Source organism: Urocitellus parryii, chromosome 14, assembly GCF_045843805.1.
Source record: "Urocitellus parryii isolate mUroPar1 chromosome 14, mUroPar1.hap1, whole genome shotgun sequence".
In the NCBI taxonomy this organism is placed as follows: Eukaryota; Metazoa; Chordata; class Mammalia; order Rodentia; family Sciuridae; genus Urocitellus; species Urocitellus parryii.
The window spans coordinates 24327177-24383958 of NC_135544.1; the positions used below are offsets into that span (position 1 = coordinate 24327177).

Here is a 56782-nt window from a genome sequence, read left to right on the forward strand (position 1 = left end):
TCACTTCATTCTTAAAAGAGGATCAACATTTGAAGCAAAGTTTTTTTTTTTTTCCCTTTCCATTAATAGAATCCTAGTTTAACACAAATCCTCTTGTACTTCCTCTTGATTTTCTAAATAATCCTGGAACTGCTATTGTTTTGTGGAAGCACCTGCTGTCTGGGGGAAGAGCTGCCTCTGGACACCTGCACGCTGGGTTGATACTGTGGCGTTAAGCGGAGGTAAGTATTAATCATGTAAGATTGTGACCATTTAGTCATACGTTTAATAACCCACTTACATAACCCTTGTTATTTAAGTCAGATATTATGTTCATCTTGTATTTCTTGATAATGACCCCCACCCCAAACCAACATGTACGTGTACACCCAGTCTGCATGCATGACTGCTGACACTACTTCCAGTGACTGTATACTGAGCATCATGATGCAACTGAGATTATAAAAAAATGAAGTGGACACAGTTTTGCACAAGTGGCATATATTTCACAGTTAATTGTGAAAGTTAGGAAGATTAACAATTTTTATTAGCTCTTTTCACAAACATTAATTTTTGAAAATATTTTAATAACTTTACTAAAACTTAAAAAAACACATTGATCAGAAGAACAAACAAAAAACTTGTTTATTAAATGAATGATACTTATGAGAATTTAAAATAATGAATTTGTTTCTTATTTTCAAGTCTTTGACATGTTTATGAATTCACAGAATCTGGGACTCAGTTTTTGAAGTTAGCAACTTCCTGGGGTTACTAGGAGGTAGTGTGATTATGAAAAAGGGAACACTTCTTTTTATATAAAAGACTGCCTTGCAAACTGATTACTTCAGGAACCCCAAAAAGTACTATTTACAGAGTCAAAGGTCACTTATTGCTCATTAAAAGAAATACTGAATGTTTGTCTCATCCTCCCAATCAAATGTAGTGAAATTGCTGTCACAAACAGCAAAGGCAATTGATTTTAATAGTAGTTGTTAGAACCAGAAGGAAAATACTGCTACACAGAAAAATATACAAATATGTAGATAAAAGTGAAAAACTGAATAATGTGAAGTGTTTACTTTTACATTATTCATATTCACACAAGAATTTGGGATTAAATGCCCACAGAGAATCTTGATTTATTCCATGGAGCTGGGTCCTACAATGGTTTAATTGCTTATCCCCATCCCCAAATGTCCAAGTGAAATGAAACTGGGCAAATTCTAGCTGTTTTACTTCACTTGAATTTACCCTAAAACAAGAAGAATCAATGATTATGGCAAAAATATTCTGTTAATCATAAACATACTGAGAAGGATAAGCTCATGACTCAAAGAGAACCTGCTTTCAATCTTAGTCTTTGAAAGGAGACAACATGGCTGCAGTGGTCAGCTGTTTGGACACTGCATCTTCATATCTTGGAAAGCAAATTCTGTGGCCCAGATGTGTGCTCACCAGCCTATACAGGGGTCTGGGCAATCCCGAAGGTAAGTTTCATAATGACCTTTGGTAACGTCAATCAAAGTTGTGAATACTGTCAGCTGAAAGAAAAGTTATTTTACATTAAGGATATTTTCAATTCAAAAATGTTCTGACGTGTTAGCATTTCTGTCCCTAAGGAATTTGTTTAATATTAAATAACTTTATAAAGCAATTAACATATAATTATGTTATTACACAGTAATATAGCATGTTAACATTATATCCTAATTAAATAATTAAAGCAAGCAACCAACATCAATAGAACCATTATTCCAGGTCATGAATATTAATTAGTAGGCTTGGGAGAATCTCCGGTTCTTTACAAGATCTTATTCCTAAGCAGTACACTGCTTTCCAGATTCACTTGGCCTTCCTCAATGTATAAGTGGCAGTCATACAAACCCTGGAAATATACTGCAGAGTAAACAGTTTAACTTTGGCTATCCTTATCTTCAAAGCATTTCAAATACAATGGGGAAAGTACAGGCACATATTCAAAGTACCAAACATACACCCAAGCCCACACAGCAGGCCACGTGTCTCAGGTAAGCCACACTGTGAGCCCACGTGAATCTGATGCAGGCAAAATGAGAAGCACAGCAGGGTCAGGGAGCTCAAGGAAGGCTTCCTGCAGGAGCCAGGTTTTAAGCGGAATGCTGAAGGATAAGAGCCATTTGTTTGGGCAGAGGTAATGGAGGCATGTTTATTTTAGGAAGAGGTGAGCAAAGGACCAGTGAAATAGGAGAAAGAACAAAAGGATCATGTACTTTTGTTACTTTTGTTTTTTCTTTTCTTTTCTTTTTTTTTTTTTTTTTTTTTTTGGCAGCACTAGGGGGTTCAGACCCAGGGCCTTGCACATTCTAGCAAGTGCTCTCTCACTGGGCTACATTCCCTCCCCGAGAAAGAACGTGTGGGATGGACATGTATACAACACAAAAGGAATGATTCTAGCAAACTGGATGGCTAGCAAACTTGTTATTTTTTTTTTCATTTACGCGTGGGGGGAAAGTAATGTGATAAAGTTCAGGGGAAACAAAACTCCACCAGGACACACAGCTCAGTCTGAAAATGGACTTCAGACTTAACTTTTGTTAAATTTTAGGTGCTAGTTGTAGAGTCTACCACAAGACTTATGACAGGAAAAAGTCACCTAACTGAAATGTGCTAGACCTAACTGAAATGTCAGGTAAATAAAGCTGGAAACAATACTCATGGCCAATTTGAATACTAAGCCACAATGATGAACTTCTTTAGCATATTCCAAAAGTCATGCTTACAGCCATATAAATGATGTCTTTTAAAAATCAGCCATAAGCCGAACATAACTTCTAGACTTGAAGTGACCCAAGATAAAGGTAAGATAAAGTATAAGCCCATATTCTTTCCCTAGAAGTAATTATATATGTATATATTTTAAAATACCTTGTTGAGGACAGGCTTTGTTGACAGGACATCATATAAGGTCGAAAAGGAGAGATTCTAGGACATAAGAACAGTTTTTGTTCAGCAAGTTAAACACAGCTGTTGATCAGCAGCATTCTATCCACACAAAGGGGTCAACAGAAACTAAGTGATTCTTCACTCAGCCTCCCTCAAGGGACTTACCTTGGGGGTCACTGCTAGAAACAGAAGTAACAGTTATAATATACTGCTTTTTTTCCCTCTTTCTTCCTCCCCTTTTAAAATTCTTCCCTGTTTTTTATTTATCTTTACAGAATGGTATCCAGCATTAGGGTAAGACAGAGAAAGGACAGCAAAATGTTGTTCTTTTAAGTTAAAATAACAAAACAAAAATTGAGTGTGGAACATCCAGAGATACTGAATAATACAAGACCAAAGAAAAATGCCACAACTAAGATAATCCTTAATGGAGACAGTTTCTATCCATGGCAATGCAAACATACCTCCTGTGTGGTGCGGTTCAGACACATCTTCGTAGGAGTTCTGCGGTCATCAAGGAAGAAGGGGCTTTTCCATCGGTCATAATTCGTCTGTACCACATACCATCTACCATTCTTAGGATCAAGTCTAGACACAAAAAGAGAGATTCCCTCTTAGGCTTCATGCCTTCAACTTGTACATATGTCAATCTAGGCTTTGGTTTCTACATATTTTGCTTTAAGAAAGGTACTTACTCATATACATCCAAAGAGTCTTTTCTTTCTCGTGTAATCACACAACCCTCCCCAGACCGGTTACCTCCCAGGATAAAGTACGCTGGGGCCAATAACTTGGTCTTGGTCAGTATATTCTTGGCTTCTTCATAACTAAATAGAAACATTTTTTTTTAAATCAGGAAACATCTTTAGTTGAATGGAAATATTTGAGTTCTGTGAAAACTTAGGGAACTAACAAATGTAGAAGGAACATGTTTTTAAAAACAGGATGGTAAGCAGTGGTTCTGGGAAGGAACGATCTCTCTACATGGTAAAATGCTGAACTGGGAAGTTTGAAAGGTCCCTTTAATTTGCAGGAGAAATGAAATGGCCTCCAGAGATCACCCTCCAGCCTTACCATCTCTGCCTTTAATTCAGCATCAGAAGACAGGGAAATAGTGTTATAATTACAATATACAAGATAGGGAATAAAAAGAAACATTGAAAGTTAGGACTATTAAAAATTGGAGTGAAGTATCAAAAATGACTACTAACTCATTCCCTATAAACTATTAAAAATAGGATCAATGCTCATTTACTCTAAGTCATTAGGTCGCAATATGGGCTGAAGATAAGGCAGTTCTGCTATTATAAAATTTTTCCACCACAGGAGACAATAACTTCTAGGTTAATATGTATTACTATTTAAATGAAGAATTTATTGTACAATTTTTCTTTTGTAGGAGGGTGATTTTTTTTTGGTACCAGAAAAAAAATTCATAGGTGCCCTTCATAGTGTCCATATCCCTAATACTTTTAAATAACTCAATTCCTTGCTACAAATAAAACACAACACAAAGAAAACATGAATGATTCAAGTGTCAAAGGCTCACCAAAGAAATTCTGCAATAGTTTCTCAATGGATATTATGCTAGATTTTAGGAAATGTTTTTGTATTTAATATGAATAACTTAAAATTAGCTAAATATTCAGTAATAAAGCAACCAATCACTTTACCTTGTAGAATTTTCCAGAACTGATCTAGTGATAAACCCTATCCACATGGCATCTTTCTTTCCCAAAATCCATTCTAGGATACCTGGAAGAGATCAAACATACCTAGTGTCAAAGGACATGAAAGAGGGTTAAGAGTATTTAACTAGAAGGCACAGACCATAATTTGTCTTAAAATGGCTGAGAAATTCCCATTACACTCTGAACACTCGACTTACCAATATAACCGCCATTCATACTAAAACGTTCATTTAGTGTAAGACTAAATAGCCCCTAAGAAAAAGACAAAATGATATGGTCAGAAACTTCAACCATCTTCTTTAAGACCCTATCTATATATTACAATGGTATATAAGTGCCTGGATTGAGTAATGGGAAATCCTAAGAGAAACCAAAATCATGATAATTTCCACCTTAACTTAGCAAGACTTTTACTTTTCTTTTTTTTTTTTTTAAGTTCGAAGCATTTCACACCTAGAATGTGAAATAAGTTAGGTGGGACATTGTTGGCTACACTTTTTGAACAGAAAGAATTTATGCCTAGCAGAGTCCCAGACCCTATCACAGATTTTGACTCCCAGCCCCTGATACCTGGTCACATGCTCTTTAATCTATGACACGCTCAGAAACCATTTTCTTATCTGCCACTTGATCTTACACCAATAAAAGTGACAAGAAGTACAAATGGATGAAGTTGAGCTTGTTTTCTTGGACTCTACCCTTCACAGATCGTAAAATCAGAACACAAAAGCTACCTGTAAAATTATGTAACAATAGATTCCTTACAGGTTTGAATCCTGTTAACATGCCCACGTAGCCAGCAAAGCTTGTAGCCTTGAAGACAGTTTTATTGTTTCTCTGGAAGTCCAAATTCACTGTTAAAGGTTTCAGTTCCTCAGTTACTACCCAGGTATTATTATTCACATTCCACCTACAAAAGACAAATTTTGGTGACATTTAAGAACAATGATGATAATAATGTTGAATATGATGAGAGCCAGGCATTACACAATGCACTTTATCTCCCTAATCACTAATGAGCAATACTAACAGAACTTTACAGTATAGGTGGTTTTATTCACAAGTTGAATAACTCTCCCAATATTACAGATTGTACAAAGTGAATCCCAAATTCAAAGTTAGGCATCAAATTACCTTGACCCTTTCAGAAAGGTCAAGAGGACAGATACAGAAGAGTGCACCTCTTCCTCCTGAGCAATAAATGAGGCATGCATCTGTGGTCTAAGTATGGTCCAAGTTTCAGCTCACCATGTGCAACTTCTCAGATACAAACTCTAAATGGAATAAGTGTGCCATCTTGTCTGGATACTAAAGAATCCAGTTATCTTCACTTATGGTCATTTTGGCGTGATTTGGGACTTAACTTTTCATCAGAGGTAATACAATCTACTCTTAAGAAATGATACATAGGATATTCCTTGCTTACCCAAGAAATACTCCAAAGTCCATGTTTCTTCCATGGAGTAGATGACCTATTTAAAAGGAAGCAGAATGACATACAGTAGCAGTTAACAAAGTTCAACTGATTATAAATCACAGCTGAACACTTCATTTTGTTAAATTACATTCACAACTGTTCTATCTAACCATAAGAATTAAGAAACAGCATGACAGCCTTAACAAGATCAAACCAGTGTTACTGTCACATTGGCAAGGACTCCTATAAAATCTGAGAGCTCAGGGTTCTAGGTAAGATCAGAGTACCTTTACAAAATAGGATCAATGGTCATTCTTTGGTCCATTACCAGGACACAGATGTCTTAACCTCAACTAATGTGATTTACCCAGTGCTTCCCTTCGGGGACTAACACCTACAGTGGACACCTGAAGGGTTTAGGTGTAGGCAGATTTATATCCAGAATGTAGGTCAAAAATGAGGGTGAATCAGGGCAAGTCATCTTATTTCTTGTACCCTGGGGAACATTCAGGAAAAGTATGAGAAAGTGAGGCTGCTATACATAGGGTCCCTTGGATGGAAACAACGTCTACCTGTGCCTCCAGAAAACTACATGTCATTACGTGTGTGAAGATAACATATGTCTAGGAGGACATAAGTAGTCTGTGAGGAAAGGAAGAATGTTTCTAGTTCTGAAACACTTTTTTCAAGTTTTTTGCACACCTGAATTAATCTTTAATAGGCATTACAGTGGTCTTAAAGGGAGGCTAGTCTTCAGTGCACTTGTGAAAAGTCACTGCATATAATATACACAGGATGTATATAGCAAACCTGGGTTTAGAAAGTTCTAATTTTTCATTTCCATGGTACTCTGTTTTGTCCACCTTCTCTCAGCATATATTTACCTTCTCTGTCTTCAGTTATTATTGAGGTACAAATGGTAAAAAATTCATAAAAAATGTTGAATGAAATAATTTCTCCTATGAGGAAAAAAAGGAAGAAACTTTGTTAATACATAGAACCATGACAACATAAGAAAAATTTGTTTTGCTTTTTGTGGTTCTGGGAGTATAACTGAAGGACTCACTTATGATAAGCATGCACTCTACCACTGAGCTATACTCCCAGCCTCAAAAAATGTATTTTAAGAAAAGTTTTACCATCTTCACTCTGTGTGTGTGTGTTTATCTGTGTGTGTGTGCGCGCGCACGCATGTGTGGCACACTTTGGTGCATTTCAATGCTGCCGGCTAATTAATCCTTGTGTACCTGAACACCTGGCTGGTGGGCTGCTGCCCTCCCCCACCTGGACTCTCTAGAATGACAATAAAACAAGTCCTCAAAGAGGGAACTATTTCATGAGTTCAAGTTCTAGGAATGCTGGAATTATGTCACATCATAACGTCCAAAATTTTAAACAATATATGGCATGCATCATTTTTTATTTTCTTTGGGGAACTCAAATATGATAATGTGATTCATCTAGCTCTTGTTTGTATGCTGAAAATGTATTTTGCTCAGATTTTTCAGAGTGTGACTAAAATATCTACAGTGAGAAAGGACAGCCAAGAACTATTAATGAGTTCAGAGCTACCGTGAAAGTCCATTGTACAATATTTTATTTTTGAATATTTTTCCAAAATGGTATGCCATTTAACATTCAAACCAAAGATGTACAATATACTTTGTCTATTTAATGTTCTTTATTCTACTCAATGCTAAGATACTAAGTGTAATGTGTTTGTCACCCCAATCCAATATTTGTTATTTCCATTCCAAGATTGAAGAAGATGGCATCACTATACCAAAACTAAAACTATACTACAGAGCATAGTAACAAAAACAGCATGTATTGCCACCAAAATAGACTTGTAGACCAATGGTACAGAATAGAGGACACAGAGACAAGCCCACATAAATACAGTTATCTCATATTAGACAAAGGTGCCAAAAACATATATTGAGGATAGCTTCTTCAACAAATGGGAAAACTGGAAACCCATATGCAACAAAATGAAATTAAGCCCCTATCTTTCACCATGCACTCAACTCAAAGTGGATCAAGGTCGTTGGAATTAAACCAGAGACTCTACACCTAATAGAAGGAAAAAGTAGGCCCAAATCCTCCTCATGTCAGATTAAGCCCCAACTTCCTTAATAAGACTCTTGTAGTGCAAAAAATTAAATCAAGAATCAATAAATGGGATGGATTCAAACTAAAAAGCTCTTTGTCAGCAAAAGAAACAATCAGTGTGGTGAATACAGAGCCTAATTTTTACCATTTGCACATTAGATAGAGCACTAATCTCTAGGATATATAAAAAATACAAAACTCTTAACACAAAAAACCAAATAACCCAATCAATAAATGGGCCAAGGAACTGAACAGACACTTCTCAGGCAAGGATATACAATCAATCAACAAATATATGAACAAATGTTCAACATCTCTAGTAATTAGAGAAATGCAAATCAAAACTAAGATTTCATCTCACTTCAGTCATAATGGCAGCTATTAGGAATAAAAACAATAATAAGTGTTGATGAGGATGTGGGGAGAAAGGCACCTCATACATTACTGGTGGGTCTGCAAACTAGTGCTACAAATATGGAAAGCAGTAAGGAGATTCCTTGGAAAACAACTTGGAATGGAACCACCATTTGACCAACCTATCCCACTCCTTGGCTTATACCCAAAGGACTTAAAAACAGCATACTATAGTCATGCAGCCGCATCAATATTTATAGCAGCACAATTCACAGTAGCTAAATTGTGGAACCAACCTCGATGCCCTTCAGTAGATGAATGGATAAAGAAGCTGTGGTATATATACACAATGGAATATTATTCAGCATTAAAAGAGAATAAAATCATGGCATTTGCAGATAAATAGATTGAGATGAAGAATATTATGCTAAGTGAAGTAGGCCAATCCCAAAAAAACGAATGCTGAATGTTTTCTTTGATATGAGGATGCTGATCCATAATAGGAATGGGGGAACATGGAAGCAATGAAGGAACTTTAGATAGGGCAAAGGGGACAGAGAGGAAGGGGACATGAGGGTAGGAAAGACAGTGGAATGAGATGGACATCATTTCCCCAAGTACAGGTATGAAGACACAAATGATGTGACTCTACTTTGTGTACAGAGACATGAAAAATTGTACTCCATATGTGTACTATGAATTGAAATGCATTCTGCTGTCATATACAAGGAATTAAAATAAATAAATTTTTTAAAAAAGGAAAAAAATGGGGAAAAGACCTTGACACACACTTTACTTTTCCCGAAAATAAAGAAACAAAGACATAAGAAAAAGGTCAACAAACTGAAAGTAATAATCTCAGTCAGCAGGGAAAATGCACATTTAAACTAAAATGGGTTATCATGACCTTCAAAGAAGTAGCTCAAATATAAATGACACTACCAAGTGGAGAAGTATCAAGTGGACTTGTATCAAGCGGAAAAAATAAAATTTTCATATTACGCTGTCAGTTGATACAATCACATTACAACACTGTTTTGCAGAATCTAAAATTATACAGCTATTCTTTAACCTAACAGTTTACTTCGTAGGTATATATCCAAAAGAAATTAGTACATATGTCTATTAAAAGACAGTCACAAGAATGTCCATACTTACTTTATTCGTAGTATTCAAAATATTAATATTCACAATATTCTGCTCATATAGCAGCATACTACCTGTGCATGAAACCACATACAACAGTTCAAATGTTCAGTTCTATTTTTAAAAAGTTCAAGAAAAGGTAAAACTAATCTATGGTGAAGTCAGAAGAATGCTCATCTGAGGAGGTTATATTCTGCAAAGGCACATGGTGGAGCATTCTGGAGTGCTGTAATTTTCTGTCTTTTGGTCTGATTTGTGACTTTGCATGGATGCTTTTTTAAAACTTCATTGAGATGTATACTTAAGACCTGTGAATTTTACTATATGTATATCATACCTAAGTAGAAATATATTATTTATTAAATGTTTTATACATTGCAAAGTAAAATTTACCTAAAGGTATTTCAGTAACATCTGCAATCCCCTTCATTTCCTCTTCAAAAGGACCAGAAAGACTGTCAAGGAGACCAGGCTGAAAATAAATACATTAACAGTCATTTTACCTAAGAGTATGCTTTTGAGATTTTTGAGATCTGGTTCTTTGATATATACTTTGTTGTCCAGATACTCTTACCACAAGAAGTGATATGAGTTTCTTAAAGCTTTTTTATTTTTCCTTTCAATCTGTACTGGGGATTGAACACAGGAGTACTCTGTCACCCAGCTACATCCACAGCTAGGCATTTTCCCATCATGTATTCTAAAAACTTTTATGTAACAGAAAATGTTGGGCCTCTAAACAGACACCCATGATTCTCAGGTTGTTTTTTTCTGCCTGATCCTTTCCCCATTTTCCAGAGCAAAGGAACTGAAAAAATTCCACGTGGATGAACCAACATGACCCACAATCCAAAAACATTTCAACAAGCACTCTTTATCTCTGCTCAAATTCACCCTCTAGCCATTGGCACACACCACATTCCCACAACAACAGACGTGCACTATTCTATTTATTTATAAAACACTTTGTCATGGTTGATGGATAATCTTTTTTTTAATGTTGGAATTATTTGATAGTTTTATTATGTAACATAATTGTTACTTAAGTTCAGTTAAGTTTCTTAAAGCTGACATTACAAAATAAAATTAACTATAGCTGGAAAATTAATGAGAAATACAAAACTGGGCAATTCCTGTTTGTTGTACTTGGTATAACTAATTAAAACAAATAAAACATTGTTAAAAAACATTATGGGAAGAGAGCTATTAACAAAGTCAGAAAATTATATAAATTACACTTTTATTATAATTTATAATTGTTTAATTTATGTTTTTATTTACTTTATTTATTTATTGGTACCGGGGATTAAACCCAGGGCACTTAACCACTGAACTACATCCCCAGCCTTTTTTCTAAAAATATTATATTGGAGACAGGGTCTTGCTAAGTTGCTGAGGTTGGCTTTGAACAGGTGATACTCCTGCCTCAGCCTCCCAAGCCTCTGGGATTATAGGCCTATGCCACCACACCCAAGCTTTGATGGTTAATCTTGAGTTAAGAAACATTAACTTGATGTTAGTGAACAACAGATACGAGCAAAATCAGTGGTATACAAATCATACTTTTTTTTAAAAGTATTTATTTATTTTTTTAGTTTTAGGTGGACACAATATCTTTATTTTATTTTTATGTGGTGCTGAGAATCAAACCCAGTGCCTCACGCATGCTAAGCAAGCAAGCTACCACTTGAGCCACATCCCAGCCCCACATCATACTTTTATTCTCAACTACAACTACTTACTAATACCAAGATTACAATTTAAGTTCACAGCCTTTTGCTAAGATAATATGCTTAAAATTCAAAAGTATTATTTTTTTAAACTAACTAGGTAATGTGTCTTAACTAAGCATATTATTTTTTTCCCTATTAATTCAAAGCATCGTATAAGTGGAATGTTCTGGCCAATTTCACAAATGTGACTTCAAGAATATTGATTAAACATTTATTGCATCCAAGCACAATGCTTTGCATAGAGTATGTCATTTAATCCTTACAACTACCATATAAAATGTGTATTATTAGTAAATATCATTCTAATAAGGAAACAGAAATTTCATAGGTGCATGACTGATACAGACTTAAAACCCAATGTCTGATCTAAAGCATGGTACCAGAACACTGTGCAATGCTGCCCACCCCCAACATTCAGAGTAGAGGGGAACTTAGGGCACATGGGGTATGGGTGGGCATTTTTCCTTTGCTTTTGGCAACTTTCATTTTGGAGAAGTATAGTAAGTAAGCATGAACATAAAGGAGAGCCTGAACCAAAAGTTAAGAATACAAGATAACAGGATTGGTGACTGGCAGGTGCAAGTGTCCCATGGAGGAGGTGCCCAGATCAGCCAGCCTCTAGGACAGTGATTTCCAACCAGGACAGTTCTGCCCCGCAGGAGAAATTTGGTAAGTCTCCTGACACTTTTGGTGTCATAGCTGAGGGAGCATTACCAGCATTTTACAGGTAGAAGCCAGGGATGTAGCCAAAACAAAAAATTATTACTAGTGCCCCAAATCTACCAAGGGTATGGAAATCCTCCTCCAGCCCTCCATACCCTTCAGTAAAGACTAAAGGAGGTTATCCAGGCATGGTGGCACATGCCTGTAATCCCAGCAGCTGGGGAGGCTGAGGCAGGAGGATCAAGAGTTCAAAGCCAGGCTCAGCAAAAGCGAGGCACTAAGCAACTCAGTGAGACCCTGTCTCTAAATAAAATACAAAATAGGGCTGGAGATGTAGCTCAGGTCCTTGAGTTCAATCCCTGGTACCCCGCCCCTGAAAAGAAAAAGACTAAAGAAGGCAATGAGGATATCTTTGGAGGTTCTAGAGGGCCCTAGATATTCTTCTACTGGTTCCATCTAAATGATAAAGAGGCTAAGAAATGGGGTCTTCCTGCATGACCAGGAGGAAATGAAGTGGTTTGGTGATGGCATTACCACATGAAACACTCAACCCAGTTGAGTTTCGAGGATCACAGCTACTGAGGGACTCCACAGGAGACAGGGCTGGGTTGAAGGGGTCATTTGGTCATTTCTAAAAGAAATCTCTAGGTATCCTGATATACTCAGGCAAAGTATTTTCTTTTTCTAAACTGAATTTTCTTTCTTTTTTTGTTGCTGGGGATCAAACCTAGGCCTTTACACAAACTGAGCATGACATCCAACCTCTGAGCTACACCTCTGGCACAAATCAAGCTTTGAAATGTGAACTTACAAACCTAAGTATAAGGGCAACAAATTAATTCCACAATCCCAGAGGAAATCCATGTATTTGCCCATTGCTCTGTAAAATAGTCCATACTGTTAATAAACAAAGAGCAGTTAACTGCCCAATTGCCATGCTTTGTGTCTTGTTACTCTAATATTACCAATGCCCAGAATTTAAAATCTCTTAAGTTTTGACAGAATCTACAATAAATGCAAATATGTCCCAAATTCCTGAGAAGATGTGGTTGATTTATACCTTCAAATAAATCCTGAGCATTTTCTGGATTCTGGGTATATATGTGTGTGCTTAAGATTCATCATGGGAAATGTTTCTTACCAGCTTTTGATCCACCAACTGTACAATTTTTCCACTTGGCACAAATGCATTTACTACATTCTTCATAGAATTCACTAAAATCTTTAACTGAAAAAGAAAATATTTAAAAAATAAAGAAGTGCTGAATTTAGACTAATATTGGTATAACAAAAACAAATGCAGAACTTTTGACTTACTCAAGTAGAGCAAAATTAAAGTGTTACTTGAAAATATTTTCATTCAGTATACTAACATATTTTGTCTTTTTTAAACATACTTTTTAGTTGTAGATGGACACAATATATTTATTTATTTATTTTTATGTGGTGCTGAGGATGGAACCCAGTGCCTTACACATGCGATGCAAGTACTCTACCACTGAGCTACAGCCCCAGCCCCCACAATTTTATCTTTTAAAATGATATTTGCTTCTTAGTTATTTAGACTATGAAGAAAAATGATGCAAAGGAAAAAAGCAATTATAGAGGAATGGCATCTTCTCTGCAAGTATCAAAAGCAAACTTTGAAACTATTTGGTAGGTGATTTCATTAAGTGTTCTTTTATAAAAACAGTTAAATTCAGTAAAATCAGGAAGATTTAAGAATCATAACATACCGTTGATGCCTTTTCAGTCATTAATTCATGCCATCTTTTGTAGGGTGGTAAGTCAAGATTTATGGTGTACCACGGAACCGGTCCTCTATAGCTGTAAAAAGAGGTGTACCATCTTGACATGTTGACAGTGGTTTCTGAAGAGGTTAGATAACTACATTTACAAGGATATACTATACACATATTCTTAATAACTGTATAGAAGTTAGCTACTCAATTCAAAATTTTCAAAAAAAGTGCAGTTTCCACCCATTGCTTCTGCCCTCTATTGCATAATTTTAAGTAGTCTCAGAAGTCTCGAAGTAGAATTATACATTCTGGAAGTTTAATGTAACTTAGAACTTTGTGAAATAATTAATTGGAGCTCAAAAGCTATAACCTAAATATTTCTGACAGAAAATACCTATCCCTTTCCTTCCTAAATATCTGCAAAGATTTAGTCTAGGCCTGCATTCATCTCCAATTATCTGACACTATTGCCAAATCACTGAACCTTGAATGATGGTTCAGTGAGGTCATCTCTGAAGCTCCAGAGCTGCAACAAAAATTAGTTTCCCATAATTGGCTTCAAGAAACTTCACAATTCTTCCAGCCAAACTGACCTTCCTCAGTTGGCATCCCTCTGTACCAAGTGCAAGTTCAAGCACTATTCAATTCTCCAATATCCTACTCCTAAACTTATTACATACAGCAATTTCTATTATGAGGATATAGCAATGTCCACTCCCTTATTTATGGAGCTAGGCTGGATTTCTGGTGGATGAATTCTATACCTACCTCTGCTGTTACAGAAACATAATTTTCTGGCACTTTTTACCAAACTGAAATAGTTGTTGAGGGTGTGCTATTCAGTGATTTATCAGCTTAAGGCTACACCTAAAGATACCCATCATTCAATCAATGGATTTTAGGTATAGCCTTAAGCTCTATTCCAGAGAAAGGTAGGGTGTATTCTGGTGTATGCTGCAATGTTATCAGGTTCTTAAATTAAAATGTTTTCTGGACTAACATCTATAGCAGGTGATGGGTTATTTCCTAAAGGCCATTTACTGTGCTTCCATGTATACCTGTACCATCATGAATACTTCATGCTCTAAATAATGCTGCATATGTAGGGTTCTGGTATATGTATAAAGTTTTATGAAACTCTTAACTAGAAGTCATTTATGTTGTGACTTAGGTAAGAAAGAAAAGCATATTCAATTTTGGAAACATACATTTAAACAAAATAGCAATGAATAAATTTTGTTCTTCTCAAAGCATTTTCAAGTTCCCCATTTCCTTAAAGAGGTGATATCTACGTGAAATACTATAATACTCAAATCCTTGAAAAAGGCTTTCATTATAACAAATAAATTCCTTTCTAATTGGCCATAATTTCATATGTAAAATTCTGTCCCACAGTTCAATAATCTCTTACCTCTATTATGGGCAGATATTACCAACCTCCCCTCTCCCCCAAGCATGCATTTGGATTTCATGCCTAGTAGCAATGATACATTGGTGGCCCATGTTGGTGGCAGTGCCATAGGATATGTGTTTTCCACATATGAACCCAATCAACTCTTTTCCCCTTCATAACATCCAACAAAGCCCAAATCATGTCCCCATATTTACCATAAACCCGATTCTTTCTCAGACTAGAGTTCTGAATAGGTTCAAGAATTTCAGAAAGAAAATGAGGAGGAAGGAGCTCATCATAGGAGGGGATTTTTGTGGGGATGGTGAGATCCCAGAAACCTTTATAATAAAATTTCTACTAATCACACTTTTTTTGAGAGAACTGTAAATCTGATTAACTAAAATTATTTTAATAACTTAAGTTTAACATCATCCCACATTTTACTTCTCATTAAATATTTTTCTAAATTATCTCAGTATTTAGCATTTGCTTCTCAATTTCCTATAAAAATAAAAGAGTATCTACCTTATGAGGGTAAAGATGATTACATGAAATATGCAAAGAACACATAGCAACATTGGTGCTCAATCAATAGTAATCACTGTAGTATATTCTCCTATGTTACCACAAACAATAAACATCATTTAATTGTTTTTGAGACTTAGTCGAAGTCATCATAACCTTAATCATATTGCCTGAACCCACAAGGATCCCCAAGTGGTTTGGAAACTAGTCCAAATGACATAGCACATACACACAAATAAGGGAGCAGATGCTAAGCACCAGTGAGCAGTACAAAAACAATGCTTAATGGGATTCAGATGGATACAGTGGTGATCTGGCTGTCATTCTTGGATCTCTGCATTGATATGACTGGTCAGGCTAGATGAGCAGGTGTCTCTTTCCTCCCTCATAGCTGCCCATGCATGCCATCAAAATCTATACAATGGATTGAAAAGAATGAACCCACAGGAATAGGAAGTTTATCATTTAAAGGTATATGAATGCCTCACATTTCCCCCAGAGTTCAAGATATACTTAGATCAGAAAAGAGAAGGATCAGAGTAGAGCTGAGGATTTTGGTTTTGAAAACAAGGCTGGGGAGGTAGGAAGAAATCCAGCAAGAAATACAATACAAGGAGAGAGACATCCATAAATATTATGTATGTGTACAAATGTGTATGTGTTTAGTATGTGTATACACACACACACACACACACGACAATGTGGAATCAGTTAAGTACCTGATCAAGGAAGGTTTATGGTTTGCAGGACAATAAATTCACAAATACATGTGAAGTACACACAAAAAGGGAATGGAAAAAGGACTTAAATGTGGAAGGTATTCATTCATTGTTCAGTATTCAATGTTCAATAATTGGGGCCATGAGATAAGCCAAGTAAAGCAATCAATAAGTCAATCAAAGCCAGGATGGTGCCAATGGTGACAGAAAGGATGATCTTCTGAGTGCAGGCCATCAATGAGCAAGCTGGAATATGCACTGGCTCAAGGATAACATCCAAATTGGTTACATAAAGGTAAGTAAATCAAAAGAATTTGGATGACTAACCAAGGAGATGAAAGCTCTCTACAGTAAAAACTACAGACCACTAAAGAAATGGAAGACGACCTCAGAAGATAGAAATAACCATACTACCAAAAGCAATATACAGATTCAATGTAATCTCCATCAAAATACCAATGATGTTCTTCACAGAACTGGAAAAACAGCCCTTAAATCCATCTGGAAGAGTAAGACACCCAGAATTCCAAGAAAAGTGATGCAGAGGCATCACAATACCTGATCTCAAATTACACTGTTTTTTGGAAAAACAGAATGGTATAGGCATCAAAAGAGATACAAAGACCAATGGAACAGCAGACACAGAGATAAATCCACATACTTACAGCCATCTGATACTTGACAAAGGTGTCAGAAATATATGGTGGAGGAAAGACAGTCTTTAAAACAAATGGGGCTGGGAAATCTGGATATCTATATGTAGAAGAATGAAAATTAGATCCCTACTTCTCACCTGTCCCCAAGTCAAATCAAAATGAATCAAAGACTTAGGAATTAAACCAGAAACCTTGCAACTACTAGAAGAAAACATAGGGTCAATGCTCCATAATATAAGTACAGGCACTGATTTCCTCAACTAGATCCTTAGAGCTCAAAGAAATAAAACCCAGAAACAGTAAGTGGGATGATTTCCTCAAGCAATCAGGGAAATAAAAATCGAAACTACACTGAGATTTCATATCACTCCAGTCAGAATGGCAACTGCCAAGAACACAAATAATAATAATAAATGCTGGAGAGAATGTGGGGAAAAAGGAACACTGATACATTGTTGCTGGGACTGCATAGTAGTACAACCACTCTGGAAAGTAGAGTGGAGACTCCTCAAAACAACAGGAATAAAACCACCACACTCCTTGGTATTTACCCAAAAGAACAAAAACCAGCATATTATAGTCATATAGCCACTTTAATGTTAATAGTAGCATAATTCACAATAGCCAAATTACGGAATAAACCCAGATGAATAGATCAAGAAAATGTCACACACACACACACACACACACACACACACACACACACACAATGGGGTTTTACTCAGCCATTTAGAAGAATAAAATAATGACATTTGCTGATAAACAGGTGGAAGTGGAGAAGATCATGCTTAGCAAAGTAAGCCAGACTCACAAAATCAAGGGTCAAATGTTTTCTCTCATGTGTAAAAAAAATAAGGAAAAGAAGGCAGTGTATGTGTGGGGTGGGGTGGGGAGGGCAGATCAGATATCGTATAGGGAAGATCAGTGGAATAGGAGGAGAATGAGAGGAACAAAGGGAGGAAGGAAGGGGAAGAAATGTGGAATGATTGAACAATATCGTGTTATATGCATATATAAATGTACCAAAGGGAATTTCACCTTTATGTATAGAAAGTACCAATAAAAAATAAATAAATAAAGGAGTGAAAAAAAGAGCAGTAGAACAGAAGAGGGGAACAGAAAAGAGAAAAAGGGGAGATGGGGAATGAAATCGAATTCCTTAAATATACGACTGTCAAGATGAACCCATATACTGTGTATAATTATAATGCTGTAATATAAAAAAGATTTTGTTATTACAGCTTCACTCAATCAATGGTAACTTATACTCAATTAGTAGTAACCACCATCATATATTTTCCGACAAACAATAAATATAATTTAATCATTTTTGAGATGGAACATTTGCCATGTCCAGGTCATCATGATATCAATCATATTACTTGAACTCACAAGGCTCCCCAGGTGACTTGGAAACCAGTTCAAATGACACAACACATATGTACAAATAAGAGTGGATGCCAAGCACTCAATGAGTAGTAGAAAGAAAATGCTCCATGGGATTCAAATGGATATAGGGTGATCCTCCAGTGTCCCAAGGATACTGGGACAGAGGCTATTTAGAATAGATAATTTAAAAAAGAACAATAAACAAATATAATTTGGAATGTTACAAAAACTGAAGATGCTACCTTGATATTACTGGTTAGTTATTATACCCTGCTTCCCTCCAATCCCCAACTGTCTACTTTCAGTGAGAAGGAAGAAGAGGAAAGATGACTATTCCCTATACCCTTTTTTTGTTCCCTACATTCTGTACCCTCTAGACCTCTGAGCTATTATGTTTTTCTCATAGGCCCATTTCACCCCTAAGCATTTGGAAAGACCAAAATTAAGACTAAAAATAATGTCAAACTAAAAATAATGTCAGACACACTAAAACACAGCATTGGCTCTTCTGTTTTCTGTTTTGTCCTCGGCAGCTTTATCGAGTCAAGGGTAGTTTCTTAAATGGTTCATATGAGCTCCCAGGCTTATCTGTTACAGTATAATTTAGAGGCTTATACTCAAGTATAATGGAGAATCATAGTTCAGCTTGAATATAAGCCTTACGTTTGACGCAGATGAGAAAAATGCTTGATGATCCCTACCTCTGGTGAAAAATGGAAATCCTTTCCTTTCCTATGACTTTGGCAGGTCAGAAGTGTACATTTTAGTCATGGATTGTTTTCTTATTTGTCTAACATGTTAGTCATACGCATAAGATACACATCTAAGGAAACCAAACTGTCTCAGGATGGGAAGAGGTGACTTTAGTTTCTATTCACTATTGTTATTTTCATGACAAAACATTAAAAAAAAAATCTCTACACAGGTCATATGTTTACTCACGTTGGTCCAGAAGGAGGATAAGTTGATTTTCTACAATCTTCTGTCCACTAAAAGACAAAGAAAATTAAAGATTTCAGAAAATGGCAAATACTTGCTAACTGAATAGGCAATCTGTAAAAACAATTTTAGTTAGACCATTTCAAAACTTCCTAAGATAAATCTTTCCTCTTAAAAAGAAAAAACAAAACAACACAAACAAACAAAAAAGCACTTCTAAAATCCTATACTGTTAAGGTCTCAATTCAATTTGCACAAGTGCTAGGTGTTATAATTTAGTTCTTTTTAAAAAAATATTTATTTTTAAGGTGTAGATGGACACAACACAATGCCTTTATTTTTATGTGGTGCTGAGGATCGAACCCAGGTCCCGCCCGTGCTAGATGAGCACTCTACCACTGAACCAGAATCCCAGCCCATAATTTAGTTCTTATATTATAAATATATTGAGTAAAGAAGAAATATAAGCAAATAGATGGAAAATGTTTTTACTACATAGGCTGATTTATTACCTAAGGTAAATGATTTGATAGGAAGTGATATTACCTGAATTTCTGAGCCAACTCTCTTCTAAACTTGTTCTGGGATTTGCATTCCAAACCAGATTTTCAGGGCACACTAAATGGGTCCTTCATAATCTGTCCATAACTTACATCCTCGCCTCACCTCCCAGCACTCCTCCTAATATGTATAGCCACCTGCAAGCACTTCCTATCACCCTTCCATGCCTGTGCGTGTGCTGTGCTTTCCTCATTTCCTAACCTGGAGAACTTTTGGTTCTAACTTCTAAGATCCCATTCAGATACTTTCTTTTTAGTGAAGTCTTCATTTAACTCCCCTGTGAAAATGGCCACCGCTCCTCTATACTCCCATAGCATTGGTACACATCTCCATTACCATATTTAGGGCATTGCATTATAATTGTTTGTCTCTCTCTTCAATACCACACTGAACTTCTTGATGTGAGGGCAGCCTCAACATTGAGGTCACCGCCTGAGACAATGAATGAATAAAACTATTTTAGGGATAGTTGCTTAATCTTGGTAGCAAAATTGAATTTTCTCCTAAAACAAAATTATCAAAAAGTCCATGCAGATTTATGCTTATTAGTAGTTCAAGATGGCAAATATGTTTGTCTTCTTTCCCCAAGAGACTCAATACATAAAATAATTATTTTTTAAAAGTACTAATCTATAACAAGTGGAGATAGAGTAGGGAATGGAACTATTGGAAATGTAGATTAAACTCAGAAAATATATCTGATGCAAATTTTGTGAAGGAATGGAGATCTTAGACCTTGTTTTAATTTTTCATAGCATGGGGAGTATATAAAGCTATCTGACATTACCAGTGATTCAGACATTTAACAGTTGTCAAAATGGCCTTACTGCAGTATAATTTGTCATATAAATATGTGTTTGCCTTATAACTTTGGGTTGAATTAATGAAGAAACAATATTAAGTCTTTAGCAAAAGCTGATTTCCAAAGCTGTTCATATTCAATAACAGGGGTTGAGGGAAGTAGCTCTTGTTCAAAAAAATTTCGGTCTCAGCTCTAATCCTCAAAACTTCACTGTTAACCAAGTCATCTAGCTGCTCTGTTGTATAGGAAAGTCAGGAATTCAAGTTCTATTTCTGATAAAAATTCACAAAAAAATAATGGTCATAGCCACAAAAGTGAAGTTCATGGTTTATATTGCAAGTTTACATGTTAGATTCAAATATTTTCCACAAAAGTTTCTGACAATGATTAATACCACCAATAACCACATATGCTCGGTATGTTCTCAAGTTTTATAAATTTGTTCAATTCAGCTTTTTTCTGCTCATAGATATTTTTACCTCTGTTAACCATTATATATCTTAGTAGATTAAAACATGAATTACTATTTTCTCTTCTTTGAAGATTTCTTTCCTTCCTTCCTTCTCTCTCTCTCTTTCTTGTGCTAGGGATTGAACTCAGTGCCTCATGCATTTGACTTGTCTTTAATTGATATTGATTGTGCTCTCCAAGTTTCGGATAACTGTTCTTACTTAAAGACATGTGGAACAACTTTTTCTAGTGATATTTCTTATGCTGCAACAATCAAATACAATTTAATTCAGTAATCATTGGTAAATGGCTTTCCTTGCTTGGCTAAAAATGAGCTACTTGGAGACTTATTTTGCTTGTGGCCTCACTTTTTATATTATGTAAACATTTCTGCAATGATGACATGGTGTGCTTTTCAATTTTCTTGTTTTTCTGACCATTACTTTCCGCTAAGTTGAGAACACTGTGGTGACTGCTTGATCTGTTCACATGGCCTGTATTGTTTCATCACAATTCTAGCACCATTACATAATAAAGACAATGCTTTGTCATTTAATTCAATTTCAAAACAGTGCACATACCACTTTATCCCAAAAGATAACTGTTGAGGTCCACTGTTTTTCTTGTTTTGACATGATTAGCATGCACTAGCAAACTTTTTTAAAGGTAAAATGTGATGAAGGACGGCCTTGTCACTGACTCAACTAACTCTACTTTGTTTCCCAGACTACATCTTGTGTCTTTGACTATCACCTCTCCTTCAAATTGTAGAATTAGTTTCTTCTGCAGTAACTTGGATCAGGAGCAATAGGTCTGATGGGTAAATGGCAAAAACTGAAATTATACCCAAGTAACAGCACCTTTCTTATCACCAAAAAGACCCCAACTGATCCTGAGATAAAGATCAACCAGAGCATAGTCTGACCAAGATTACCTGCTTTATCAACTATGGAAATCCCCCAACTCTGCAAAGCCCTGATCCTTGCTTTTGTTCACTTTTCTATAAAATCTCAAAGTTCTTGTCAATTCCTTGAAGGTGGATTTTAGGTCACTGAGGTCTCATATGTTCTTGCCAGTGCAGCCAACAACCACTAAAGCTCCTTTCCCACCTTCACCGCTGCTTCTGATTGCCATCTTGGGACAGGTGGCTGAGCCCAGTCCATTGGAACACATGGTCTTGCGGCCTTTGCCCTAAAACTCCAGCAACAAACCAAGTCATACCAGGAGAAGCATAGCCTATGTGTGTTAGCCACTCACAGCCAGCTGACTCCAAAAGAGGAAAAATTGAACTGTTCCATCCAGCTGCTGAAATTACGTTTATTTTTTTTTTCTTATCTTTCAACTTTGAGCCAGCATCAGTTGTTTTATACACTCTTTGGTAAAGAAGAGAAATGGGATTTGCAGGCCTGAAGATTGAGATCCCTGGTAAATCCTGATAGGATTATGCTCTTTCTTGTCATTTGAGCTCTTTTGGGTTATTCTGGGCTTAGGCTATTTGTTTTTTTCACAGGGAAATTTGAAATCATATAGGAACTACGGTACCAAATATTAAGAAGAGACATAAGGTACAGAGAAGAGCCAATGTAATTTGTATAACAATAGGAAATACTAAGTTTGTACCTGTCAGTAACTCCCCTAGGAAAATCTTAGATGATTGATCTAATTGTAGCTAACAAAGAAAATAATGATTTATTATTGTGATACAGTCTGGCCATGTATGTACTACACTCAAAAGAAAGATGGCCCTCCAACAGGTCATTGAATTATTATACTATCTTACAGTTAGAACTGTTTCATCAAAGATCAAGAAAATGGAAAGGGATCCTGTATTTCCAATCTTTTATGATTTTATATAATCCAGATTATTTTAAAAAGGAGACCAAGGCTGGGGATATAGCTCAGTTGATAGAGTGCTTGCCTCGGGCCCTGGGTTCAATCCCCAGCACCACAAAAAAAAAAGGGGGGGGTGGGAGATGGGCAAACTTATGGTATTAAGGTTCCTGACATCAAAGCTAAAGCCTTTGCTAAAAGATAATACAGAGACTGATGGATGCTGATGAGTCTAAAATGATCTCTTACTTTAGGGCCCATCAGGGCAGCCAATTTGATCAGGATATTCATGTGAACTGGGCAAAGCAATTCCCATTGAGACAGTGTCTGGCAGAACAGCTAACCAGTGGGCTACTTTTAGACTTCTGTCCCATTTTTTTACCCCCTACTTGTTAAATTAGAAAAATTCTACCCACCCCCATCATGATGAAAGTCTTTACCATCATTTTTGCCACCCAGGGCTCTACTTGGGCTGATATACAAGTTTTGCTTGATATAATGTTGACTGCAGGTAAGAGGAGCCTCATCATAAGTAAGGTTAATAAGAAATCACAAGTCTTTTACCAGGCTGACCCTCAAAGTACCCTGAATCCAAGAGTTGCAATACTACTAGTGGAATCAAACTGGGACCCAAATGACAATGACTGATATCAAATGGGACACTATTCTAAGTGTATCCTGGAGGTGCCAAAAGAATCATAGGAGGGTTATAATATGGGAGGTACCTGAGCTGAAAACCTTAAGTAAGATTTTTGCAATTACAACAGGGGGCAAATGAAGACCCCAGTATAGCTAGAAAGAATATTATATACAGGCAATATATTGGTTTAGACCCAGAAGCCCCAGAAAATGTATGGATAGTCAATACGGTTTTCATTGGGCAGAGTAACCCTGACATTAGATAAAAGTTACAGAAAATGGATTGGGCTATGGGCATGAACCCTTTTCAGTTGGTGGAAATAGGCTAGGGCAAGATCTACAAGGATCAATAAATAAACGAAAGCCAAACAAGTCGCATGTTCATTCAAAGCATCTAGGGTTAAAAACCTGGAACTGAAGGTCCTACCTGAAAAGGAAGAGGCCCTTAGTGAAGGATCAATGCACATACTTGAAAAAAAACTGCCCCAATCTCTTAAACAAAAAGGACTAGCTCTGGGGCTGGGGTTGTGGCTCAGCAATAATGTGTTCACCTAGCATGTATGAGGCCCTGGGTTTGATTCTCAGCACCACATACAAATAAATAAATAAAGGTATTGTGTCCAACTACAACTAAAAAAATAAATATAAAAAAAATAGAAAGGACTAGCTCATTAAAGAGCCAAGGCATCAAGATGGTACATGCTGATGAGAACTTTGCTGAGGACCACAGAGGGATGGAGGCTCCTGTAACATTTCTGGCCCCAATAATTATTTCCCCACGGGAGCCCCAGGTACAACTGACAGTGGGGGAGAAACCCATATACTTCCTAATTGACACGAGGACTATGTATTCAGTTTTAAGAACCTCTTTAACAAAAAGGAATAAACAGACTCAGCGACAGGCTTTCCTATGCAGCCTCTGGAGTGCAGCTAGGTAACTAGGTGACCTCACCTAACTCACAGCTTTCCCTATGTCCAGAAAGTCCAGTTTCATTGTTAGGGAGAAACTTGATCTGTAAAATCTATGTTCAAGTGACCTTCTTCCCAGAGAAGTGAAAAATGCAGGTAAAAGTGCCTCTCAAACAGGCACTTAATCTTCAGCTGATTTTAACCCAGGAGGGGTCATCAGAGGGTGAGCTAATGCCCCTTGAAATCCTCCAACTTGTCAGCCAGGTAGTATGGGCCAACAGGACTCCAGACAAAGATAAAACAATGCTTCGCCTGTTAAGGTTCTTTTAAAGGGAGGTGCCTCATCTCCCCACTTAGTACTCTTTGTAGTGGTAGGCCCTAGAGGGAATCCAATTTATACTTCCTTAAATGCAGCTAGTCAAATGCAGAAGCTAGTTATGACCCTGCAAGTCTCCTATTGTGTTTGTAAGGAAGGCTAGATTGGAAAAGTATTATTTTGCTCAAAACTTACAAGTTATTAAGATAATCTATCCAGGAAATTCCCGATTCAGCGCCTAATACCTACATTCTTCTAAATGCTCTACCATCAGAGTGTAGATGGTTCATTGTCCTTGATCTAAAACTATTTTTTGTATCCTGCTTGAAAAAGTCATGATTATTTCCTTAGGGGTTCAAAAACTCAACCATGATCATTGGGAAAAAAAAAAGGCTAATTATTTGAGAATGTTGCAATTAAACCCCTGATACAATATGTAGATGACTTGTTGAACCACTTTGACTTATAAAATAAGCTGAGAACATACCACTTGGACTCTTAACCACCTCATTTAGGTGCAAATTTACAAAGAACAAGTTATTCATCTGGGGTTCCAAAGACTGATGAAGCCTAGAGATTGACTGGGAAAAGGCTACTGCCAGCATTCAGATCCCCAAGAACTATAGATGGTTGCAAGGATCCCTGGGGACCTGGGGGATGGCAGGCTATTGCAGAACATGGATAGCTAAATTTGGGCTTATAGCAAAGCCTATATATGAGGCTCTAATTGGAAAAGACCTTAAGCCATTAATTTGGACAAAGGAATGCCAAATGCTTTTAAAACTCTGAAGGATGGATTGATGTCTGCCCCTACTTTAGGACTGCCTTTAAAAAGAGTCAATCTAAACTGTATGTGCATGAATGACAAGAAATTGTGTTGGAAGTTCTTATTCAGTTGCTGGGGAAGAGTTCTCCAGCCTGTAGCTTGTTTCTCAAAGCAATTAGATTACACGCCCAAGGGATGGACTCCTTGTATCGGGGCAGTAGCAGCCATTCATGATGTACCAAAGGAAGCTGAAAATTTTACAGTTGGACAGGCAATTACTATAATATGTCACATCAGATGTTAACCTTGCTGGAACAAAAGGGTAGATACTGGCTAATTGCTGAGAAGCTAGGTAAATATTAGGTGATATTGTTAGATGATTCTAATGTGGCTTGTCAAACGATGTCAACTTTAAACCCAGCTAAGTTGCTGTCCACAGGGCCTCAGCCTCCATTAATGCAACAAAATTGTGTGGAAGTTCTTCTTCTTTCTTTGGGGAGGGGGCGGTGGTTACTGGGGATTGAAAAGAGCTGAAGCATGCTAGGAAAGTGCTCTATCATTGAGCTACATCCCCAGTCTTGTTTTTGTTTTAGGACAGGATCTCGCTAAGTTGCTAAGGTTGGCCTTGAACTTCTGTTGCTGTCTCCTGATTACAGCACTTCAAGCCTGGCTGTGTAGAAGTTCTCGATGCTGTCTTTTTTAGTGGACCAAACCTGATGGATTAGACATTTGACCACACAGATTGAACTCTGGAAGCAGCTTCATGGATTATGGACAATGCCATTCTGAGTGTGCAACAGTGATTTTATAAGAGGTCATCAAGTCAAATCCCCTCTAGGCAGGTACATCTCTTCAAAAATTAACAGTCTTTACCCAGGTCCTTGAACTTTCCAAAGAAAAACATGCTAACATTTATACTGACTCAAAAGTATGCCTTTCTGATTATCCACACCCATGGGGCCAGATGGAAAGAGAAAGGGCTTCTAACCTCCAATAATAAAGACATGAAACCTCCTTCAGGAGACATGCAAACTCCTGAAGGCTGTCCTCATGCCAAAAGAGGTGGCTATCATACACTGTCCCAGATATCAAAAAGGAGACTCCATACTAGGCCAGGGAAATTGATCAGCTGACCAGGTAAATAAGATATAGATTCACACAAAACCATGTTCCCCACCCCCCCCACCAGATATCTGATATTAACTTGACTTCTTTCTCTCCTGCATTTTCAGAAGATGAGAGAAAAGCCCCAAAATGGGGTTTTAAAGAGCAGAACCCTTCCTGTCACTGGAAGGTCAACTCTCACGGAATCATCTTATTACTGAGAGGCTTGTGTTTGCCATAGCTAACTATTCATCAGAGCTCTCATTATGGGCAAGATGTGTTAACTGAATTCATTAGGCCACATCTCAGAGGACCAAGATTATATCAGGCAATAAAAAAGATAACCTGGAAATGCTAACTTTATGCCAGGAATAACCCAAACAGAAAAGCTCAGGGGGTCATATCTCTTTGAAGACTGGAAAGTAGATTTTACCCAGATGTCTAAGGCTTTCAGAAACTACAAATTATCTACTAAATTTTGTTGACATTTTTTTCTATTTGGGTGGAAGCCTATCTACCAGGACAGAAAAAGCATCAGAAGTGGGACAGGCTCTACTAGCAGAGAAGATCCCCAAGTACACCGTACCCCATTCTACAAAGAGCAACAAGAGCCCTATCTAGGTCACCAAGGTAGTGAAGCAAGTGAGCAAAGCCCTAGGAATTTATCAGACTGCATACTTCCTGGAGAGCTCAACTGATAGGTAGGATGCAGGTGATCATACTCTAAAAAAGACTTTTTAGCCAAAATAGGTCAGGAAAATTATCTTATATGGGAAAAGGTATTGCCTACTGCCCTTGTCCACATTATGGTTGCTCCTAGAAGCAGGTTACAATATGGAGACCATTTCAGGCTTCCATAAAGGAGATATTATCTCCACACTTAGAATATGAAAATAAAATTAAGCATATATACAGCAACTTCATCAAGTTCTAACTTCTATGCATGAGTTTGCTTTCTATGCAATAAGATATTATCCTATGGAACTCTTTCCCACTGGGAGACTGAGTACATTAAAGACGTGGAAAAATCAGAATCCAGAAAAACAGCTGACAGAAAAGTAGATGGGCCCTTATGATGGACTTCTAAACATGTACACTTCTTTAATTTACAGATGTCAGGCTGCAGATCCACCACACTCGAGTAAAAAGAGCATCACCAGAAACAACCCTCCTATCGTCATTCCACTGTACAACCCCCTGAAGATCTCAAATATCTCTTCAAAAAGCAAAACTTAGGTGAGACACACTAGATAATTATATTACTGTCACTCTTTTGCTTTCTTTGTCTTTTCCTTACTACAAATCAGATCCATTCTAACCTGTAATAACACTTAGAATGTGAAAATGTATTAAGCGTTATGAACAGCAACTTGATAATATGCAATATGTGGGTCTTAATGTTTCTGAAGTCTATCATCAGACTACCTGCTGGGTATGCAAAGAGCTCCTTATCTTTGCCACCAACAGACTACCCTGAAAGATCTAGGCAGCCAATCAGTCTACATACCAGATTCTTCAGATCGTCTGGAAATCTGGGGGAATGTATTTTTCCTTCACCTGTTGGAAAATGCTTATTCCCTTCCTCTAAGCAAGAAGATCCTGAGATGTTTCTGAAGATCCTGAGATGTTTCTAACAGCAGCTGAAATAAAATAGCAAGTGCTTGCTTTATTTCAAGTACAGGTCAATGCCATGCTTTGGGTAGACTATGGGGTATACAACAGAGTTGGGCTGCTAACTGCAGAATAAGTTCAATTAGGTGAAACAGTGGCTCTACGTATCGAAAAATTTAATGATAGTTGGGTATAGTGGCACACACTTGTAATCCCAGGGTCTCAGGGGGTTGAGGCAGATGGGTCACAAGTTCAAGGGCAAACCTGACAACTTAGAGAGACCCTGTCTCAAAATAACAGATAAAAAGGGTTAAGAATATAGCTCAGTGGTAAATTTCCTGAGTTACACCCCCAGTATCAAAAAAAAAAAAAAAAAACAATACAAAACAAAACCCCACAAAACCAAAAACAAAACCAAAAGAAACCACAAACCAATCAACCCTGAATAATTCTTGTAGGACTAAATAATGTACTGGACTCTCTGATAGATTCTCTTAAAGTGATAGTCAGTTATGCATCTATGTGACTTGGGTGACAAAATCACTCACTAAAGGCAGGGAACATTCTGTGCCACGGAGATGGTAATGGACTTACAGAAGCCACAGTGGCTTTATTTGCCCTATGACCGGATTGGTCAATACACCTGGCGTCACCCACACTTTCCAGGATGAGTTGTCTTCCATCCATTGACAGTTCCACATAAGTATTATAAAACCAGGTACCATATAAAGAGAACCTCTTGGCTGTTCCATACCTGAATATACTTATTCCAGAAACTACCTCCATTAATACAGAATTTCATATAGAATCCCCAGCAGTCACTTTTTAATCAAATCTAAGGGGCCATCAGTTCTTAAATGAGACCACACAAATCTACAATGTAGTCTTCCAAAATTGGATGGCCTTAGATTTTGATTGCTGCCTAATAGGGGAACTTGTGTTCTCTTTTAACAGAGAGTACTGGGTGGTACACACCTCTAATTCCAGCAACTTGGAAGGTTAAGACAGGGGGATCACAAGTTTAAGGTCAGCCTCAGCAACTTAGTGAGGCCCTAAGTAACTTCCTAAGTAAATTCCTTCTAAATGGAGATGATGCTTAATGTTTGGGGCTATTATTTTTCTTTTTTTTCCTCCTCTTTGGGTGATATTTGTCTTAGCACATTTTTAAGATGGGTGCTTGAACTGTAAGTATCAGCAAGAAAAAGCCTCTTACATTTTTTCAGACAAGGCCCAAGAAAGTTCTCTTACCCTTTCGAAGTCTTCCATTTCAAGTTCCTACATCACCCCTGTCAGCATTAAGTCCTTATGGCCCCCCATAGAAATAGAATGATGACAGTGGGAATTTGAAGGAGGGCCCAGTGTCTGACCTAACTAACTTCATCTTGCTTCTCTTACTTTTTATTTCCTTCCAAGTTCTCCTGAATCATTCTGTTCTGTAGATTCCAAGAGCAACAAGTCTGATGGATAAATACCCTGTGACAAGGGTTGAAACTATGCCCCACACAACAGCAACTTTCTTGTGACTGACAAGGCCCTGCCTTACAGATCCTGAGATAAGGATCAAACAGACCATGGTGTGACTATGATTTACTGAGCTGTCAGCTGTGAAAACCTCCACAGCTATGCAAATCCTCATCCCTTGCCTTTGTCTCCTTTTCTATAAAACCTCAAAGTTCTGATCAGCCTCTTCAAGGCAGATCTTAAGTCACTGACATTATCTGCTCTTTCCAGGGCAGCCAACACCAGTTAAAACTCCTTTCCTGTGTTCACCATTGTTCACCTCTTCACCTGGCATTTTGGGATGGGTTGCCAAACCTTGTCCATTGGGACCTCTGGAGCCAGGGTTTTTACCCTAAAACTCTGGTAACAATAGTGTGCTGATACATATGGCACATACGATTTATTGAGAAATGTATGGTGCAAATAAGAAAATGGCACCCAGGTACAATAGGAATTTAGCAGGTTTCAGGAATAAATGGATAAAATAAATGTTGAATGAACAAGTCAGAAGCTGGAAAAATATACAGGATACAGTGATGATGACATCAGTTTGGTTTCTTCTTTCAGTAAGGGGGAAAATTAATTAGAAACTGTAAAAGTAAGGCATAATACAAATAATCAAACTAAAATGTTGTGTATTTTTGGATAACTGAGAGGATCTATTTGAATTTTCTTTTAGGGCAATAGAGTTGGAGCTTTAGAATTATAGAAAAATGGGCTGGGGCTGGGGCTCAGTGGTAGAGCTCTTGCCTAGCACGTGTGAGGCACTGGGTTCAATTCTCAGCACCACATAAATAATAAATAAATAAAGACATTATATCCACCTATAACAAAAAAAAAAAAAAGAAAGAAATAGAAAAACAAATGTGATCATAGCACACTGATCTCCCATACCCCTGTACTGGGGATTTAACTCAGGGGTGCTCTACCACTGAACTATATCCCTATTTTTTTTTTTTTTGAGACAGGGTCTCCTAAGTTGCCAAAGTTAACCATGAATCCAAGCTTCCTGAGTAGCTTGGATTATAGGTGTGTGTCAATACATCTAGCTCTGTTGTGACTATGGCAGTTGTATTTATTTTATCAACATCGACTAACCAAGAGTAAAAATGGAACTGAAGAAGAAAAGCGACAAAAATAAGATAGAGGGACACAGATGTCTAGAGGTTCTAGCCAAGGGAATTCAGAAAGACAATGAAAGAAAGGCAACTAAATTAGAAAAGAAGTAATACACAATGAAGTATAAAGAAAATCTTACGGAATTTACCAAAAACATTAAAATGAATAAATGCAAGGCTGCAGGATATAAGATCAATGTATAAAAATCAATTCCATTTCTATACACTGACAATGAGCAAACTGAAAATGAAATTTAAAACATTATTCTATTTATAATATCACAAAAAAAGAACAAAACACTTAGAGCTGGGCATCATGGCACAAGCCCATAGTCTTAGCTATTTGGGAGGCTGAGGCAGGAGGATCACAAGTTGAGGCCAACCTGAGCTACTTAGTGAGAACCTGTTTCTAAATATATAGATAGATACATAGAGCTGTGCATGTAGCTTAGTGTGGAGTACACCTGGGTTCAATCTCTAGTACAGGGAGAAAAAAAGAATAAAATACTTAGGAATAAATTTAACTAAGGAAATATAAGATTGGTATACCTAAAACTGTAAAATATTGTTAAAGAAATTAAAGAATTAAGTAATGGAAAGTCATCCATGTTCATGGGTTGAAGCCTCAATACTATTAAAATAGCAATATTCCTCAAATTTATCTTCAGATTTCAACAAACACCCAAATACACCCCAAATTCTTCCTGGTTTCTTTGCATAAAGTGGACATGTTAATCCTAAAATTCATATGGAAATTCAACAAGCCTAGACTATCCAAAACAATCTTGAAAAAACAAAGTTGGGGGACTGATACTTCAGTTTTAAAATGTACTATAAGAGTTATACATTAAACCTTTATCATAAGAAGACTTCCTGTAATAAGTAAGATAATTCTGTACTACTGCAAAATAAGTACTGCAAAATTTATTATAATCCCAGTAACAATGGCTTGATTACCGTACTCAGGCAGTGTGGTACTAGCATAAAGATAGACACAAATAACAATGCAACTGAGTATCTACAAATAAACCTATATTTATGGCCAGTAACATATCACAGATCTGATGAGACATATCTAAAATTCATAATGATCTTACAAACTCAGTAATACTAATACTAATAACTCAATTAAAAAATGGACAAAAGATCTGAATAGACTTTTCCAAAGTGGATACACAATGGCCAATAAGCATATGAAAAGATGGTCAACATGTTAACTGTTAGGGACATGCATATCAAAATCATACTACTTCACACACCCTAGGATAGCTATAATAAAATGAAACACCTAAGGGCTGAGGTTGCAGCTCAGTGGCAGAGCGCTTGCCTAGCATGTACGAGGCACTGGGTTCGATCCTTAGCACCACATACAAATAAAATAAAGGCATTCTGTTCATCTACAACTACGAAAAAATTAAAAAAAAAAAAAAAGAAAAGAAAAAGAAACACCTAAGTGTTGACAAGGATGTGAAGAAATTGGATCACTTATACCCCGCTGGTATGATGTAAAATAGTGTAGTTACTTTATAAGACAATCTAGCAGTTCCTCAAACACATAACCATAGTTACCAAATGACCTCATAGTTCTGCTCCTAGCTATATCCCCAAGAGACTGGAAAACTTATATCCAAACAAAAACTTGTATACAAATATTCATAGCAGCAACATTCAAAACAGCCCAGAGTAGAGACAATCCAAATGCCCAGTAACTGCTGAATGGATAAACAAAATGTAGTGTATCCAGTATATAGAATACTATCAGCAGTCTTTAGTATATCCAACAAAATATTATTTGGCAATGCGAAATGAAGTACTGATTACATATTACATATTGTACATATCACAAGAAGGAGATGAATCTTAAAACCATTATATTAAGTAAGATGCCAGTCAAAAGGAAACCATTCATGGGTTGGGAATTGGCTCAATGGTAGAGCACTTGCCTAGCACTAGCTGGGCCCTGGATTTGATCCCCAGCACCACAAAAAAAAAAAAAAAAAAAAAAAAAGAAAAAAACCCCACACAAAACAAACAAAAAAAATGAGCACATGATACAGTCCCCTTTACACAAAATAGGCAAATCTACAGACAGAAAATTCTTTAGTGGTTGCCTAGGGTTTGGTGGTTGGGGATTAGGAGGTGAAGGTAAGTAATGACAAGCGATAAAAATACCTTAAAATTGATCATAATAGGGGCTGGGGATTTAGCTCAGTTGGTAAAGTGCCTGCCTCGAAAGCACAAGGCATGGGTTCAATCCCCAGCACCACGTGTGCACCCACACACAAAGAAACTGATTGCATTGATGGTAGCACAACGATGTGTATTATCTCAATAAAGCACTAGGAAAAACAGACAAATGTTAAAAATAAGCTAAATTTTTATCTACCATTGTAGTATGAGACAATGCCTAAAGTTAATTAACTCAGACAAATATATAAATATATCATTGATGTTGATATTCATAAAGATAACTACAGGTGATTTAATTTTTAACACCCAAGATAGCAGAGCACTAATCAATTAAAGAAACCGGGCTGTAACAACTATCATGGCAATAGATGTGGGTTCTAGATGACTACTACCCTTAAATAATTACCTGGTCAACTAAGAACAGAAACAGTTAAAAGTGATTGCTCTAAACCACAGGGCTGGGGTAGAAGAAATGGGGCAAGAGACTGTTAATTTTCATAAGCCTGTCCATATTATTTGATATTTTAAAACTATGTAAACCTTGATACAAATTTTAAATGTTAATTTTTAAAATTGAATGCTTTTGTTTATTTGTTTTAAAAAATATTTATTTTTTAGTTGTAGTTGGACATAATACCTTTATTTCACTTATTTATTTTTATGTGGTGCTGAGGATCGAACCCCGGGTCTCACACTTGCAAGGCAAGCGCTCGATTTAGCTCTACCGCTGAGCCACAACCTCAGCCCATATTTGTTTATTTTTATGTGGTGCTGAAGATTGAATCCAGTGCCTAATACATGCTAGGCAAGCACCCTGCCACTGAGAACTACAGCCCCCAAATTTGTATGATTTTATATATAGTATGAGGAAGATTTTCAAATATTGATTCTCTGACATTATTTTTAAATGTTTGAAACTATCACTATCTAAAATTATTTTAAAATAATAACAGCTACTGCAATGGAGGGCACAGTACTTGAAATTCTCTAGTCCTTTGGGCTGGGGATGTGGCTCAAGCGGTAGCGCGCTCGCCTGGCATGCGTGCGGCCCAGGTTCGATCCTCAGCACCACATACAAACAAAGATGTTGTGTCTGCTGAGAACTAAAAAATAAATATTAAAAAAAAATTCTCTCTCTCTCTCTCTCCTCTCTCACTCTCTCTTTAAAAAAAAAAAAAAAGAAAAAAGAAATTCTCTAGTCCTTTAAGTAAATTTGGGAATGGATACCAAAAAAGTAGCATTCTATTCAAGAAAATCTTAATTTATAAGTATGAATCTTTCAAATATCATTTAGTAAGGAAGGCAATTATTAACTTTAGAAATTTAATTCTTATAAAAAATAATTATTCAATATAAAATTATTCTAAGTATCAGACCTTTTGGTTAAAATAGGACTTCATTCACAAAAATCCAATTTACGCCCATTTTCTCAAGTTCAAGCAACCAGAAATTGAATGGTCCTGTTCAGGATGCAAGTCTCAGATCCACTAGTGATTTGTGTAGACGGTTACAAAGCTAGAGACAAGCAGAAACCGGGGCTAACCCTGCTCTGTCACAATTTCCTACAGCAGTAACAATAAAATCAATGCTTCAATCTGATTCCTAATAGAGAATAAGATGTAATAAGTTCAGTGCTTTTGATGATCACTAGAATTAACTCAGCAAATAAGTGAAATGCAATGACTCCTGTTCCTCTCAATAATTATATTGCATGTCCTGGGTTCTGAAGCCAATGTAAAAATGAAATTACAAGCACATTTCTTACTAGACAAGTGTGAGGGAAGTTGAAAGTGCTCGGTCAGGTTTTAGAAGAGAAGTCAACCTGCCCCAGAGGTAAAAGCTAAAGAGCAACCTCGAAATAATACATGTGGGAGTCCAAGGTTGATAACTATGATAATCCAGTCTATCATAAACAGACACGAAACATGCATACTTTTAGTTCCAAGAACAAAGCGTAAATGTTGAGTGAAAATAAGTAACAGCCATGAGACCTCAGTATTTCAGGTGCTCAAAAGGTGCTGACCCAGAAATCATTTAAACATAGCATTTCTAACTATCCCCAAACTTAACTATACATGGTTTTAATAGGCAATCTTATCAAGCCAGATAAAAGTTAAAATAGATGATACATAAAGATTTAAATAGATGATAGCACAGAGATGGTATGCAGCATGGTATACTGTTACTTTATCACAGGAAAAACAAGTCAAATTTAGAATCTTAACACCCTCCTCACAGTCTCCCTCTCTAATGTTGCTTTCTAAGGGCAATGAAAACCTAATATTTTAATCTATTTGAAACTCTGGAAAGTGACTTCTTAAAGTTTTCTGGATCAATGAATTCCCTGTAATTATTCTGATTATTTGAGAAGAACTTAAGCCTTTGAAATTAATCAGTATTTAAATCTTCTCCACTTGTTAAGAAAAATTAATTACAGAGCTACCAAACATAACATACTTAGGAAAATATTTACAACATACTTACTGAAAATTATTTCATTAAAGGCTCAATCAATACTCTACACCGAAGAGGGGGGAAAAAAGAGCAAAAAGAAGTAGCAGCAGTGGCCTGGCATGTGGCCCGTGCCTAACTCCAGAGACTGAGGCACAAGGATTGGAAGTTCGAGCCAGCCTGAGTAAATTAGTGGGATGCTGCTTCAAAAAATAAAAAGAGCTGGAGGTGTAGTTCAGGGGTGAACCCCACTGGGTTCGATTTCTGGTACCATACACACAAAACAGAAACAAAACAAAACTTGTCCAGTTCCTTAAAATATTTGAGTCTTGCAAAATTAATGAGAACCTCAATGAAGTGCTTCTGCTAATGTACAAAAAAGTTCTGAATGCCCTTGTGTGTTTTTATATACTCAGAAAAGAATGAGAGATAATTTAAAGAATAATAACTCATGATTTTTATATCTAACAGAAAAGCTGAATAATTCTAGCAGGGCAATTTTTAATTCATTAGCTATTCTAAATAAGATTTGTTTCCTAAAATGCTACCTAAAATTTAGCAGGTACACACCTGAAGAAGAAAGGGCCTGTGTCTTGCACACATAATGCATATGAGCATGTAAATATTTTCAGGGCTTCAATGGAATGATCCCTATTAAACTGCTGATATGTAGGTAAAAGGAATATGAATAAACCTCCAAGAGGGCACTGGCTGTGTCTATCTTGTTGACTGACTCGCTGCCAGCATGTGGAATGGAGTCCAGCACATGAATACTATATGAATAAGCGAACAGATCATTCATGTGTGGTCCTTTCTTTGTGAACTGGGGAAAAGCCCATGCAGTACAACAGACACTGGTGAAGTCATGTGAGATTTATACAATTTTGGAATCTTTGTGAAAAATTACTGTTAAAGCTGATTTGAAATCTAATGTCAACAGTGTTCCTATTTGTATGAGAAGCTGATGCATAAAAATGTTCCCTTCAGCAATTCGTTACTGAGTCATTATCTTTCAACATACAACAACTTATGAATCTGCTCAGATTTATTACTAAGAACAGTCATCTCTCCATAACTTTCTTTCTGATAAATCCTCAGCCTATTACAACCTATCTTCTGCCCCCAAACTGCTTGAGTCAAGATAATCAATGACCTCCAGCTACCAAATGGAATGGACATTTCGTATCTCAACTGCATTCAACATGGGTAACCTGTCCCAACACTCACAGCCAGGTTATTTCTGCTTTGCTCTTGAACCCACAATCTCACAGAATACCTACCTCAGACAAGACTACTCTGAGACATAATGAAACAAAGCAAGGGTACTTCATGATTCTATCTATGCACTGACAAAAACAAGGATACTGTGCAACCCATAACCCCTCCTCTCCTTAAATGAATGACTTATGTTTTTCCCCAAGAATTGCCCCACTTTCTGAAAGCATCCAATCAAGAGCAACCCCCAAATTCCTTAGTCCTACCCCAAATCCAAATTTTGTAATTTTTTTTTCTAACTCATGGTTGCTCATGGTGTGCATTCTCCCTCAGATCAAAAAATATTACACTCAGTTTGTTCAACTACTAGTGTTCCTGGTGGTCTTTGGATGAAGGGTACCCAACAGCATCAAGTATTAAATTCTTTAAAGACCCTTGTAATCCCAACTCCCCTCAAGCAAATTAATTCCCTACATACATTAAGGCAAACTAATTTTATTTTTCCTTTTTCTTTCAATCCTTGTCCATATGTACATACTGTGTATTTTTCTATTATTTAAATAACTGTACTTACTGTTTTACATTCTGCTCTTATCTGCTAAATATTACATCAGTTTTTAGTGGCTGAATAATATCCCATCATGATTGATTCTTAAAGCATTTCTCCTTATAGGAATAAAACAATAAAGGAGATTACACTTTGCTTCCAATGTCCTATATAAACTGTACATCTTCCTCAGCCTCAGGTCAGATGTACCCATGTTTTAGTTATCTGATTTGCTGGCAAAGAAAAATGTAGCCTTATTGGTTTTGTTTTGGACTGGGGATTTAACCCAGGGACTTGGCATGCTTAGAAAGCATTCTACCTCTGACATAATGGCCAGCCCCCAGTCTTACTACTTTAAAAGCAATGAGTTATGAAAGAGTGCCAGACTGGGTGCCAAGAGGCTTGACTGTAGGAATGCTCAGTGAACAATAGTGTGACCTCTGGCTAGAGATTTTCTCATTCTTGATATACTTCCTCTTGTCTAGAAGGAGTCACGCTGGTCACTCACTGTCTATTGCAGTTGTCAAGTCAGTGGCCCTGTGACCAGCTTGAGGGAAAAGGCCACAAGACCGGCGTTCCCATGACTGGGGGGGGGGGGGGTGAAGGCTACAACCGGCGTGCTGGGGCCTGCTCTGGGCGTCTCCCACTGCCCAGGCCGAGATGACTGGCGATGGGAGGCTTCCGGTGAGGGTTTATCTCCTTGAGGAGAAAGCACCTAGTCACCAGAGAACAAAGTCATCAAACAGTCTGCAACTTAGTAATGCACACAATCTACTGGAATTTTTTCACTAAAGATTTCTTTCCGGATGCGAAAGCTTGGAACTGGTAGTTCAAATATTAGTACTCAAATGTGAGGGTGTGCAAACCATACACAGCCATTCTGCGGAGTTTAGGATTTCCCTAAAGGGAGTTCTGGTTCCACAGAGCACCAAATCAACCAGGTATGGGGCTCACCTGCCGGTTTGTGGCCACACTCCTGCGAACGAAACCACAAATCTCATAAAGTGATTGCCCGCGACCAGGTGTTCCTCACTCCCTGCCCGCTCTGCCACACCTGCACTTGCGCCCCCGCCTGCACCTGTGCCCCCATCTGCGCCTCGGTTCGAGCTCACCCACCGGCGGCGCGTGCTGCGCCAAGGCGCAGGTGGCTGCCGCAGCCAGAAGGACGAAGATGAAGCGACTCTGGCCCAGCATCATTCCAGCCGCAGCCGCTTCTCCAGGGGACTCCCGCCGACGCCTGGAGAGGCACCCCAGGGCTCAAAGCAAGCCGCGCCCCCACGGCCCCGTGACCCGAGACTCTGGACTGCACCACGCAAGGACGGGGGGTGCAGAGGAGGAGACGGTGGGAAGAAGGAGTCTGGAGTGACAGAGTTGCGGAAGGGGAGGCAGGATGAGGGAGCTTTCCGACGGGAGGAGTGACCCGCGTGATAGGGTGAGTTATTTAAAAGTCCAACAGGAGTTCTTGCTCTCTGGCTTGCACTTTCTGGTCCAGGCATCATTTTGTAAACGCTTCATTAAAACTCAGAACTTTAAGCCTCTGTTTAAGGGGAGTCTTCGCTTGCCTGAAGAAGGTGCGGTTTCTTGGTGTCTCCCCCGCCGCCCCGAGAGCTGTGGTTGGGTCCAGCTTTAGCCCCGCCCCGGCTGGTGGGGATGCGGAACCTTTCCCAGAGTTTTCGCCCAGTATTGGTGCGCTCCCTGCGAGCTGCCCGCTCCGCGGCGTCTGTGCTCAATCCCCAGCCCACCTGGGCGAGGTCTGTGCTGGGGCTGCTCTCTGCTCGGGCTTCTCTGTGCTCAGTGCCCAGGAAACGGATTTAGAGTCTCAAAACTCAGTGTAACTAAAGTGTAAACATGGGTCATCTTTGCCTTCGGCGGAAAGCCCGCTCGAAATAAGTTAGGTTCATCCTGACTGCGGGATCACTGGATAAAGTGCAGGTGACAGGGTAAAGGGAAGCGGAGGTCATCTACTCCACTGGGCCACTTACAGGCTGTGAATAGCCCACCGGGCTTTCACTGCAGAGTTAAGTCACGGAATTTAGGCTTCAGTGCCTTACCCTTGTACTCAGGTGAAATGAACAGATGGAACCAATGCACCTTCTTTGATGTTTCAGCCATTCTGCAGCGATTCTGTTTTCCCCTAATTCTTGAATCAGTTTAACTTGGCTGAGCTGAAGTAAACCTAGGAGGGTAGCCGCTCCGTGTCTTAGAATGCTACCGAAAAGCTGTGAGGTCTACGGAAGTACAGTATTTGATTGGCTTTCATGCGTTCCATGGTCGAAGCACTCACCATGATAGGGTGAGTTACTTAAAAGTCCAACAGGCGTTCTTGTCCTCTGACTTGCACTTTCTGGTCCAGGCATCATTTTGTAAATGCTTCATTAAAACTCAGAACATTAATAACTAAAATCGTCACTTTTTTTTTTCACTGCCGGGGATTGATGTATTTCGTGTATGTTGGGTAGGGGGAAAAATTGCAGCTTCACCCATTTGTTACTTCCTGAGTCTTTTTGTTGAAGGTTGGGAAGTGAGAATTTGATGTTGGTTCTTCCTCTATATTGGGAGGGAGATGGTAAATAACTTGTATTCCTTAAGGAGGAAGTTTGACTTTTGAAACATATCACATGGTTAAAGCTCATTGAGTTACTCCTTCAACCTTAAGCAAGCAGATAATTAAAATATTCAATATTAGCAAGGTGGTGAGCACCTGTAGTCCCAGCTATTCAGGAGGCTGATGCAAGAGAATTGCTTGGGCTCAGAACTGCAGGGCTAGTCTGGACTATCTACATAATGAGACCCTGTCTCAACAACAGCAACAAATCACTAATGTAAAATTTATAGTAAAATTTACTGTAAATCTACATTATGGGGCTGGGGTTGTAGCTCAGTGTCAGAGTGCTTGCCTAGCATGTGTGAGGCACTGGGTTCAATTCTCAGTCCCGGGTATTAAATAAAAATAAAATAAAATAAAATAAAGGTCTCATTGTCAACAAAAAAAATTCATACTTACATATATATATCCTACAATGTACCAAGCATTTTTCCCAGTACAGGGAGAAACAACAACAACAACAACAACAAAACAACTTTTAAGGGAAACAATACATAAGGGAATAGAACACATAATCTTGCATATAATAGTAGAAGTTAGTAAATGTTAGAGAGCAGACCAAGGACCAGGAGGATCTAGAGTGTGGAGGTTGGGAGAAGGAAAAGATGTAATCTTGTAGATGCCCAGGAAAGCATATTCCAGACAAAAGTAGCACCTGGTACAAAGGCTTGAAAGTGAGAATGTGAATATACATTTCAAAAAGCTAGGAGAAAGGGATTTTCAAATTTTTTACTATGAAGAAATGTTTGAAGAGATAGAGATGTGTTAAACTTGATTTAAACATTACATGTTGTATACATGTATCAAAACATTTCATGGTTCCCTATTAATATGTACGATTTTAATGTTTTTATGTGTCAGCTAAAAATATACTTACCCAGTGGCACATGCCTGTAATCCCAGCTACTCAGGAGGCTGAGGTAGGAGGATGGCAAGTTTAATGCCAGCCAGGGCACACAGATGGTAGAATACTTGCCTAGCATGTGTGAGGCCCTGGGTTGAATTTCCAGTACTGCCAAAACAAAAACAAAAACTCCAACACCACCATCAACTTGGAAGGCTGAGGCAGGAGGACAGACTATTCAAAGCCAGCCTTAGCAAAAGCCAGGCACTAAGCAATTCAGTGAGACCCTGTCTCCAAATAAAATGTGCTTTGGAAAAAAAAAAAAAAAGCATATATAAGACTGAAAAAAAGAAGATACTAGGCAAAACTCACGAAATCTGAATAAAGTATGTACTTAAAGTAATTTTTAAAAAGCCAACATGACAATGTACTTGGCATGTTCAGCTATAACAAGGAAACTGGTAGGGCTGGAGTAGAAGGAAAAAGGGGAAAATAAATAGATGAAATCAGAGAGGTAAGGAGAGAGTAGATTTTGTAGAGCATTAAGAGCCACTGTAAGAATCTGGGCTTCACTCTAGAACAAGTGTAATGCTGAATACATACATTTAGTGTCGAATATGCTAAATTACCCTGGACTTAAACTAAGTCTATTAGCCTGGGTGCGGTGGCAACCTTCTGTAATCCTAGTGGTTTGGGAGGATAAGGCAGGAAGACAGCAAGTTCAAAACCTTAGGGACTTGGGTTGTGGCTCCGTGGTAGAGTGCACTTCTGGGGTAGAAGATTCCCATCTTTTAGTAGCTTTTACCAAATCAAACCCTATTCGATATGAAGATCATTCACCTTAAATACTATAGTATTATTGGGATTGAATCCAGGTGTGCTGAGTCATATCTCCAGCTCCTTTTACTTTTTTGAGACAAGATCTTGCTGAATTGCCTAGGGAATCACTAAATTGCTTAGGTTGGTCACAAAATGTGATTCTCCTGCCTTGCTAGCTGCGGTGATTATAGGCATGTGCCACAATGCTCAGCTATTGGAAGCAATTTAAACGTGTTCCTCAGGATATTTTTCCTCTATGAAAAGGAGGAAATTTTTTTTAGTTGTAGTTGTACACAATATCTTTATTTTATTTATTTATTTTTATGTGGTGCTGAGGATTGAACCCAGCGCTTCACACATGCTAGGTGAGCGCTCTACTGCTGAGCCACAACTGCAGCTCCCCCCCATACTTTTAAATTTACTTTATTAATTAATTTTGGTACTAAGAATTGAACCTTAGGGGCTCTTTACCACTGAGCCACATCCCCAGTTCTTTTTATTTTTTTCAGACAGGATCTAAGTTTCTGAGGGTCTCTCTAAGTTACTGTGCCTCAAATTTTCAATCCTCCTGCTTCAGCTTCCCAAATTGCTTGATTACCAGCATGTCTATGATGCCCAGCCCCAAATCAAATTCTTTATGCAGAAAATTTACATCGATTGGCATGATATTCTTATGCACAACTTTCATATAATTATGCACACAGTGTTCAAAGGCCAATTATATACTGTTGATTTTCTTTTCAGACAATTACAATTTATATCTATCTTCCTGAAATTATATCATTTTATTCATGTCATTTTCTAATATATCTTTTTTGGGGTGCAGGGGTGCTGGTGATTGAACCCAGGGGTATTCTACCACTGAGCTATATCCCTAAACCCTTCTATTTTTTATTTTTAGAGGGTCTCCCTAAATTACTGAGGGCATTGTTGAGGCTGGCCTCAAACTTGCCATACTCCTGCCTCAGCCTTTAAAATCTCTGAGGTCACAGACATGTACTGCTGTACTCTGCTAGCATATCTTTATTTATTTAAAAAATTTTTTTTAGTTATACATGGACACAATATCTTTGTTTGTTTATTTTTATGTGGTGCTGAGAATTGAACCCAGTGCCTCACATGTGTGAGGCAGGCACTCTGCCACTAAGCCACAACCCCAGCCTTAGCATTATCTTTCAAAAAATATTTTTAATGTATTCCATTTTTCAATACTAGAAATGTATGGAAAGTCAAAACAAGATGTATGGTCATAGGAAACTTTGCAATGATTTTTAGCATACTGACCTATTCACAGAAAATGGTATTTACATATATAAATGAATGGTTATATCTGTAGAAGGGTGGTTCAGATACTGCACAGAAGCATCAAGTTTAAGACTTGGGCAACCTGTTTTGTTTGCAAGAGTCAGCATAAGTAATCAAATTGTTTATGGGAATAGCTGAAGTTCTTGGCAAGCTATGAACTTCCTATCTCCTACCTAACATTCCTAGGTTCCTGAGGTACTGCCTTGATTTATAATCACTGCAACCTAACCACCACACCCTAAATGAAATATACCACACATTACCCAGAACAGGTAGCATTGGATTTATTTTTTTTATTTTTTATTTTTTTTTAATGAGAGAGGAGAGAGAGAGAGAGAGAGAGAGAGAGAGAGAGAGAGAATTTTTTTTAATATTTATTTTTTTTTTTAGTTCTCGGCGGACACAACATCTTTGTTGGTATGTGGTGCTGAGGATCGAACCCGGGCCGCACGCATGCCAGGCGAGCGCGCTACCGCTTGAGCCACATCCCCAGCCCTAGCATTGGATTTAATAAAACTGTATTTATAAAAATTTGTACTAGAAGATAAAAAATAATATGATGTTTTAGTATGAAAAATAAACATTTTAACAGAAGTATTTACAAAATTCACAGAAGTTTTTTTTAAGGCTTAGTATATTTAAAATATGTTCTGAGGGCTAGGGATTTAGCTCAGTGATAGAGTGCTTGCCCTGGGTTTGATCTTATCACTGAAAACAAACAACAACAAAAACAAAACTATAAAACAATTTTCTGAGTTTCAAAAGATTTTTGTTTCTCTTTTCAGGAAATAATCCAGATAAAAAAAGATGTAAGATATGGACTATTTGAAGTCATATAAAGTTATTACATGTTTACTTTCCTTCAGTAGCTTTAACACACAAAGATCACTTGCCTTATATTTTACTTTTAGATAGAAAAAATACATAAAATCATTACCTTCAGCTTGAAAAATATTAATTTTTTTCTGTTACAAAACTAAAAATTTAGTGTTCAGACTTAATCTAATTGTTCCCCATAAATGTCAAAATAAAATAGTTATGTTAACTATCCTTTGTTTACTTATCTTTGTTTCTTTGTTAAACAAGTTGAGGTCTTTTTAATTCCCTGACACCCCAAACATTTGAATTTGAAGGGCCATTTTGATTTTATATATATATATATATATATATATATATATATATATATATATATAAATTTTGTCCTATTTTTACTTTCCTTGATGAGACATATGTTTCTGGAAAAAAAGTTTTTTGTTTGTTTTGCTGTGCTGGAGATCAAATCTAGGGCCTTGTATATGCTAAGTGTGTGCTCTAGCACTGAGCTCTATTCCTGTCATCCTGGAACTTTATCTGTCATAGTAGAGAAGAGCAAAAATGGAAGGGAAAATGTAAACCAAATGAGTATCTTGAAAACTTTCCATGTATTTATTTCATTAATCTAGACTCTACCCTCTGGCTAATATTGTACAGTGTGGATGTTTCACAAACCTCAATTCCACTCCTTCATTGTGTGTCAGCTACGTGATTTGAATGAGACATATCCTTATCTCTGGGGGTGGGTCCTGATTGGCCTAAAAAATTTAAAGTTACTCTATCATTCTTGCCACAGTGCTTGGCATAGGCCTTAGTCACTCAGATGTTTGAACCAAAAACAAGCTATAGTTTGAAGCGCAGGACTTTTGCTCTATAATTGAGGCAAAATTCCTCTTTCCTTTCCTAAGAGGAAGTTAGTAATCCCTAATGCTGATGGCACTCATGCCATAAACTTGAAGGGAGCCACCTAAGATGAAATATATACCATGGACAGCACAGTGGAAAGATGAAAAGAAATTGGGTCATTGATAACATTGTTAAGATGCTAGATCAACCAGGAGCCTGTCCAACAACTGGACTTTTCATTTGCATAAGCCACTACTTTATTATCAAAGCCAATTCAAATTGCTTTGCTTGCAAGTTATCAAAGAGTATCCTGATATATACAAATAAGTATTTCTCCCTTCTCTATATCTCTAGGACGTACAGTAAAGTTATGAAGATTAAATGTCAACCTCTTCACTTACGTAGAATCCTTGCCAAACTTTTATGAAATTTTATACTTGTAATTTTGCATTTTTTTTTTACCTTAAAGACTACACCCCAAATTTCAGAAGCTTCAGGCCTCATAAAACTTGGACCTGTCAGATGTTTTGGGGAGGAAACTTTACCTTTCTCTCCAGTGCTTTCCATTCATGTCCCCGTAGGGGAGGAGTGACTTACCTAATTGGTAAATTGCTGAAAGGATCATAGAACATGCATGACAAAGTCTGTTTCTGGCTCTGTCATTCAAATCTGCCTGCCCAAATGGTAGGCTCATTGTAGTCAGCCCTGGGTGATAGGAATAGAAGCAGAAGCCCAAATTGGCAGGCCTCCAACAAATTTTTAAAACACCATTTTAGCATGGTAGCTCTGAAAATTCTGACGAAGGCACCCTGAAAAGGGAGCTTCGGGAGACATAGAAAGAAGGTAGTTGAGGAATGGAGACTTATAAGTACATGCACCCCTGGCCACCAGTGGTTTGGGTCCTGTCCCACCCCTCCAGCCTGATCCTCCTCTCAGGTCACTCCCTCTTATGTTTGCTGTGCCCCTAGGAAGAAGTTGCATTTATTTAGTGATTGAGTGTACAAATTCATTCCAGAGGAAGAGGAATTGGAATCCCATTTTGGCCTCAAGTCCACAGTTTTCCCTTTTTCAGCATAATCAGAAACAAAGCTGATAATGAGTCCCCTCTAATGCCTGTGTATATTTCTCAATTGTTCTCAATTCAGACAGGTGGGGAGTATGATGATCAAACTGAAATGACAACCAAAATCAATAACAACAATTATGGCATTAATGTACGTAAAAAGGTATATTACGAAGCAGAAAGTACGAAGCAGAAAGACACACACACATACAGTAACACATTAACTCCAGATCTCAGGGAGTTTACACCTAAAAGAATCAATCTGTCTCTCTCTCTCTCTCTCTCTCTCTCTCTCTGTCACACACACACACACACACACACACACACACACACACACACTTATAAAGGCAACTCTGATTCAAATATATTTTATACATATTCAGTTACAGTAGTTTGAACACATCGGATTAGCATTTTTAGAAGAGTATTAGAATTTTCATATGGCGAACCTACTATTACCAACATACAAAACATTCACGATTATAGCTGCTCCTTACCAACATCATAGCTTAGCAGCACAGTGCACTATAGAGTATTGGTTGTTTTCCCTTGAGATGATGTGGCTAACTGGGAGATGTGGCTTGCTGCCACTGTTCATCATCACAGGATACTAACCCAGGAAAAGATCAAAATTCCAAATTCAAAGTGTGGTTTCTACTGAATGTGCATCTCTTTCACACTAACATAAAGTCAAAAATATTTAAGTCAAATCATCCTAAGTTAGGAACTGTTAGTTCTTGACTTGACCTGGAAACTAGTGTCATTGCACTGTAGTTAGCATCTGTAGACCTCTGGTGGGAGTTGTGCTGTTTCTCCTCATTTCTTAAAGGTCTTCACACCTGGCCCATTATCACTGTAATACAACTCCTAGTGAACACTCTTAGTGATTTTAATATCCACAAAGATAATCCTTCCAATATTCTACTTCATTGGCCTCTTGACTTCAAATATTCAGTTACATGCTTAAATTTATTGGATAATGCTGCTGCCACTATTGCTAGGGATTGAATTCAGGAGCTTTACATGCTAGATAAGTGCTCTTTACCACTGAGCTATATTCCCAACCACATATCTTAAACCTGGGAATATTTAATTCATTTTGTTTCAGGGATACCACCATCTTTTGATTCTTGTCTTATTCATGGGCCACATCTTGAATATCCTCTGTTGGTTTCTTCTCATGGACTGACTTTTACATGTGGGATACCCAGGGCTTGATCTTCAGATGTCTTTTCTCTTTTATCTATGCTTATCCTTTATGTAATTTCATCCAATCTCATGGCTTTAATGCCATCTGTTTCTTAATGACTGCTATGGTTTGAATGTGTTCCCTCTAAAGCTCAAGCATTGTAAATGTGATTTATTAAAAAGTGGGCCTTTAAGAAGTGATTAGATCATAAGGGCTGCTCCTTAATTCATGGGGTTAAGAATTTTATTAAAGCGATTCAGCCAGCTTTTGACCTCTTTTGCCCTTCTGCCATATGAGGATGCAGTAAAAAGTTCTTCATCCAAATCCAGAGCTTTGATCTTTAGACTTCTCATCCTCCAGAATTGTAAGAAAATACATTTTAGTTGTTTATAAATTACCCACTCTCAGATATTTTCTCATTGCAACACAAATGAACTAATACAATGACTCAAATTTATATCACTAGCTTAAACCATTCTCCTGAACAGGACACTTACATATAATAGCATCTATTTTGTATATCTTAGAGACATCTTAAGTTTTCATGTCTAAAAGTGAAATTTTTGTTTATTCTGTCTTAACATCATTACCTATTCTAATAGTCAAGCCAGAAACTTAGGAGTTGACTCCTCTTTTCTTTATTGACTACATTTAATCTTAATGATTAAGATAGTTAATTATGTTTTAAATAATCCTGTCATCTTCTATCCTCACTGTCAACACCTGGACTCACATATTTTCCCCCCTCTCTTTTCCAAAACTTCCTCTACATTGCAACCATAATATCACTCAGTGTTCCTGCCCACTAGTTTTCTGAGCATGGAATATTTTCTCCCATGCCAGTCTTCACACATGGAATCCTACTCATTCTTCAGAGTTCAGTTTGACATACATCCTCCTTTCCTGACCTACATCTCTCCAACCCAAGTTTCTTCACCCTATTAATCAATTCTCAGATATCCTGTACTTTTCCTTGCTAGTACTTTGCACACTTATAATTATTTGATTAATCACTTATGATTAATCAAATCATTTATGTTTGCCTTTCTTAATAGGTGAACTCCATCAATACAGGAATCATGTCTGTGTCATTTATCACCATATTTGCAATATCAAGCACAATATCTAACATAATGTGGATGCATAGTAAATACACAATGTTCATTTAATTGAATGACTATAGAGCTTAGGAAACCAACCTCTACATAACAATGTTTTGTTAGAAAATATACTCAAGTTCTAATCTGGATGCTAAAACATTGTCCTATCCTCTTCAACTATTTTTTTCCTTCTCTTTCTTACTCTTTCTATTCACAGGTACAATGTTCACACTATTCAGCCTGTATGTAGAATGTGTCCAATTTGTGATGGGCACTGGAAATATGGATTCTGGAAGAAGCCTTGGGTAAAGGACCAAGGGTAAAGGATCTTGGGTAAAGGACACCTTGGGACTAGGTTATTAGCTCAGAGTATATAAGGATAACTTTTCTATTGTCTAGGCTTGAAAGTTAAATTTTAGGTTTTTTTTCTAGTATAGCTACATGATGCACAACTAGACTGACCACAATCTGATACATCATTTATCAGAATCATGTTAGAAAAGACAAAATCGACTCTTAGTAACATTATGTCCAAAAATATGAAGGAGGGGAATCTATGAGTTGTGGGATATGTACACAAAGTGACTAAACCTATTTATTTCCACAAAAAGTGGGTAAGTCCCACTGTTTCTTGCTAACTTTTACCAACATTATGGCTGAAAATGCTATCTCATTGTTTTATTTGGCTGTTCCCTAATTACTAATGTGATGGGCTGCTGGGGTCTGCTCTCACTGGCTCATAAGCCAGTTGAGTCTAGTGGCATTGCACTAGTAGCTTGAATAATCTATGATATTTACCCTACAGAAATAAGCAAACACTACAAGTCAGGGCTTTTCCTCCCTGGAGAGCCAGTTGTTAAATATTACCAGTTCACCACTGTTGATAAGGCTGAATATTTTCTCATATACTTATGGGCTTTTATATTTCATTTGAAATACTTGTCTAATGCTTATTTATTAAAATTTTAGCATTTTTTCTTTCTAACTCATTCAGTTGCTCTTCATATATCAAAAAATACTAACCTTGCAGGGTGTGGTGACAAGGCCTGTAATCCCAGTGCTTTAGGAGGCTGAGGCAGAAGGATTGCAAGTTCAAAGTCAGTCTCATCAACTTAGCAAGGTCCTAACCAACTTAGTGAGACCTTGTTTAAAAAGAAGAAAGAAAAAGGGTTGGGACTGTAGCTTAGTGATGAAGTGCCCCTGAGTTAAATCCCTAGTACAGAAAACAAAACTAATAACAACAAAATGAATCTTTAACCATTTAAAGTTGCTATGGTGGGGATATGGTTTATGTGTTCCCTAAGAGTTCATGTGTTGGAAGCAGGGTTCTCAGTGTGATGATGTTAAGAGGTGTTGGGACATTTGAAATGTAGGAACTTACTGGGAAGTCATTAGGGCACTGGGACATGCCCTCAGAAGGGATTAACATAGTTGTCATGGGACCCTATTCTCTGGCTTCCTGTTTTACCATGTGATCTCTCCTTTTATACACTCTTACCTCATCTACCACGAGGCCTTCATTAGAGCAAAGCTCATGCCAGCACCATGTCCTTGAACTTCTAGAAAGGAAAGCTAATAAACCTCTTCATGAAAGTATCCAGCATCAGTTGTTTTATTATCGTAACTAATAAAAATATTTTACAAGTATCTTCTCCCAGAATGCAGCTTGTATTTTTATTCCTGTTTTGCCTTTTTTTATTAAAAATATCTTTAAAAACTTTTTGGATAGCCAGGTATGGTGGTACAGGCCTGTAATCTCAGTAAATTGGGAAATCGAGAAGGAAGATTGCAAATTCAAGGCCAGCCTCAGCAACTTAGTGAGACCCTGTTTCTAAATAAACAAACAAACAAATAAATAAATAAATAAATAAATGGTCTGGAGATGTAGTTCAGTGGTGATAAAGCACCTGAGTTTAATCCCTAGTACAAAAACAAAAAATTGTTTTTGAACATACATACAAAAATCTACACATAATTAATGGCATACAACTTGATGAGTTTAGAGGTATGTATATTCTTAAAACAATCACTATAATCTATGTCATAAACCTACTTGTTATCTCCAAAATTTCCTCCTGACCTCTTATTTTTGGTGCTAGGGATCTAACCCAGACCTGTGTCCATGTTAGGCAAGGACCCTACCGCTGATCAAAGTCCCAGTTCTTATATTTTTGTGTGTGTGAATACAACACTTAACATAATGTTTACCTTCCTAGCAAATTTTTAAGTACTGTTAATTATAGGCACTTTATAGCAGACCTTTAGGACTTATTTATGTTGTACAACTGAAACTTTGTACATTTGGTGAATACTTTTCCACTAGTTTCCCCTTATCCCAGGCTCTGGCACTCACCATTATACTCTGCTTCTTCAACTATTTTACACATTGGTCATACAAACAGCATCACATAACATTTAGCCCTCTGTATCTAAGTTACTTCCCTTCGCATGATGTCTTCCAGGTTCAGCCATGTTATAGCCAATATGCAGGTTTCCTTACTTTTTAGGTCTGTATGTATCACATTTTCTTTACCCATACCATATGTCAATGTACATTTAGGTTGCTTCCACACCATGGCTATCATGAATAATGTTGTAAAACATGGGAGTGCAAATTTTTCTTTGATATCCTGATTTTGATTGCTTTAGATAAATACCTACAAATGGGATTACTGAGTCATGTATAGTTCTGATTTTGACTGTTTGAGGAATTTCCATACAGTTTTCTTTCCATTATGGCCACACAAGTTCATATTCCTGTCAACAGTTTACTAGGGCTTCCTTTTTTCCACATGTACTAACATTTATTTTTATTTTTGTAAAGGTCATTCTAGCTGATATGAGGTGATATCTCATTGTGGTTGTAATTTGCATTTCCCTGGTTAATCATGCTGAATACTTTATCATACCTGTTGGCTATTTATGTCTTCTTTGGAGAAATATCTAGTTTCTTTGCTCATCTTTTTCTTTTTTTTTCTATTGAGTTGCAGAAGTTTCTTATATAGTTTAGATATATTAGATGAACAGATTTCAAACATTTTCTCTCAATCTGTATGTTTTCTGTGCTGTGCAGAAACACTTTTTTTTTTTTTTTTTGGTGCCAGGGATTGAACCCAGGGGTACTTGAACACTTGAGCTACATCGTCAGCCTGTTTTATTTTTTATTTTGAGACAGGGTCTTGCTAAGTTGCTAAATTGCTGAGGCTGGCTGTGAAGTTGCAATCCTCTTCCCTCAGTTTCCCACGATGCTGGGATTACAGGCCTGTACCACTGTGCCCAGCTGTGCAGCTTTTTAAAGTTTGATATGATTTCACTTTATTTTTATTTTTGTTGCCTATGTTTTTGGTGTCATTCCCAAGCAATTACTGCAAAGCCAAAGTCCATGTTTTCCCTTTAGAGATCTTCTAGGAGTTGTATGGTTTCAGGTCTCATAATTGTTTTTGATCTATTTTTTTTTTTTTTGTGTGTGTAATGGTGACAGATATGGGTCCAATTTCATTCTTTTCCACATAGATACCCAGCTTTCTCAAGACCATCTTTGAAGAGAAAAACCCTCTCTGGTTTTCCCATTGTGTACTCTTGGCACCTTTGCCAAAAGTCAGTTGACTATATATATGTAGACTTATTTCTGGACTTTCTATAGCTGTGCAATATATTTTGATATCAGGATGGGTGAATCTTCAATTTTTATTCTTCTTCATAAAAACTGCTTTGGCTGTTTGCAATTTGCAATTTTTTTTTGTTCTATACAAATTTCAGGATTTTCTATCTCTGTTTTTTTTTTATTGATTGTTCAAAACATTACAGAGCTCTTAATAAATCATCTTTCATACATTTGACTCCATTGGGTTTTGAACTCCCATTTCTACCCCAAATACAGATAGCAGAATCACATCTGTTACATACTCACATTTTTACATAATGGCATATTAGTGACTGTTGTAATCTGCTACCTTTCCTATCCCCCCTCCCCTCCCCTCCCACCTTCCCTCTCTGCCTCCTCTGCTATTGCTCAATTCTCTCCCTTTTTTCCCCCTCCCCCTTGCCCATCATAACCTCTTATACTTTTGTGTATCATTGAAGGTCTCCTACCATTTGCATATCCTTTCCCTTCTCTCCCCCCATTCGTCTTTGTTTACTGTTAGTCTTTTCCTCATGCTCTTCCTTCCTGTTCTGTTCTTATTTGCTGTCTTTATATCAAAGAAGACATTTGGCATTTGTTTTTTAGGGCTTGGCTAGCTTCACTTAGCATAATCTGCTCTAATGCCATCCATTTCCCTGCAAATTCTATGATTTTGTCATTTCTTAGTGCTGCATAATACTCCATTGTATATAGATGCCACATTTTTTTTATCCATTCATCTATTGAAGGGCATCTAGGTTGGTTCCACAGTCTAGCTATTGTGAATTGTGCCGCTATAATCATTGATGTGGCTGTATCCCTATAGTGCACTCTTTTAAGGTCCTCAGGGAATAGTCCCAGAAGGGCGATAGCTGGGTCAAATGGTGGATCCATTCCCAGCTTTCCCAGGAATCTCCATACTGCTTTCCAAATTAAAAAAAAAAAAAAAAAGTGGGGCCGGGGATGTGGCTCAAGCGGTAGCACGCTCGCTTGGCATGCGGCCCGGGTTCGATCCTCAGCACCACATACAAATAAAGATGTTGTGTCCACCAATAACTAAAAAATAAATATTAAAAAAAAATTCTCTGTTTATTAAAAAAAAAAAAAAGTGCCATTTGAGGGGCTGGAGATGTAGCTTAATGATACAGCACTTGCCTAGCATGTGTGAGGCCCTGGCTTCAATCCCCAGCACTACAAAAAAACAACAAAAACACACCATTGGGATTTTGACAGGGCAGGGATTGCATTGAATGTGTAGATCACTTTGTGTAGCATGGACATCTTAATTTCCACTCCATGCACATGGAATGTCTTTCCATTTATTTCTGTCAGCTTTAATTTTTTTCATTAGTGCTTTATATTTTTCAGTGTATAACTCCTTTGTTAATTCCTGAGTATTTAATTTTTTGATGCTACTGTAAATGAGATTTTAATCTTGCTTTTGAATAAATTGTTGTTAATATATAAAATGTCACAAATGTTTTGTGGTGCTGGAGAGTGAACATTGGGCCTTATAAAATGTTAGACATGAGCTCTACCACTGAGCCATAACCCTAGACAGAAAATGTCATTGAATTGAAAGTGGATTTTATATCCTACATTTTTGCTCAATTTACTAGTTCTGACAATTTCCCCCCCACCTCAGAATTCTATGTGTTTTCTGGATAGAAGATCATGTCATCTGCAAGCAAAGATAATTGTATTCCTTCCTTCTGATCTGGATACCATCCATCTGTCTATCTATGTATCTATCTATCTATCTAATTGCTGGCTAGAACTCCTAGTCCAGTGTTGCACACAAATGTCAACAAGTGGGCATCTTGCCCTAGATGGAAGAGGAAAAGATTTCAGTTTTTCATTATTGGATAAGATGTCATTTGGGGCTTTATATGACCTCTTGTTTAGGAAAGTTTTTACTACACATAATTTAATGAGCATTTTCATCATAAAAAGGTGTTTGTCAAATGCTTTTTCTATTTGTTGGGTGATGTTTATTTTTATCCTTCATTCTATTACTTTAAAAAACATTTTTTTTAGTTGTAGATAGACACAATATCTTTATTTATTTTTATGTGGTGCTGAGGATCAAACCCAGGCCCCACATTGGAAGGCAAGTGCTCTACCACTGAGCTACAGCCCCAGCCATTCTGTTAATTTTTGATGTATGACATTGATTTATATAAGTTAAACCATCCTTGTATTGCAGGTATTAACCCCACTTGGTTGCGATATGTGATCCTTTTCACATATTGTTGATTTTAGTTTGCTAATATTTTGTAGATGATTTTTACACCTACATTTAATAGTAATATTGGTCTGCAGTTTTCTTGTTGTGTCTTTGTTTTTGATATAATGATACTGTCTCGTGAAAGAAGTTTGGAAGAGTTTCCTAGTTTTTGGATGATTTAAGGATTGATATTAATTCTATAAGAAATGACCTTGTAATGGCTTAATCTGAATGATTACATGCCTCCAACTATGTTATTTTTATCCAACATTTTATCTTTAATGCCTCTTCTATAAGTGAAGCATTGTTATTCTTTTATATACACTTTTGCTCGACTTTACCCATTAACCTATTTTAAGTATATTTACTTTTTTTTTTTAACCTTTTGACCTGTGGGGTAATTTTCCTTCTAACTAACTTTTTAAAAAATGTTTTAAAATTGTCCTATGATCTACTTCTGGTGAATTTCATTTTTTTTTTGTATGACAATGTGTTTTTCTTTAACTTTTATTCTGGAAACAAATTTTAGAGTATAGCCTTCTAGACTGACAATCATTGTCTCTACTAGGTTTAGAAAATAAACTTCGAAGAAAATTAAATAATTAAATATATCAACAAAGGTGGTTGGAAACTGAGGATATTTCAAATTGTGTATCTATTTTTTTTTTAATCAAAGTGTACTAGGTAACTAGCATGAACTGCCATGCTCAGTTAGTCAGAGTTAGAGACGCATTTAACTTAAGAAGGTGGAGCAAAGGCAAACTATATATCCCAGCGGGCTTGTAGATAATTTAAGGTAGAATAAAATATTAGCTGGGCTGAAGTGGGAGACTTTTAAGGCAGGTAAATGTAAGGCCACACCATAGCATGGATACTGAAGCCACTGAAATTGAGGAAGGGAAGACAATAAAGAGGAAGATGATGAATCAGGTTTCAAGTGGGCTATGACAGTGAAGAGCAATGCATTTGCAGTGGTGATAGGTGTGGATAGTATGTGGTTCAAAGCCCAAGTTGATGGGTGAGAACAGTAAGGAGTTTCAAAACTAGTATTTGGGGCCACTTGATTCTCCAACTCTGGATACATTGGAATGAGAGAGAAATACAGGTTGGAAAAAAAAAATCGAGGTATTTTCACAGGAGAGTCAAAAGGAAATTGTCTACTGAAATTTTTAAATGTGTTTTTGTGAGACAGAATCTCGGTCTGTTATCCAAGCTAGCTTCAAATTCCTGGGCTAAAAGGATTCTCCTACCTCAGCCTCCAAATAACTAGAATTATAGACAAGCACCAACATGGCCTGGCTTCATTGGACATTTTAATTTACGGTTTTGCTAGATGCTTAGTCTTTAACAATTTTTTTATTGTTATGGAAGAAGAACACTGGTGTGGAATGAGGCTGTGGTAGCAAATGTAATTTGAATAACAAAAAGTGGATAACAGTAAGTAGAAACACTGAAGAGGCAACAAGGAGATATAGACAGTCTTTTGGAGAAGATCTTTGGGCTAAAAATGAACAAAGGAACATGCAAAATATTTGTTTCTATAGGAAATTATTTTCCTAAAGAACGATCCCACAAAAAAATAAAAAAAAAAAGAGGAAGGGAAACTTTCAAACAATTTCTGCTGCTCTGCTTTAAAGTCGATCTAAAATAAGATTTATGGGGCTGAGGAGCTAAGAGCCCAGGTTTGTCTCAAGTCAACACACTTTAGATATCTATATCACACACACAGGTAGCCTCAAACTGAATAAGTGCCAGTGATCTGCCAAACTATTAAGTTTAGGTCCGACTGAGTGCAGGTGTTTTCCAGGAGATTATATATATATATATATTATATATATAATATATATTATACACACACACACACACACACACATATATATATATATATATTTGCTTATTAGCTTTTAAAAGGGGGGAACTATATTTAACAGCAGGATGAGAAAGTAGGAATAACATTTAATAACTCATGGGTAAGATACAATAAAGGAAAAGAATAACAAAGGGAAAGAATATACAAGAGATTAGAAACTGAAGTCATTGAATATTTTTTTCTATGTGCATGTAGCTACCCAGTCATGGCTACACAACTAGGTCAACTCTTTCAGGTGACAGGTAGGGAATTGGTGTGAAAAGTCAAGAATTGCTTACAGTGGAGTCTGCTTATATTTAAGTTTCTCCCTTTTAAGAAATAAATAGAATGCTTTCTTCCTTAAAGTTCAATTTAGTACCGAGGATCAGAATTAGGAAATTTTATGATGGAAAAATAAACACAAACAAGCACAGAGACACCCTTTCTTCTCTAGTAGCAGCACGGAGCATTGCAAAACTTCATTAGATTTGCAAAACACAAAAAAACATCTGCTGATTTTAATTTTTAAGTCCTCATTTAACTCTGAAAATAAAACTTATTTTTTATGAAATATAAGGCAGAGAAATACAAGGCTAAATGGAAAGGTAGCTTGTTTTTTTCTTTAATCAGAAAATAAGCCTCAGAAATATTTAACAGCATCCCACTGTCAGTTTAATCCCTAATTGAACTGAAGCACTGAAAATAGTGCCAGAAACTTTCCTCCAGTATAATGCTCAAGAAATGTCAAACAGCAAAATTTGCCTTAATACTGTCAAATTCCCTTAGTGAAATATGCATTTTTAAAAAAAGTTGAAAAGAGATAGGTAAGGAAAAAGGGTAATGAAGCTATATATTTAACACTTTCCTTGATTTTATCTGTAATCTTTTCACTTAAATGAAATGGATTTCAACATTTACAAGTCTAAAATATTAGGAATTTGCATGCTTTGAGCCTTTTACCGAATATCATAATAAAAGAACAATATAATGAATAAGTTTTTATGTTTTTCATTACAATAGGAAAATTATCATTTTGTAATAATTTGGCTAACAAAATATTAAGCTGGCATATTTTGTTTTTCAGTCACAAGGGATAAAGATAACCTTA

The 56782-nt window shown here is 37.1% G+C and overlaps 1 protein-coding gene across 1 annotated transcript; it reads right to left on the bottom strand.

The window, feature by feature from the left end:
* Nucleotides 1–538: 538 nt before the first annotated feature.
* On the bottom strand, nt 539–38748 carry Asah1 (N-acylsphingosine amidohydrolase 1). Its single transcript, XM_026389433.2, has 14 exons — nt 38509–38748; nt 19387–19433; nt 13757–13847; nt 13162–13248; nt 10018–10096; nt 6897–6971; nt 6022–6067; nt 5361–5505; nt 4793–4847; nt 4578–4659; nt 3600–3731; nt 3369–3492; nt 2887–2943; nt 539–1523 (listed from the first exon to the last, which is right to left on the bottom strand). Exons 1-14 carry the CDS (start codon nt 38587–38589, stop codon nt 1434–1436), a joined length of 1191 nt encoding a protein of 396 aa, XP_026245218.2. The 5' UTR covers nt 38590–38748; the 3' UTR covers nt 539–1433.
* Nucleotides 38749–56782: the final 18034 nt, after the last annotated feature.

Bases quoted from the DNA above. Each gene is read 5' to 3' on its own strand.
- Asah1 (XM_026389433.2), bottom strand. From the start codon at position 38,589: ATGATGCTGGGCCAGAGTCGCTTCATCTTCGTCCTTCTGGCTGCGGCA. The intron at 13,249-13,756 runs GTATGTTATGAT...TTTCTTTTTCAG, and splicing joins TGACTGAAAAGGCATCAACG to TTAAAGATTTTAGTGAATTC. The intron at 6,972-10,017 runs GTAAATTTTACT...TTTTCCTCATAG, and splicing joins TGTTACTGAAATACCTTTAG to GAGAAATTATTTCATTCAAC.